A 71,574-nucleotide genomic window follows, 5' to 3' on the forward strand; every position below is an offset into this window, starting at 1 on the left:
TCTTTCACCAGAAACTATAATGAAAGGACACTTGCTTTCTTTTCCTGTCCTTTTCCTGCCCCAGTTTTAGAGCAATGTCAGAGGAAAGACGGGCTGTGAGAAGAGGAAAAGAAAGACAGTGCTGTTGACAACTCCAAAGGGAGGAAGTGGTAGTGTTTTTCTGTTGGGTGGGTCAGAAACCAGACCTGGTCAGCACTGACCTCTTCAATGATAGCCCCGAGAGAGATTACAGAAAAACAAGATAATTTAAGAATTCAGTGTGTTTTAATGAGCCAGGCATTGCGATGTGTTACTTTACCCTCATGCAGGTATTTCAAATTGGCCACTGTGTGTATGAAGACACCTACCTTTACCTTTTGTCTTGACCTTATAAAATCATCAATCACAATCATTAAAAACCCAGCCAAAAGGTCACAGCTTCTGTAGGAATCATGTTTATTACAGATGTTAAATGGCAATAGTCATCTACGAAGCCAAAAGATTTCTTAGTCTGACTTACATCTGGTGGGACAGAAGCCCCACTTCTTGTCTAAAGTGTAGTTGGTCTCTGTGGCACACCAAAGCTGTCCATCTGAGCGACCGTCTGTTGTGCATTCAGCGTACCACTTCTCACCAAACAAAAAGGGGAACTGGCAAGGGCTTCCATAGGCATTGCCCCCTAATGTGAAAATCTCTGAGGAGACACAAACAGTCAAGTCAGTGAACATCAACAACTTGTTTATCAAAATAAAACAAGCTAAACTTACATTTGTCCATCACTGTAAATACCAACAAGCTGCTACTAGATATAATTTGCAATGCATGCCTAATAGAGGTAAGATACAATATTTGTATTAATCAACATAACCTAGCCATAGCTTTTTCTTGAAAAAGCAACCACTAAGCTAACTAACTTCCAATGATGAATTTATTTAATTTCAGCCTAACAAATCCTCTGGTGAATATGCGTATCCAAATTTAGAATGACAAGAGGAATATGAGAGTCTAGGTTTTTGCACAAGGAGCAAGGGATTGGGGTTGGGGTCAGAACTGATTATCTGTCTTCTGTGTAAAAAAAAAAACCCTTCACAAATGTTTTTTTTCTGTAACCACAAAATAAGAAAAGCCGACGCCAAGCTGAATCTTAATGCTTAAATCTATTATGAACGAGAGGATTTGTTAAAGAGTTCATTAGAGTTGTTAGTGAGTTCATCTCTTGAGACCTCTGCTTAAATTTAAAATCATCTTTCTCTATAACCATATAGAGCACCTGTGGTAACATTGTGTTCTGATCCCTGGGTCTACACAATAGCAACAAAAGAAAAATCATAATACAATGTTTTTTCTGAATATTGCAACTGTACTATGAATTGCTATACATGTGGAAACAGTTTTTTAAAATGGAAAAAAATGAGATGTTAATACTTTCTGCTCCATTTGAATATAATGAATAAGTGAAAGAAATTCTCTCCAGCATACGAGATTCTGCACAGCATCATAAAACATTGTTTAGGGACTTCTGAAACACCTTCCCTGAAACACCAATGCAGACTCTTCCAATTCAGGTACTACACTAGTCACTGTCTTAAAAATCGTTTTTTTCGAAAAATCGATAAAAATCGATTGTGAAGCCAAAAGTCCTACCTTGATATCCCTTAGAGCAAATGTCATTCCGAGTGCCATATATCCTCCAGCGGCTCCACAGCCCTGAGCCCTGGTAGATCACTATGTTCCTCTCGTTGCGGTTGCCCCAGTTGAAGTGCAGGTCCCGGTCTTTAAGGCCAAACAGAGTCTCGTTCTTGCACTGCCACTGCTGGAGTTCACTATTCTCATCGCAGGGGAAGAGGAGCACCTTTACGAAGTCTTTAATCTCCACGGCCCCCAGGCACAGCTTGAGGGACAGGCTGAGGAGGCGCGAATTGGAGGCCCAGCGAAACTGCTGCTGCTTGGCGTGCGGATCACAGGGGGCCACCGTCAGTGAGGTGGCACTCTCCGCCTTCACGCACTTGTTGTGGTTCTCATTGTAGATCAGGAAGGAGCCACTGTCTGGAGCAGAACAGAGGAGCTGCAATGAGTAATCTGGTTTGCACATCCTACTTCTTTCAGCAACATGTTACAAATAACAAGATCTAGGCAAATTACACTCTTACTTCTAATCAGGCTGAATAAAAGAAAACTACATACCTATATCAGCAGTAGTGCAGAGGACTTGCAGGAGACAGAGGAGCACAGCTAAAGATGGACGGGGTAACATTATCCTTGGTGTGTAGTTTGCTATCAAAGGTGGATGAGTGTGTAAGAAAGTTGTCCAGACATGAGAGAGGAGGTCTTGCTGTCTGCTAAGGTGTCTGTCACAGAGCAGCAGTGAGACAGAGACATGGTGCTTTCCCCCTTAATCCCACTGATGTATATCCTGTCACATGGGTCGGTAAGGTTGGTCAAACGACAGCAATTTCCACGAGCTTCCAGAATTGAAGTCAGAGGAGAGGAAGGGAGGAAAGGGGAAGCATGCGACCTCATCTTGCTATTCCACAGGACATTGACAGTCACCAATGGCAGCTTCAAGATCAGCAACCCGAGACTCACTCTTTGTGGCCTGACAAGACAATGTTAGTAGCATGAAACTTGTATCATAGTGTCCTGAAATCACCCAGAGAAAGGCAGTCCTGATGAGACACTTTTCTTTTGCAAATGACAAAAAAAGAACCAGGCAAGATATTTCAGGAATCAAAGTAGCTGAACAGCAGACAAGGCTTTTTCAGGTTCAGTATTTTGCCTGTTTTTGAGGTTTTTGATCTATTATAAATAGTACTTCAAACTGTGACTGCGCAAAATCTGTGCTTGGGAAACCAACCCGCAGAGAAAATGTTATGCAGCAAGAGGATCCTGGTCTGATTTGAAGATATTTAGTATATAGTCACAAAATTGAGGAGTATCAGATCTTGGATCAGGAATGCACCAGTTTCATAATGCCTGCACCAGCATTAATGAGGATTAAATGATGAAAAGTGGTGTGCAGTCTGCTGATGTGATGGTTTGGTGGGATAATAGCCCTCAGGAGATCTGTGAGGCTTCGGGAGAAGAGGGCAGTGATGATACAGTTTTGTAGAACGGGAGGACAGGAGGAAATCCTGCTTCCTACTGGGGGATGTGAGGGGAGACCAGACCACCCCGGCCCCACACTGCAGGGATGCCAACATGGAGGCATATCTGCCTAACCATGTTGCACCTTTAGGGCTCAGAGAGGGTGGCCATGTAAAGCACTTGTCCTGTGACTATAGACAATACTGAAATAACAAGGCTGTATGTAGAAGTAGACCTCATAATCTAATGAAAAAAGTAGAATCTTTTAGGATTGATCAGCTTGTCTCAGTCAGAGAACCATTCGGCCACAGTCACACCTGAACTGCTGTGTCCTTGCACACACTTTGCACTGCCAGGACACAAGCCAAGTCTGACTGGGACACACGGGTTCGCTGTCATGCTGTGTTCAACTTGAGGTTGAACTGATTGTTGGAAACTCTCATTGAATTTAATTTGGGTGGCACTTCACATATTTGTGATTATGAATGTGTCATTTGCAGGTAAATCATGGAAAGTGCAGGTGTGTTGTACAGTATAATTCTCAATTTTACAAAATAGAAATATAATAATATCTGTCTATTTAATAATGTTAAATGTCTTGAGGTAGCTGGACAAACATTACAGGGTAATTACCTCTGGATTTGCAATTAGAACCTCCTTGCTCTGCACCCTCCCCCCTCACCCAGCCGATCAGGCGGCCAATCAGAGCAGTGCCTCATTATCACGGCATCCGTGCCCACTCAGAACAGCGCATAGTTAATGAGGGGAGAAACTGACAGGATGGAGAGGCCCCACAGAGCCTGGATTTGTGTTTTTTTTGCAACAGAATTCATAACCTTGTTTTAAAGACCACTGAGAAATGTTGCTGCTAAAAAGAGCATAATATGGGACCTTTAATTCTCTATTACTACATTTTATGTAGATAGTAAAACATGCTTTAGATTTGATTTAACAGCATGTTTAAGTATATATACAATGCAAGTCTATAGAATGGTAAACAAAATAAAGAAAAATAGTTTGGTTTGGTTGCATTGGTCAAAATGGCAGGTGGAATGTACGTACCTGGATTGAAAATAATTGCTTTGTTTACACCATTGGGGAAGGACACAGCAGGTTTTCCAGGTGATTTCTGTCACTTGTTTGAACTCCATGCAAATGTAATTGTGATGAAGCTGTTAAATGGCTGTTGCTCACATTAGGATTCAGGTCCAAGGATCCAAGGATAAGAAAGGTACACATTTTGGAGAAGTACAACTTTCACTTATGAACTTAGTCTGAAAATTCAAAACAAGCCAATATAATAACATGTATGTCTTTCACATATTTCATAAAGGAGTGTTAAAGTACACACAGAAAATGTTCATGTAATAGTTAATGATAAGAAGAAGTGAATAGTTTCTGCTAAACAAGACATGGTAAGTACTTCATAGTAATAGTAATTTCACAACATTTCCTTCCCATGGCATGTTCTGAGCTGTTTCTGGATATATTTAGGCAGTTTCCAAATAATGAAGACATAGTAACGCCTTAGAAATTTCACAATAATTTCCTCCCCACACTCTGTAAAATATAGTGTGTGTGCAGTTTCTTGGAAATGTTTGGATCTTTTCCAAGTAAAGACATGGTAGGCTAACATCTTAGAAATTTCACCACGCAGTAATTTCCTCCTGTAAAATGTAGTGGCCAAAGTTTATTTGCAAATAAATTAATACATGGAAACTACTTAGACATTTACATATATATAATTACTTGGTACTAGCTGGTGCAAAAGATAGAAAAGATGGTATTGAGCTCTATTCAGGTCTGGTCCGCTGTGAATGCTTATCCTCCAGTATCCACCTCCAGCAGCCTAGCAGAATGCCCACGCTTTAGCCTGAGTCTTTTTGTTTTCTCAAATGCTTTTCTACAGGCTCTTTCAAGAGGGAGCTTGGATTGGATCAATAATAAATCAACAGTAACAACAACATCTGTTCTAATTCACCAAACAGCCTCTGGCATTAGAAAGATTTTATCCTCACCACCATCACAGTGACTACTGTTCATTTATAAGTTTTGTCTGCCTGTGAATTACATCATTGCAAAGTTTCGATTTGTTTTTGTTTGAAGCTACATTCATGACTGCAAAAAAACAGCTATGTTATTTATACACATGCTGAATTTTTTGTTTCCACAGTAACAGTTTTATGATATGTTAGGCTACTGTAAATGCTGGTCGCAAAGGCATGAGTTCAGCATAGTCTGAGACTGAAACACAAATATTCAATAGGCTTTGAATAGTCCTAGATGTAACAAGGTTGGGATTTATATAATTGTTGCATGAATAGATTCACTGTGGTCAAAATGAAGCCATGTATTTTTATGTTTAAGGAGGCAGCTTTAACTTCAAATTAATGTTGCAAGTGAAAAAGTGTAAATGCAGATCAGTGCAGGTCAGTGATTATGATTAATCCAAGGTCAAAATCGTGGTCTTCAGGGACAATTATAATTTAAGTTTTGATACAGAATTCCTACATTTTTTTATTCCTATTATTATTCTATTCTATCCTTCTATCATATTACATTTTCTGTGGTTAGTATTGATTTGTTTTAATATCTCACTCACTCACAGGTCTGGTGAATCAGCACACAATTATGTTTACATCCATGTCATGGGCTCCATAGTACAGAATTAATCTAAACATTCATGAAAATGACTTAAATATTCTACTTTACTTCTTCCAGATTAAAGCCTACTCCCGAATATGACCTAAGATGTGCAATGTGTCTAAATAGCCTAGGTGTTGTATGTAATTCATGTAATAAATATTACTGACATCAGTTTTTATAAGCCATATAGAAAGTGCCCCATGTATACTTTGGTAGTAGGCAGTTATTATTTCCTGTTATGGTTCATGGTATTGTTAACAGTGAACACTCCTCTGTGGTTGAGTTGCTTCACTGCCACCCACTCTCAAAGTCCAGGCTGCTGAGTCCGCTGAGCGAATATGTTCCCATGCCATTTGTCAACCTGTGTGTACATTATAATATTAGGTGACTAATTAAGTGACAAGATGACTAAATATGATTGCTCTTGTAATAAGAGGTTTCCCAAGATGCAATACTTCATCTAGCTTTCACTATCACTTCAACTATGTTTATAGTGGAAATCTCTCTTCACGTCATATCACCTGCTCACTGGGTTTGATCAGCAGGTCAGTCATTTCAGAGCCGCTCAGTACCTTGGTATCCATTGGAGAAAAAGGTTTCCTCTACTGTCATATATCACCCAGCAGCTCCCAGCCCACAGAGAGTTTAATTCTTGCACATTTCATTCTTGTTAGTCACTTTTCTCCTCCAAGGGGAAAGGCAACACCTTCATCCCATCCATTAACTCCTGAGCTCCTCAGGGACTGAGGAGACAAGGCAGGTATGTGGTGGATCTCACTGTAGATCAGAGGCCGGATTCACCAATGTGTTTTTAAGATAGATATTAAGAAATGACATAGAAGGAAATTTTAGGAAGTTCTTAATAAGGCTCAATTCCTCAATAATTTCTTAGTAACAGTCTCATTTCTTCAGTCTGCAATTCCTTAATAATTTCTTAGTAACTGTCTCATTTCTCACGAATTTCTTTAATTTTCCTACTTAAGAACTTCTCAAAATAGGGCTTGAATTAATAAACTTTAGGATTACTACCATTGAGGCTAGGAGACAAGGCTAGGAGGCAACCCAAAGTACTTCTATCTGCAAAACAATTGGGGAAAAACCTATTTACGGCAACTAGAGCAAAGATTTAAACATTGGTTGCTGTTGGTAACTGTAAAATTTGCTAGCTTATTCTCAATAAACATGAGACAGAGACCTACTTGGCCCTACACCAAATAAAGCTTTACAATAAATGTTAATCTTAATGTTAGGTGTAGGGGAACCTATGAAGACTTTAAACTATAACCTACTTGTCTAAAATTTGTTTAAATATAGGATATTAGAGGCTTACCTTTTCACTGTAGGAATTTTAAGACAGGTGAAGGGCTGTCTTAAAGTTAAGAAAAAAATCAAGAACAAATTTAAGAACTTTCATTTCAAGAATAGCATTTATTCGTAAGTTTTTTCTTAGGAAGAAACATAAGAAGAAAGTTAAGAAAATATATAAGAACTGTTTTTGAGAATATCATTTTTTCCTACTTTTTTTTAAGGCTAAAGTTAAGAAAAAAAAAAAAATTCTTACGAGGGTTTTGTGAATCCGGACCCAGGAAGGAGCCACATGGAGCTTATACAGTCATGTAGGTAAGCTACAGGACTCACCTTCACCGTACAACACAGAAATCCTCCTGTCTATAATACAGTATGTTTATTTACTTGTTTATTTTTTTTGTTTGGCAATTTGGCAATTTTTTGTGTATGGAAATAATTACATTGCGATTATGAATACATTCATTATCTCTGACAACTCTGTCAAATAGACGTGATTGTTTTTTTTAGTCATCAAAATGCATGACTTTAATAACATACTATCTTTGCCAGATACAACACCAAAGTTTGTAGAAGAGAGAACATGTCAGCAGTACAAACCGATATTATCAGCAGTGGAGCAGAGGACCTGCAGGAAGTAGAGGAGAACAGCAAAGTATTCATTGTGTAATCCAGTGCTGACAGTGAGTCTTGCTCTTTGTCACTTGTGTTGACAGTGAGAAAGAGACTTTATTTCTGCTCACATTTGTATCAGTTATACTTTATTACTTTACCTTATTTGGACATCACAAGCATGCAGGGCAAAAATTTAGGATCAGTCTAAATATTAATCACCCGACATTCACGCATAAAATGCTGTCAAAAATAAAGACTAATCTCTAATTTGACAATTCCTAGTGTGTTTAAGACCCCACTGCAAGCAGGATTGTGACTGTACATCCAGAGGGAATGAATGAATGAATGAATGAATGAATGAATGAATTAATTAATTAATGAGGCAAGTACATATAGAACAGGCCTAAATGTTTTGCGGAAAGGCTTTTGTGATATTGAGCATAACATCAACGGTCTTTTTGACACATTACAAGAGAACTATCATATGAAGAGAGAGCCAAGTATCTTTCAGAGGGGTGTGTGGGATGACGGGAAGAAAAGTGATGAGATGGTTTTCCAGAAAAAGGACAGGAAACCTTTTCTCCTGGGAAAAGTGACCACATGTCATGTCATGATCCTTTTGTACAGTAGAAAGACTGCAGACTCCTTAGGGTTTGTGCACTTGCAAGGATATCAGACACACAAATACATTCAAATACTTATTTTCTTGAAAGGTAAAGAAGCCTATGGGATGACGCATATGCACACTTCTAATTCATCTTCAGTATAATCCTTGCTTCTCATAAATTTGTATATTTGAATGGCAGTCATACCTGAGAACATATAATCATATACACACATACCAAATCCCATTCATTTTCTTTTTGTGATTTATGCGCTGCTCAAATTCACTTTCTGTATATCTTGTGCAGTTGATAATCATAATCATACCACTGATTACTTGAGACAGATATTTGACTTATTTTCTTTATTAATTTTACCAAAATATATGTCCTTGGTACAAACTCACGCTTTGTTTTCCTTTCGTGAAAATGATCATAACTTAGCAAAGAAAAACCTAAGATAACAACATTGATTTATATTTGTACATATTCACTGCACTTTATGGTAATAGAAAAAAATCTCTGTTATAAACTCTTAAGAAGTGACATTACAGGTACATTCTCAAAGTGCCATGCTTAGGTCAGGGGTGAGGGGACTTGGGGGGTAAAAAAATAACTTTGAACAAGAAGGTAATAATAAAACACTTTCACAACACGTAGTCCTTTGACAGTTAATGTCCTTTATGGGAAAACATTGCCTAAGAGCTCCCTTTTGGCCTGTGAAAAGCACCACCATGCAGTCTACTTTCTCCTGTAATCATCTTAATAAAATATCTCTGCTGTGCCACATACACAAATCCATTCCTATTTTGCTCATCTTAATCCTAGTATCCTATTAGATTTCCTGATTGCGCCAACCCGCTGCTCCCCACATCTTTTTAATGTTGCACTTGTCTTTGTTTGCAGTCTTGGCCTCAAAAGAACAACCTCTCTGTATTGAAGACCCTCAGCTTGGTCATGAAGTTGAAATAGATAAAAGCCAGGCAGACCAACAGGTTCTTCATCAGATAAAGGAGGGGCGTGACAAAGCCGAAGAAGGCGATGAGGCCGATACGCACAAAGAGGAAGGGCAGGTCCTGCAGGGCCACTCCTAGTGAGGAGAGCAGCGGGCTGTGGGGCATGACCACCAGGCGCAGGCAAGACAGGTAGCTGAAGATATAGATGGGGAACACCCAGCCTGAGTAGTAGACTGAGGGGTGTCCTGCCACCCGCACCATCTCCACTGTATCCATCCAGAACATAAAGCTGTCCACAAACACGTCCGCTCGGGCGTCGCTGGCGCACAGGAACCGCAGCGGACCCGTGTAGGCGTACGGAGATATGCGGTACGCCGTCGTGCTCGCTGAACGTGAGCTCAGCCCAGAGATACTAAATGGTCTCCCGGGATTACCTGGTATCCCCGGCACTGTCCCGTTGGTCTCCGGTCGAGCCCCTGCTCCGTTCGGGTCCCTCTCGTTGGCCTGGCCAGCCGCGGCCGGCGCAGGAGTGGCCACAGCTTGGCCGGGCGCAGCTGGCCCTGGCGCAGCTGGTGTTACAGGTGTTACTGGTGTTACCTGTTCCACGTGTGTGAGGACAGTGGAGGGGATGTCGGCATCTCTCTCGATTTCATTAGCTGGAAGGAGAAAAAGAGTCCTTTACAGTAGAGTAGTGCAATCAAACCAACAGTTGCTCCCACAAAATGGAGCAAAACAAATACCTTGAATTTACATTTGCTTTTGTTACTTTTTAAAAAAAATGATCATTCTATGGTCATAAAATCACCTGATGCAAACATAACAAAAAAATGAATGGTAGCATGATATTGTTTTGAATACTGTTCTGCCACAAAGTCATGAGAAAGGACATTGTAAAAATAAATCAACACAATGTATACAATGGGCCATCACCAAAGCTTGCGATGCTAAAACTTCACAGCTACCAGTAATCTGCTGCTTTTAGTCAGACCCAAAACTTCACAAAGCAGCTGAAAAATGTACAAAACTGAAGGATTTTTCAACAGTAATTTAACAAATAAAGTGATTCACTAGAAACTGACAATGCCGTCCCTTAGGAAAACATTGCTGTGGTTCTGTCAATTCAGCATTGTGTGACGAGAAGCAAGCTGGGCTTACAAATTTCCTGCTCATTTCCTCAGCTACATGAGTATTTTTCAACTCTGGGCACAGGCCCAAAAAAATAGGAAGGTGAAATTGGGTCTCCAAATGATTCTGGATAAATGATATCAAAACTTATTAGCTGTATTAACTGGCAAAAGCCTCCCACGCTCCTGCAATGTAAGGTCGGCTGGTATTACTATAGAAGTTGGTAGAGGGTTCAGGATCTATAGTACTCAGTGAGTGATTTGCGTAATGTGTTGTGTAATGTGTTCTGAGGGCTGAACTCACCCTGCCCAGTCAGTCTGCAGTGGCGTATCCTCTCCACAATGTCAATACAGATGAGAGAGAAGAGGACTAGTGACACAGGGAGCTCTGTGAATGTATCGTGTTTCATGTTGTTATCTATCTGAACCTGAGATGGACAAACAACAACCATAAAATTATTATTTTGACTGCAATATGTAATATAAGTAGCTTAACTGACCTAAATAAAATTGAGATGCTTCCAAACTACTATACGAAGCATCAGTTCACCTCAACAATCCTGCATCTTTCCAGGCATACATCACATCGTCTGCATTTCTGACCTGCCCTAATACTGGGTTTGTGGGCTAATCACTTGCAGCTCTGGTATTTGCTTAAGTCAGGACTTCATACCAACAGGACACAGAACAAAGGAGACTAGGAGGTCATCTGAGCTGAATTTATGGCTCTTATGTAAAAGACACCAGATAAGCAAGGACCCAGGGTCAGCTCAGGCTTTAGAAAGTGCCACATAGACAGCTAATAGGACCTGGGCTTCAGCCAGAGAGGAAGTGAAAATGTGCCTAACGGACAGATGATTTGACGCGGGCCGCTTGGACAGGAAAAGGAACCAAGCTGCTTATCAGTAGCTCCTTATCCATAAGGATGGAGATTCCTCCCCTGAGAACCACAGGGTTCCTCACAAATCATCACCTTTATTCCACTCACAGAGGCTTCACACTGTGATACCACTCACCTAAAAAGTTTTATAATGTTTTGATGCCAAAGTATAAAGCTGTAGCTGGTGTTTTTCATAGTTCCACACAACTTGTTTGGATAGTACACACAATCCAGAATAACTACAATGACGGGGTGACTCTTGTTGCAAATACAGCAATGTAAGGGTCAAAGCTCACAATAAGAGTTAAAGGTCAGATAAACAGATACACTAACATAGAGGTACAAATGACAAATGATTTGCAACATGTTTTACCTCTGAGCTGGCGATGAGAAAGGCAAAGCAGGGTAATGTGGACAGGATCACATATACCAGGGCCACAGGCCTCCTGACAGAAAGACAGAGGAAGAGAGAGAGAAAGAAGTAAGGAAGGAAGAGTAAAGGCAGTTGTGGGTGTTGCTAACTCATGTTATTCACCAGCAAAGTGCAGTCCAAACCAGCTACAGGCCTGTTCAGACGCTGACCAGCTGTTCAGGTCTCAGTCAGCAGACAGTCTCACTGCAAGGTTCAGCTCCAGCACTGCTCAGCGTGATGCAAGCTCTTGACAACACACAGCTAGCACAGTGCTGGACCTCCCAAGCTGCCTTCAGGGACCAAGACAGGAGAAACTCACCACTTCTTCCTCCCGATGAGGAACTTCTTTTTCATGAAGACCATGTACTTCATGGGCACCCAGACCAGCAGGGCGGTGGAGGTGACGTAGGCAATAGAGGAGGCCACGATCAACCAGTAGGCCGTGCTGCCGTCGCCGGGGGGCTGTGCCGAGCTCTTGACCTTTGCCACGATGATAGCGAACCTCTGCATGACGATGAAGAGTGGCACGCACAGGCCTGCAAACTGCAGCACCTCGCACAGGGCGAACTTCAGCGTCCTCCCCGAGCCCATGCTGTGGCAGCCCCTGCACTGGGGCGATCAAAAAAAGAAAAAGAAGGGAGGGAGAGGGGGGCTGTTGTCGCAGTGAGGCAATCCCTGTCCCTCTGAGGGCTGGTCAGGCCTCGGACCAGCGCATTGTCTGCCTCCACTAGCATTTTCCACACACCACAGCCCTGGCTCTCTGCTCGCCCAATTGCTTACACTGCACTAGGCATTGTGTACCTTGGTGTGACGGTGATGTGACTGGCCCTTTACACTCTTTATATACAGGTTACAAACAAACTTTGTCTAGCTCTGTACCCTGAAGGATATGTATGCACTGTGTCTATCTCAGTGGGACGATCCAGCCTGGGAAATGGCACTTAAGTTAAAGAAAGACGAAGCAGATTCTCTGTTTCTTCCAACACACCATATTGGGTAGATACTGACCTTTTCTGAGCATCTAAAATAGGTGTAGCTGTACATAAGTATTAAAGATATTATGGACGATACATATTATATCCATCTTGACATTCTCCAAAACACAGGAACTTATACGGGCTCTTTATAACACCCATAAGGGACAGACAACATGCAAGGGCCAGTGGCTGTAACCCTAAGACACCACAGTCACCAGTGAAAACATAATGGTACTTGTATCTCCTCCTCTGTTTAGACATCCCCATCTAGTGGCACACTGCGATACCATGCCAGCAGCTACACACAGTGTTGTAACCAACATTAGAATCAGCATCAGTGGGTCGAAATTACAGCTTTCTTCCTGTCAGTTCACCAAATTCACCTCACTCAAATTTTGCACAAATAAATCAGTTGAACCTAGCTGTATTTTGATGAGAATGACAGTGATGTGCTGTCGGTGTTCCTCATTAGGCCAGATACAAGCCCTAAATGTGGGAACACATGACCACACCGGACTATTGTAACAACAGGATCAGCTGAAATGATGAATCAAGTGCTTTTATCAGTGGCCTGTGTAATTCAAATACCATTCAGACAGAGTTTTCAGAGTGTTAAAGGGTAGCAATATATACAGAAAAACACCCATAAAATACTTTTGGTTGGAGGGATACATTTTTTTTCTTACAAATATACCATAACCCCATATGTTCACAGAACTCAAGCTATTGACAAAGTGTAAATCTGCTGTTGACTTGTTCAGTCTGGAGCCCAAAACCCAAAACAGCTGGTCATTGTGCTGTTCCCGAACTCAGACACCCGAACACTTGATCAAGTAACTGGATCAGGATTAGGTGGTCTGCACTATATTTGGTGCTGTCTTTAGTTTACACACATTTCTACTGGGCACCATGAGAGCAGCTAATTTTAGATTGTGCAATGATGCAGTTTCTCAGGCAGTGCCTCCATTACTGAGAGCAGAACTCAGTACAGTACAGATAAACTAGTAATATCTGTACATGCATTAGACAGACACTAGCCCTTATGCCTGGCCCTCTATACCAGGACCATAGCTGATCTAGCCAGGCCAATAGTCCCTCTATAATAAACTTGTAGACTTCATAGACCTGCCAAGATAAGACATGACCAGAGCAGGATAAAACCATCATAGGATTGGTGGTTTTTACTAAAGTAGGACAGACAGTGTTTCGCTGGCTAGAAGAGAATTGTTCAGCAACACCAAGACAACTCAGTTTAGACCAGCAGTCCTCCTGATCCAATGCAAACACAAGACCAAGCCTAAACATCTCAGGCCTTTACCCCTCAATTAATGATGATGCTTCCTTTCCAACCCATTCAAAATCTCACGGACAGGCTCTTGTCATATACAGGCTGGGAAACAGGATATTCAAGCTTTCCACTTCTACAGATATGGTTGCTATATTCCCTTCCAGTGCATGCAGGTAGAGGGCAGCATGCTCCTGTGTAAGAGAAGAAAGCAACTTTAGGTGAAACGTAAACAAAATAATATCAAGTTGCCCTGTTTGTTTCCAAAGTTTGTTGGTCGTGAGCAAGTTAAGATGCTGACAACTCCAGTTGTCAGTCTAATTTTGGACGCTTAAAAAGCTGGGGGCTATTTTAATGAAAGAATATAAATAGCTTATAGCAAGTTGGTATCAAGCATGAATAAGAGGGTGTCGACACAAGATGGCACATTATTTTACTTTCAAAAGACATTAAAAAAAAAAACGATTAGGCTTGAAGTAAATATTTCAGCCTCAGCAGCACTGTACAGTTAACGTTAACTTACCAAATAAATATAGGCTAGGTGGTTACTTTTGTTATGAGCTCCTCTAAATGTCATACTGTATATTTGTTTTCATCATATGTGGCTAGCTTAAATTTGAAATAGTAAAGTAACGTTAGGGCAGTTTATAGTACAGCGATTTATGATCGCCAAATTTAATATGTACATAGAAAATATATTGCCACTACCATGATTAAATCAAGAAAAAGAATGACAAGAACATGTGGACATCATCATTTCACAGGTAGCCTAGATAGAAGCTATAACTTACCAAGACTTTTGAAGGGAACAGTTCAACTCAACCGCCATTTTTTAACGGAACAAAATACAGAAACGAGAAAATATAACGAGTAGTTTAACTAATCAATGCTGCCAAGTTGTTAATACACATGGAGAGACACCACTGGCATGATCTGAAATATTGAGGCTAAGTTTTTAAAAGCTGAAACTTGGTTTTGAAGGTCTGATAGCTTGGAGCCAAGTTTTTAATATTCGGGTTTGGGTTAGAGGTTCTGTGGTCAGTTTTGCACATTAGCTTTCATATGTCAGTGGTGTCTCTCCACATAATACAAAGTAATGCATTCCTTTTTAAAAGAGTAACGAGTCATAAGTAATGCGGTACTTTTTTGGAGTAACGAGCCCAATAATACTCAGTAAGTTATATATACGGCATCCTATCACAAGGTACGGGGACTTTTAATAGGGACTGGCCCACCGGCAGGCCACGCACTTGTTGCAGCACTAGTCCCGCGAGAGGGGAGCCGTGGGCCCATGGATGGATGACCCTGCTGCTCTCAGCCCAGCTGTCAGCTCCCTTCCTGACCGCCCCACTCTGCCCCCGGTACCATGGCGTCCAGCGAGGACGACGGCTCGGTTGAGGAGAAGGAAAACAACAACAAGAAGAGAACGAAAAGTGCCGTCGCGACCGCATGGCTCACATTCTACAACATCGCCATGACAGCCGGGTATGTGGATTATTCTGCCCCTATCGCTGATTAAAAAAGTGAGGCTAGCCACTCCCTGAAAACTTCGCTGTGTAAACGTGTGTTGCTGTTTATAGGACTGTGTGTCTGGCAGTTGAGGTGCCCGTTCTCCTGGCTGAATTTAGCGGCTCGCCGTGACCCCGAGGTTGGAGGATAAAAACTCGACTGAACGACTTGATACAATAAATGCGGCCGGTTTGTCGCCGGTTACTTGAAAATGAATGGTGTTTGGTGAAAGTTAACGGCGCTGGCGGTGCAGCCTGTCCAAATACGGTCGACTGTATGGTGTCAGCGTCATGCCCACAGTGCTCCCGACAGTTGCAGTGATAAGTATAGACGGTGCGCTGACACTGGAGCTCAGGTCTGGGACAGTGAAATGCTCAATGGGCAGATTTTTAATAACAACATGCATTTGTACATTGCGAAGCCGGCGCGCCATTACGCAGTTGCTTTTTTATTATGCTCGTGTAATGAAGTGGCGAAACGAATACATTTGAATCAATACTTGTATGCTCATGGCACTTAAAGCCCTGTAAATAACACTGAGCTGTCAAATCAGCAAGTGGCACGCACCGATCAATACTGACTAAACGAGCATCCATTTTGGCACATCAGAGCAGTGATTACAGCTTGCTTACCTCGTTGAGGGTTTCTACTACTCCCACCTTAATTTATTTAGGCCTATCAGCTTAATATCTGTCTAAGGTCTGCCTTTTCTGAAGATAAACAGTGTTTTTGCACAACGTTATGGTAAGGCTGTCTCACGAAGAATGTCCAATAAGACAATCATTAGGATTCATTATTGTAAGGAGACAAATATCCTAGGCCTGCATATGACATCTGTTTTATTGCTGCAAGGGTAATAGGTAGATTAATGCAACATGCCTGGATCAATACTCCCACAGTCATACATTCAGAGCATTAGAAGTATCCAATACAAACAACACACTAAGGTGTCAAATACCAATGATATTAGGGTATTGACTTGGTCAGATAGTAGTTCATGGCCACAGTCTGGTACAAAGGAATCTGCTCCTGTTGAATCAGTTTGACCTTGTTCTGTACCACTGTTGCTGAGTCAGGCATTAGAGAAAGCAAGGCAGTCAGATGCACATAAGTTTAGAGGGTTTCTGATTGTTAAAGCGGTAGAATATCACTGTTTAGCACACTTCCACACTGGCCTGGTATTGGTGGTTGATCTCCTATGCACCATTGTGTGCAAAATATTAGGAATATTAGGATTTTTGTTATTTACATGAAATACTGTTGATCAGGTGAAAACTATGATCCCTTATTGATTGCAGCTATTGTATCTGCCTTAGTCATGAAGGAGAGATGTAGATGAAGTGGAGGAGACAAATTAAAGAAAGATTTTTTAAACTTAAAGGCAATTGAGATCTAGATATGAGATCCTAATATGTTGTACACTAACTGCAAATGTTTGTTGGTTCGATGCAAGTGAAAGCCAGACATGGCATCAAGACATAAAACACACACAATGAAAGTCATGCTATGGGTTCTTAATGTTTGATATAACATAACTTTTATTTTACTGTGTAATGACACTTTTGTGAAATGTGATACATAACTTTTGACAAAAGTACTGAAATCAAACAACCTTATTCAGTCTATGCTTCCTCTCCTCATCACAACCTTTACTTAAGGATGTGGACATGTAGTCATCCCACTCTTATTATGTCTTGTGAAGCACCTGTACCAACAGAATGTGACCACAGAGCATATAATAGTACAGATGCTGTATACAGAGAAATAAAAACATTGGTGTCACTTTGTAGGAACTGTAATTCAGTGGCACATTTTGTTTTCTAACCTTATTGGATAAGCTATATGCTGTAAAAAGGGTTGTGACTAGATTCAGGTTGGGTTTCAAATCAATGTGCATTTGCCAATATCAAGGAGGGATATCATCTATTCCCAAACCATTGTAAGACATATTGAACTCTTGTACCAAAAGGCCACTCCAGACTTCTTTTGTCACCTGTTAGCTACAGTCATAATATATCATTGATTTACTATAAATTGATTTACAGTGCATATTTCACCTCTACAGAGTGATAATGCTCCTTACTGTTTCTGCAAGGCAGTGAGAGGTAATCCATTCAATTTCAGGTCGTTGAGGGACTTGGAGGCCTAAAGGAGATGATGTGATTTTCAGTTTTACTTTCATAAATGCTGCAAAGCTGGGTATGGTATGATGTGGGCAAACTCTGTCCTTTATAGCCTGTTCCACCTTGCAGCATCTTGAGGACTTAATTGTTCACACTAAGCGCTGTCATTATATCATCTAATGTTGCCCATTCTTCTCCAGGTGGCTGGTCTTGGCAATGGCAATGATGCGCTTCTACATCCAGAAAGGCACACACAAGGGTCTTTACAGAAGTATAGCAAGGACACTCAAGTTTTTCCAGACCTTTGCATTAGTTGAGGTAAGACCTTCAGGAGAATATTGTTCGCTCTCACTCTCATGGCTGCACACAATCACAGAGCAACCAGAGGAGATGTTGTCTTACAGTGAGAAGTGATAGTGATTGTATATGGATGGATTTGGTACTATGGTACTTGTACTATGGTATTTACTTGTCAGAATCACAGCCACACAACAAAAGGCTTGGCAGACCACAATCAACTTACATACTACTGTAAATGAGGTAAAGACTGACAAGAGTTTGTTAAAAAAGGAAAGAGACTTGATGAATTAATTTTGTGTCTTGTTTTACAGGTGGGACATTGCGCCATAGGTATGTGATGCTTTTGCTCAATTTATCCAGAAACACTTTTATATGACAAAACCTGTGCAACTGTAAAATGATGCTTTTTCTGCTTCTCCATTGCAGGAATTGTGAGGACTTCTGTGATTGTAACCGGGGTTCAAGTGTGCTCACGAATTTTCATGGTTTGGTTCATCACCAACAGCATCAGACAGGTGACTATCAAAACGAATACTGAGTCTGCTGTGTTCTTCTCTCAATTCTTCTTCTTCTTTTTCTTCTTCTTCTCTTAAGTACATAGACTAATACTTGTTACCTGTACAGTTAAACAGTTGACTTTTTCCTCTCCCTGTATATTTGCCATCCTTTTTTGACTCATTGAAAGGTCCAGAATGAAGAAAGCGTAATCCTTTTCCTGGTTGTGTGGACGGTGACAGAGATTACCCGATATTCCTACTACACATTCAACCTGCTCCACCACCTGCCGTACTTCATCAAATGGGCCAGGTGGAGATGCCACGACCGATGGCTTGGGATGAGCTTGGAGCTTGAATTGCTATTACTGTGTCGGACATTGTGTCTGAGCATGTCGGCCCGCTCTGGTGTTTTCACCTCTGGCATGCTTCCCTCCCTGGCCTAGACCGGCTTTACATCAGGAAGTAGTACAGCCGTGTGTATTAAGTATCGCCCCGGCTCACACAGAGAGGAGAAGCATGTGTGTGTTTATTGATTAGCACCTCATTAGCCATTCTCTGTGCATATTGGGTGAACTAACCGCTAACATTGTGCCCTGACAATACGGACAGTGCAGCTACAGAACACAGGCTGATATTTAATCAGGTCGTTTTATCATTCTGCATTATAAAGGAGGATTAAATATGGTTTATGATGACTTAAATGTCTAGCATAACTATCTGCTTTATTGGTTATTACACACAGCTTTTTTTGTTCCACTGGAAGGAAAGTGTCGACTCTCTGTCTTGCTCTAGCAAATTATATCTTCACATGTTTTGTTGCAAGGTTCGTATTTATTGCAGTATTGTTTTGAGACATAAACCTTGGTTATGAGCACCAAAAAGACACATGAAAAGAGGCACTAAAATTGAGACATTGACATAATTATGAATGTGAATATATGACGTCCATATAACCTCTCAGCTGTAGTGTGACATAATGCTGGCCTACTGTATGAGGCGTACTTATGACGTGGCAGTCTGGCCTTGCATATCTCTCTGCTACAGTAGCTCAGCTGAAATCGGAGCAGTCGTGAGGAACGTCAGCTGCACACATGGACAGCTATCCAACACACAGGCTTGGCATCTTACAGAACAGAGAGGGCTATCTCGCTTCAGAATAGTGCGGTTTACAGATCACATCAACCCTGTTTATTAGGTGAGACATTGCTCTTTCTCAGGGTTTACTGCAGACAAAGGCTTACCAACTAAATGTTTTTTCTGCCACTTCAGTGTGTCAGCTGCTCTTTAGTGAACCATTTAGTTTTATGCCGTTTGTTTTGGGTTCCCTGGCCTCGATTCTTCTGCACCGAACCCCACTATTCTCCCTTCCCCCCACCCCCCCACCCTCGCACTCTCGGGTCTTCCTTTAAGCATGGAGGAGACGCCAGGCCCCCAGAGAGGGGCTCATGTTCAGCTGCTCCTGTTTTTAAGACCATCTGTTTTGGTCATGGAATGTTCGCCCAACATTTCTCTCACATCCGCTGAGACGCTCCCCCGAGCCTTTGCCGCGCTCTTGAGTAAAATACGGGTTCCCTATAGGCCCTGAGTCACGGCATATAGTGGAGAGAAAGCTCCTTTTGATAAAGGAGTCGCTGCCGTCCCCCACTTTTCTCCAGTGACCGGTATTGCTGGCAGAATGACAAGATTATGGCAGTTTTGGTTACAGGAGAGCTGTATAAAGAGCATTTTTGTTCAGCGCTAAGAAGCTCACTAAAATCAGCCAGAGTACTTAAACAGGCAAAATGATTCATATTTGAGATTAGATTTTAAACTGACAATCAGATGTCAAATTTGGGACTACTTTTTTTGGATGAGGTGTTCCAAGATCTATTTGTTTTCCAAGTTAAAGCCAAACTACATAGCAGTAACCCTACCTGCTTTCTACTCTATGAGATTAATACATTTGTACCTGTAAGGCCTACTAATTGATGTTTGTAAGCCTTGTAGTGAGATCTTGGTGGTTATCCAAGTGACGGGTAGTGTCACTGCAAGTTAGACTGTATGTGTATGTGGTGTCAGTATGCCAAGTCACCAAAAACAGCAGCTGTCACTATAGTATTCAACTGTTTAGTGCCTTAACTCAGTGGCCCTCTGTTGTGCGAGATCCACATTGCAGCCACAACCTGATCCTGCAGGTTTTCCCCTACAACATCTGCCAAATCACATCCTCTTCCATCAGGGAATCCCGGCTCCTTGTCCAAGCTCTAGTCATCTGCCATCTTCAGTAGTGTAAGTCCCTCCTGGCCGGGCTCCCAAGGTATTCTTGTTAGCCTCTACAGCTCATCTAGAAGGGTGCAGCATGCCTTGTCTTCATTCTCCCCAAATTCTCCCCTGTCATCCCACCCCCCGGCCCCCCCACACACACCCCCACCGGCTACTTGTATCAAATTCAAAACCCTGTTGCTGGCACACAAGGCTGCTAAGGGAGATTCACCCCAATACTGTAAGGCCATGGCTGAGTCCTACATACTGGCCTGTGCTCTGCAGTCTACGAGGCCCTGTGCTCTCACTTCTTAATGAATCAGAATCAGTTTTGTTGGCTCGCACAGTCGAGGAAGTTTGCACAGTCAAGGAATTTGACTTGGTCGTTCGCTCCCATGGGTCACATTAAGCATAAAACAACACACAAATTATAAAAGAAGTAGTATATAAAACTTTTAAAATTAGAAATTAGGGAATAGGTCTCTTTTTGGTGACCTGGCTGTCTCTCCAGACTCCCCACTAGTGGAATGACCTTCACATTCCAATCAGGACCACAGAGTTAACCCCTATCTTCCGTGGTAACCTTAAAACTCAACTCTGAAAAACCTTTAGCACTCCTTACTATTGGTTGTTTATAATGTTAGCGACCTAGAAATGTAAGCTTATTCTACTATTAAACTCATTGTAAGTCACTCTGGATAAGAACACATCTTTCTTGAACACATCTTTTCAAGGTAGCATTTGCTGTGTGCCTCTGCAGTTGGGAATTTCTTCACGGTAGCAGAAGAGTAGTGCATCTGTGTTTTTCTGTGCTTGTTAATTAAGTGTATGGATGTCCATGCATGTGAGTGTGTTATCATCCATAAACTATAACTACAGGATTGTGTGGTTGCACGCTTGTGGCTGTGTATATATGTGTGAGAGCACAGTGCGAGGTCTTAAGACATCCTTCTCTCTTCTCTCCCAGATACAACCTCTTCATCGTCATGTACCCCCTCGGAGTAGTCGGAGAACTGCTAACCATTTACACTGCTCTGCCGTTCGTACGCAGATCTGCAATGTACTCTATGAGACTCCCCAACAAGTATAACGTCTCCTTCGACTACTACTACTTCCTCATCATTGTCATGCTGTCCTACATCCCATGTAAGGAGCATTTTCAGTCCTACAATATGCATATACTGTATGTTTGTGTTGTTAACAGGGATGTAGTGGAGGGTGAACCCACCAAGACTACCTATCATTTGTAAAATATAGTTTCCCCAGTTTTTGCGCTATATGTAGCATTTTTAAACATCAATACATTATTATTATTAAATCAATTGTGATACCTTGGTATATTTACTGTAAAGAGACCATGTTTGAGATGATTCGTCATACTAGGAGCGAGAGAAAGTGGAGGCCATTTGGTGCAGTTTATTTTCTACTCCATCATCAAAAATGGATGTCTGCTGTTGATGAAGTGGCCCAATCATAACTGACATAACTCAAGCCCACAATAGTCAAAGTTTTTATGCACTGCTGGCTCCTTAACGGGAAGCTGGCGACGTTAACTAGTAATGTTACAAGTTAGAAAATAGCACAGAATAGCACTAACTTTGCGTTAACAGCAGTGCCATTAACTGTTTTACTTGCATTTATTAGCTGGCCATGTTTTGTCAATGTCATATTCTGGGTGTGATCACAATGAGGCCACTTCCCCAAAACTTAAATATAGCACTCTAAGTCTTGTATTCCGTTTTGGAGGTCTTGGTGAGTTGTTTTTCCAGTGAGAATTCAACCTGGGTGGACAGTAATTTTCACATTTTTAATGTTTATTTCAAATGCAAAATTGTTCTGATATTTCATTTTAACAATTAAATTAAAAAAGGTCTTGAATTTAACGTGATGAATCTTGCAGACAGCCTGTTCCAGTTGGTGGTTGTTCACCTTATAATAAATGCTTTTAGGATGTCATAGTTTACTTACCTTAATTTGTTACCACCACATCACTGGTTATAACAACATGAGAAACGCATTTACACAGTTTTTTTTCTTCTTTTCCCAGTGTTTCCTCAACTCTTCTTCCACATGCTGCGGCAGAGGAGAAAGGTGCTTCACGGGGAGATCATAGTGGAGAAGGACGACTAGCAGCACCTCGCCATTCACCACGCTGTTGTTTGAGAGCCTCCACATTGCCCCACCCCCCACCCCCACTTCACCTCCACCCACCATTAATACCATCTCATCTTTAGTACCTTCACCCATTACATTCTTCAACACACGGGACCGGGAGAGCCAGACAGACGACGACCCATCTGACAAGAGCCCTGTCTGATGGTAGCCACCAAATGGAACTGGACTTCACCAGAACCACCAGCAATAAACAGGAATAAACACAGCAATAGATCATGAAACTACGGGAATGCAACAATAACTTTTGTCACCATTGGACAAAGGTTCATTCTAGAAATCCAGAGTATTTATTTATTAGCAGGATTAATCCCTATCTGAATGGTACCTTTTGGAAACAAGTATTGCTGGAGTAATCATCTTGAGACGGGAGCCTGGCGTTGTGCAGTGTGGTTTCTACTGTCCCAGCACAGAAAACCCCCACCTGAGTTCTGTGTTCACCCGCCAGCCTCACCGCACCTTGTTGCACTGAAGCACCGCAGCCTGAGTATAACATGCACTGATCATGTGTAACACCACAGCACCACAACACTGAGTCAAGATACTGCACCCACCTGTGTGAGATAGAGGGAAATAGAGGGTTCCAGGGAAAGGTGAATTGAAAGGAGGGAGGAAAGATGATAGTTGTGTCCCCTGAGCTGTTTTTTTTTGTTTTTTTGTTTTTTTTTCCCCAATTGGCAATTTTATTTTCGAAGTGTTTTCCACCACCGTGATTTTATACGTAAATAGTGTGTGGCTGTACAAGACAAGGTTTCAAAAGATAAGATATTCATAGTTCTATTATACCTCGACAATAAACCTACATTTGGGCAATATGCTGCTTCTTTTGTGTATGTTTGTTATACCTTATGTGTAAACGACGCAATGTGAAATGACAGCAGTTAATTATGCGCATATTCTATTTCTTAAGGATAACTTAATTTATTCACATATCACTTAGTTGGCAATATCTGACTGTTTTGAAGCCAAGTCAGTCATGTCTGTTGATTGAATGTAGTCAAGAGTTAGTTGAAGCAAGCACAGCTCATACTTATTTTTTTTCTGCTTGGCTCAGCTCTTGCGTTCTTTTATGTTGCTTTGATGTTTACCATGTCAAATTAATTTACAAGAGTGCATCTTAAACAAATTTGAATCTTCAAAACGAAGTATGTCGTAGCTGTATGTTGCAGCCAATCTATAGACGGCAGTATAGGTAAGACTACAGAGGTAGAGACTATTCAAATTTATGTGAGCACTCGCAGTCTTCAGTCACTGTTTTGTTTGTTTTTTAACATCTGTTTGCTGAATCTGATGTCCGTGTTGTTAGTAAGATAGTTAGATTCCCTCCTACTAAAGGTGCTATTGTGAGATCATTTCAATCTTCTGTGCAGCTGAAGGAGTGACTGTGATTGGAGTTGACCTAAAGATGGCAAACAGGATGTGAAATGATTGGGAGAAAATGTATTGACTTAAGTAACGTTAGCCAATGCACTGCAATACGTAGCCCATGGCACAGTCTATAAAATGAATCAACATCATGCTTACAATCTGGGCTAGAGAGAAAAGAAACAATAAAACTCAATGTCAAAAATCACTGGACTAGAAGTATTTTTCAAGCATAACATAAAATGTGAAAATTTTGTGCAAAATGAATAAACTAAATTCTACAATACTGTGGCGCGAGTTTTGTGATGAACTCTACACTTAGCCATATACAGTAATTAGAATGACAGATTGTCAATGTACTTTTCAAAGCCGATTTAGACGATTTTCCTCATGAGAACCAATACTTAACCTCGTTCTGCATATTAACACAAAAATGTGGAAATGAGCCCACAAATACGAACGCCTCGTGGGTTTTACGTATTTATTTGCGAATGTTTTTTTTTTTTCATCATTGGGAGTAGGTGATTTCTTCTTTCTTTGTGGTGTTGTTTACACTATGAGTGTTTTAACAATATCAGGAAACATTAATTCCCTGAGTGCAGAAAAGTGGTGCATTTAATATTTGTAGGTAGGATCCATAGTCTCTTGTTAATAAATGTAGGTATAACAGTAACATAAATCCCATGATCACAATATGCCATACATATAGTATGCCTACTAAGATGTAAACCTGCCGTCTTAAAAATCAAGCTGGTTCTCTGACATTTTATGTGTGTGTAAATAGTTCATTTATTCTGACTCAGATAATTGATAATGCTATATAGCCAGACATTCATTAGGTTAGAGTAACTGGTTCCTCGAAGATAGCATATCAGCGGCATCACAAGTTTTTTCATATCATTTTACACCTTTCATGATCTTTTAAGGACAAATATATATTGTGGAAAGCACTACGGTAAGTCCATTTGGCTTTATAGAATTTATATTTTCCTACAAAACTTGCATAATGAAATATACATTCAGATATTCAGTTGTACATGGAATACAGTCATATAAAAAAGTATTTAAAATAACCATAAAAATATTTATATAAATCAAATGCTGATTTGGTGATTTAAAAAATAAAAAAACACAGATTCTCCTCATCCTTGGATTGCCCTGCGGCCGTATTGCACTTGCTGGAAATGGCGGATTGGCTTCACTTTGGAGGAGAACAGTATCTGATCAGCAGTGGAGAGAGGTTTGCTGATGCAGCCCTGGGCTCATTTCAAAATTGTCCCTCCTCTCTCTCCGTATGGGTTGTCCATGTGCTGTGTCAGAGGGCCAGTGACACATGTGGGTGTCAAGTCTAGCTGCTCACTACACCCTCCCTTTCAAGACGTCGCTATGTTCCGGAGGACCTTGCTGCAGAAAAAGACATGAGGAGGGACATTAGCAAACCATAGGAGGAAAACAGCCATACAAACGTGTTGAGCATAAAGAAAACACTGACATTTGGAAAGGAAGAAAAAAGACAAAAACAGACACAGAGCCAGACAGCAATCTTAAAAACAGAAAGGTAACAAAACAGAAACGGGAACCTACAGATCTCAATTTCCTTCTCACAGATGTAGCTTATGAGATCTTCACAGAAGAAATCATTCCATAACCCATCGTGAATGAGTCCTGCACAGTCTTCTCCTATTTCATGGCCATGGCCCCAGTCATCAGGCTGACCAGGCTTCCACTTTCTGCAGGCAAACAACAGGGGGCGATCATACATTAGATTCACCAGCTGATGGAAAACCACAGCGGTTGGAACAATAAAGAAAACAGTGCTGAGTCAAATAGTATTTGCAAGTTTTTAGTGTTTGTTTTAGTCCGGAGTGCGGTTTTATATCCAGGTCAATACAATCAAGTATCAGAAAGTTGAGATTTTCACAGGAATTTACAAGTTGTTTTATGTGATTGTAAACTTACTACTCTATCTGAAAGTGATACTCTATGCTGTTTAAAAACAAATTATTATTTGCACTCTATTTGGCAAAGGTCTGAAACTAAATGACCATCCCATGAGCAGACAAATGTGCCTTATGACAGAAGCATTTTTTTATATTAGTACTGACGTGAAAGCAGGTTCAGTCCCGTCCAGCCAGCGCCACACATTCTCCTCCTGCTTGTCTGTCAGACCCATCCAGAAGTAGCCCTTTCCAGAGGTCTGCTTCTTCAGCCATTTCTGAGGTCAGATAAGGACAGCACAAGCACTGAGTCACAACTAAGAAATTACATCACACATTACACAGCAATGACATACTTTACTTCCAGTAAATAGTGCATGGAGGAGTTAATTCCATGAGTAGGTTATGGAAAAAAACAAAGGTTCCAATATTTATTCAGATACCTGTTCCTCCATATCACTGATGATCAACAGTGAAGCAGACTTCATTTCACAGGTTGTCTTTGCATCATCAAAACTGTGCAGGTCCTTGGAGAAAAAGTAGCACTTGTCTTTGTAGTTTACCCACTCAAATGGGCAACCTGCAACAAATTGAGTGATTTCTTTGAGTAAACTGCACCTCAACAAGACAAGCTATTGAAGCAGTACAATATTATTACCAGTATAGCTATATTTACCTTGCAAAAATATCCATCTTAACAAGTCATTTAATCTTGTACAGAGTTTTATTTTTTTAACGGAAAAAAAAATCTGCCAATATTTTATCACGTTTCCAATACCAGTCAGTTTGTTTATTTTTCTTTGATCAAGTAACATATCTTCATGCAAGTGGACTGCTTTGAATGATTTGAAGATTGAAGACTCAATATGAGACTAAATTACTTGTTGAAGTGTATTTGATGATATAAGTATTACCTGGTGCCCATAGTGTAGGAGTAGGTGCCTCACTCTGCAGAGAAACAGGGCCCAAAGGCACTGGTGGTGGCCGGGCAGGGAGTCCTGGTAGTCCAGGTGGTCCAGGTGGCCCCACAGGCCCCACCGGCCCCCTCGGCCCCTGCTCCCCAGCAGGTCCCATTGGTCCTCGGATGCCTGACGGGCCCTGCGCCCCCTGAGGACCAGGCTGTCCGTCTCTCCCAGGCAGACCGGCAGTGCCTGGCTCTCCCTTGGCTCCAGGAGGTCCTGCCCTGCCCCCTGACCCTCGGGAGCCCTTGGACCCGGGGCTGCCACGTGAGCCTGGCTGACCTTTTAACCCTGGCAGACCCGGTGGTCCTGGAACTCCCTTCTCTCCTCTGAGTCCTTGCATCCCAGGCCCACCCTTGTCCCCTTTCTCCCCCTTCTGTCCAGGCTGACCAGTTGGTCCCTGGGGTCCTTTGTCCCCTCTTGGCCCTCTGGGACCAGGGGGACCTGAAACACAAGGGCAACATGCAGGACAAGTTAAAAACAAAGGCAGTAAACACTTCTTCTATAACTGCACAGTAAGGCCATACGTCTCTCACCTTGTAAAATAGTGAAGTTGGTTATTAGTTGTGAGTGCTTGCTGTCCACCAGCTTCATCTCCTCCATGACAATGGAGAGGTTGGTGACCTCCTTGTCCACTCGTGCTGCCAGCTCCTCCTGCTGGGACCTCAGCACGGACGCATCTGATCTCATATCTGACATGCTGCTGTTGAGGTTCAGCAGGTAGTCGGAGTGGCGGCCCACTGTCTCGGCACAGGTGCGTAGGTCGTTCAGGTTAAGGTTGATGGCACCCAGCAGCTGTGTGGTGAAGCTGATGTTGCCAGTCACACGGTCAATACTCTGCTCTGACTCGTCCAACCGTATCTCCAGCTGGTCAAACTTGGTGGAAGTGAGGTTGTCGTGGTCCCTCTGCTGGTCCATAAGCTCCCTCAGGCTCTGGTCGTGTCCCTCTGCCAGACTGCTGGTGTTCTGGAGCTGGCCGGCCAGGGAAGCCAGCTGGGAGCCCACCTCCTCCAGGCTGTCGTTGTTGGCCTTAGCGAGGGCTGAGGCATTAGAGGCCACGATCTGCAGGTTTTCAACTTTATCTCTGAGCCACTCCGCATCAGAGCGCGTCTGCCGGGCCGTCTGCTCTAGGATCTGGAAGTCGTTGCGCATTTTCTGGATGGCCTGGCTGGTGTCATCCACTGAGCGCTGCAGGGCCGAGATGAGGCCTCTCTGCTGGGCCTGGGTGAGGTTGAGGCTGCTGATGCTGAGCAGGGCTTGGCTCTGGAGTTTCACCTGCTCATGCAGCTCTGTCTGCAGCCTGGCTGTGTCGTCCTGCAGGCCCTCCATGGTGCTGCTGTAGGACTGAAGGGTGCCATTTACAGAGCGCAAGGTGGCTGTGTTGCTGTCCAACAGTCCCTGAATGGAGCCCTGGCTGCTCTGGATGTCCGAGCCAGCGTTCTGCAGCTGACTCAGTGCGGCGCGATTACTGCTGCTGCGCTCTGCCACCTCCGACAGCTGCCTCTGCAGCGCCCGGATGTTGTTCTTAAAGGCCTGGATCTCAGTGGTGGCATTCTCTGACTTCTCCCCTGTTTTGTCGTCTAAACAGAGATTGGTGAATGACAAAAACATTTTTTCAAGGTGCTATATAATGATCTGTCATTGTAAACATTCAACTTTTTGCCTTGATTTGAATATAGATACACAGGGTAAAAGATCAAATAGTATGGACAAGTAAGCTGTGCAAAACTTACCTAGCTTTTTCAGGTTAGACTCAACAGCAACTATCTTTCCTCCATAGTCTGCCATACCTTCAGACACATTGTCAACTCTTTGCACCACTGTAGCAAAAACAAGACAGGTAAGACCAGGGTTAGTTTCACAGTCCGCACATGGGCTCCATCCTTTATTAAGAGACTGCATAGGGACGACAGAATTGCCTGCAACCACAGACATCATATATAAAGGGGATCAGAGAGGAAACCATTGAAAGTCACTGACAGATGCTGTAAAGGATCTCTATATATCCCTACATATCTAGTAGACATACATGTGTCTACATATCTGGTACGCATGTAATAATATATAGATTATAGTAATCTCTTGGATTAGGGTAGATTCAGTGTGACAGAGATAGAAAAAGTCAAAGAGAGAGAGCGAGAGAGAAAGAGAGAGAGAGAAACTTGATTCAGCAGAGAAGGAGTGGGTGGTCAGTGACAGAGACCGAGGTTGGAGGAGACGGAGCGCACAGGGAGACACTGGTGGGAAGCCCTGGGGGACGGGAAGTGACCTAGGGGGTCTTCAGTAAACAGAGGGATCAAAGACGGCCCAGAGGAGACAGGCGCTGTGGCAGGGAAGGTCTTCACGCCCCCACAGGCGACAGCACCGTTCATTTCCTCTGGAATGTGTCTGGGATTCCAGGGAATCAGCCCACTACTACCACCACCACCACCACCAGCCTTGCCAGGAGGACACTTCCTTTACCGGAGACCACATGGGTTCCTCTGCTGGGAATCTGCACTCCAGCTGTTTGCTCCGCCAGTTAAGATAACAGTTCAGTCCAAAAAGGTGCGCCAAGTCTTTGACCCTCAGAGAGACAAGATGAGCAGTTCCTAGCCCCATTTGCAATGGTTGTGGCCTTGGGTAATGCATTGTTGTGTGGTTCTGTGGTATCGGGAATGCAAGTCAGAAGTCCTAAATGAAGATGTGCTTGATGGTACGGATACTACTCGACGATGACAGGCAGGATGAAAGACATCAAGATGGAAATTAAAGACAAAGACAGAACAGAAAGCAGTAACACATGGTCATCCTCTGCTGAAGATGAGAGGATTCTTCTCTTTGTCAACAAATAATGGTTGGAAATGCCTCTAAAATATAAACCCAGAAGTTAATGCAAGCTTTAAAGACTTGCATGTGTTGAGCCTGTTATTGTGCGAAATCTTGAAAAGACTGAGTTGTTTGGTGCAATTTGTTTGGTAGCATATAAATCAAAGAATTGCAGTAGCTAGATGTTTAAACGAGGAAGGATTTGCCTTGAGTGCGAGTCAGTAAAACATTTGAGAACAATAAGGATAAGTGGCCCTATCTTTTGGAATTGACTGACATGGGGAAATATATTCATGCTGCATTGAACTAAGGAGTAAATGATTCCACATGTTGAGGGAAAGCTTTCTACCATGTTTAATCTCTCTTCTCTACTGTAAATCTATTCCCTGTGTATTAAAGAACCTAGAAACAAAAGCAACAAATGCCCACCATTCTTGTCTCCAGACTAGAAATAGAAAGAGATCATTTTTTTGTTGGGGTAAAATGGCCTCTTGAGGAATTGTCTTTGGGATGTTCGGGAAACTTGAACATGGGAAAATGGATGTCATTTAACCGATATGGTCAAAGCTGTTGCTTGTTCCCTTTGTTCGCCCTCCCAGACGTCCTCGATACCCACTTAAAGTTGTCTCAAGCTACAAATACACAACAGACCTAAGGAAACCATATGAAGGATAAAAATATCCTCTGATTACCGCAATATTTAGTTATGAGAGAGCATGGTCAGTCTGAAAGGAAATGTTCCACACAGCAAACTAAATGGGACACATTTCCAGACTCTAGACGTTCAGTCCACCACTACAGAGCACAAAAGACGCTTTCACTTCAAGTCCACAGACCAAACCATACACCTATGGCACATTGTTTTTTCCTTTACACCTACACATACTCTAGCCTGGAGGCAGAAATAGGCCTACACACAAGCAAAGACTCCCACATACAGACATTTCTAAGCCTTATCCATGTGTTCTGTCCATGTACTCACTGTTCTCAAGAGAGTATCATTGCTTCATACTGTAGCAAGCTTAACTATCAAAGACACATGCAAGGACTGTGAAGGTGAAAGGAAGGTGAAATTGCAACAGTAGTGCAGGGGTAAGAGGAAAGACATACTTCAGAAGTCTTGTAAGTGCAATTAGGTGCAAATATGGATAATTTACAACCCATTTTTAACCTTTTTTCAGCTCCCGTGTGGGTGGTGGTTTTTAAAATTGTATGTTGACTCTCTTCAAGTTGTCTTGTAGAACCAAAATTTCTGATACATATTAAATAAATAAACACTCAGTACCCTATTGTTAACTACATGCTTTGATGAACTATTCATTTCTAGAGTCCCTATGCCAAGCATGTCCACCTCCGTCCAAACTACCATTGATCATCATTCCACTCTGTACCTTGTGCATCTGCACCCCATCTAGTCTGCCTGTGCCATCAGATAAGTTAGACAAATTGCTCGAAGTACAACTACTGAAGATAGATAGGATGCAAATTTGAAGGCAAATTTATAATTAAAGTTTTCCAAAAACAACATGCTTCATTTTATGACAATAAATAATGTTTCAATTGAGTGAGTCTTGTGCCAACTATCTCGTTGGTCGCTGGTTCGAATCCCTGAAATGTGGGTGGGGAAAGTGAATGAGTAACGCTCTCCCTTCCCTCAATAAATACTGTCAAGGTGCCCTTGAGCAAAGCACTTAACCCCCAACTGGTCCAGTGCAGCTGTTCAATGGCCAACAGTATAGACTGTGGTTGTACTGAGCAGCTCCCAGGGGTCAGTGTGTGGTACTGTATTAATGTGAAGCAGGACGTCACTGCATGCTCAGTTGGCTTTCCCTGGATGAAAAACCCCATCTGATAGATATCTGAACATTTAACACTGCATTACTGTTCCCATTGTTTGAGGATGAATCGATTTGCGATCAAATTGAATTGAAATATTTCCATCTAAGGCTTTTTTTTATTACCAATTAATCTTGGGGAATAAACAGACATCAGAGTGATTGTGAATCATTGATCTGAACTGAGGTGCAATGCACAGGGTATGACCTCTTTGAGTAAATTTTTCTGTCAGTCTTTCAGGAAAATGAATGGGAACTAAAAACCTCAAGAACCCTCTCTGAACTCTGTTTAATACTGTAACTCCACAAGTTAACCAAAAACCATCATTTTTTATGTCCACACATTTCTGACAAATTGGTGTATCTTCTCTTCTCCATCCCAGACTAAGAATCAGCGGCTGTTCAACCACATTGCCTTTGGTCATGTGAATCAGGATATAAGCTGTAGGGGAGAAGACAGCGGTCATGGACAGTTTTCCCTTAACCTGATCATGTAGAAATCCTGCCCTACTTCTACAGTGACGCTGCATCAGAGCCAAAGAGACACATAGAGGATGTTGCTGTGGGTCAGTGATGGAGGACAGAGAGCAGCACACATGTTAAGTGCATAGAGCTCACTGGGTCTCACTACATAACCATCTGGACCTGGGAGTGTGTTTAGGCTGAGCTGTGGTTCCCTTGACAGACCAGCGCTTCAACGCCAGTAAAAACCCAATTTCAGTGGGTTCTGCTAGAGTTGCACTGAGTTCACTCACTGCTCATCTGGGATCAATTAGGCCTGCATGAAAACATGCAGCACGGAACAGGAGGGACTGAGCTCAGAGTGTAAGGGACATCATTCTTAATGTACCCGAGAATCACAGATAACCCCTGAACATGTTAAGTTCATGCCATTTTCAGAAATTGAAAATAGGGAGGGAACATAATGCAGTCACATATGGGAATGTTTAGCACAATTACCGCAGGAACATTCAGAGTTCAATCCTGCGAACGACGGCGGGACCGCTTCCCGACCTGGACCAAAAAAAAAAAAAAAAAAAAGTGAAATACCCAACCAGGAAGTTCAGCTCCACAAAACCGCAGGACCGCTCCCGGAGGTGTGAGCTTTGGGGGTGTTGGTAAAATAAACTGAGAGGAGGCTGTGGGGTGGAGTGAGAGGGCCTACGTGCTCAGATAGAGGGGAGAGCGGGGACAGATAGGCACGCTAAAGTGTGTCTAATAGTGATTTCTGAGAGAAAGTGCTGGTTTTGTTGGAGAAGGTGTGGTAATGTTGCACTCAGATGGACAACTCATAGTTTCCATTACTGACCTATTACCCTTGAATAATAACAATAAAACATTACCCAAGAACTTTCATGTCATGCTTGGGCAGGCAGAAGGCCACTCTAGGGACACAAGTGTTCCCTCTCTCTCTCTCTCTCTCTCACACACACACACAAACACACAGGAGGTCTTCAGTGCAAACAGGGACTCGATGTACTCATATTGATCAAACAGCAATGTTCTTATTTCCCGGCAGGATGTGGAGAGAGACCCAACAAAATGTTTGGGCGCGTACCCTCTCAGCAAACCATATGAGTTTTGCGAAACATTTCAACATTTTAAATTAAACTGCATCATTTGAAGTGATGTTTAGCAAAGTTAGTCATCTTGGCCCACTCTAGCAGTGCCCAAGTCACAGTAAAAGAACAGCAGACGGTGTGCAGTGCAGTACATTGAGCTGAGAGCAAAGAGCAGCCAGTTCTTACCTTTATATCCAAGCACAGCCACAGCGATGGTGAGGAGCGTACACAGCACATATAGCAGAGCTATGGAGGTCTTCAGCGCCCACTCATTCTTACACTTCGTGCACTGGGTGCCCTCCTGGATCCCTGTTTAAAAGACGCAGACACATATTTGACTTATTCACTAGAGTAAGCATGAAAAATACCACGATTCAATAGGTTTTGCTGTCACATACACTACCAGTCAAAAGTTTGGACACACCTGATTGAATGCAGTTTCTTCTTTTTCTTTATCTTAAAGCCATTTTTATCTAAATGCTTATGCTTAAATGCTTGAAATTTGTTTCTTAGACAAATAGTGAAGTTGATGCCTATGTATGAATTTCTTTACAAAGCCTTTGACTTTCCATCAAGGCAAAGGGCGGCTACTTTAAAGGATCTAAAATACAACATAGTTTTGATTTAGCACTTTTTTCTTCACTGCATAATTCCATTTGTGTTATTTCATAGGTTTGATGTCTTTACTATTATTCTAAAATGTGAAAAAATAGTAAAAATAAAGAAAAATGCGTGTGTCCAAACTTTTTACTGGTAGTGTATTTTCTATTCTGCATTGTTCGAGGTTAGATGGTCTGAAGAGCCTCCCACATCTGGACAAACAGCCCTGGAGTCCACATTAAAGCAGTCCAGCAGTTCCCTTTGGGCCCGGGCGGTACAGGGGCAGGGGACACAAAAACAAGCCCCCCCACTGACTTGTTTACACTTAGCGACATGCTTATTTTCCTGGAGTCAGCCTTCACTCAGCAAACTGCCCCTCTGTCTCTTTCTGTCGCCGGCTCTCTCTACACACACACACACACACAAAGAGATTCCTTACAATGAAACACAAATAGACCTCAGACGTTTTATATGAGAAACACTGACAATGAGTAATGCACTTTTTAAACAACATAAAACGCTGTGCATAAGAAAAATAAGCCATCCATCTCCAGTGTGCGGATATGAGCGTTGCAATTCTTTTCTTGCGATGTCAGTTGTGTGTGGAGTCAAAGTACGGGCTCCAAAGGGCCGGTGGGCCTAGAGGGGACACTTCTGGAATATTTCTTTCCGAGGATATCTTTCATGACAGATGAGTGGCGAGATCCACAGCTCTGACGGGAACACAGCTGTATTTCATTTTGGATTCAGGAAGTGTGTGTGTGTGTGTGTGTGGTGGTGGTGGTTGGGGGGGTGGTTTTTCATGTACCTGGAATGAAACTCACTTCACATGCCTTAGAATAAAGGAACAGCGCTCATTTCCATGGAAACGCAAAGGGTGCAATACATGACTATCATATATCCACTACAGGTTAATTCCAACACCACCTGAAAACCAGCCACTTAGGGACTTTCATTGAAAATTATGGCAAGAAATGAAAGCCATTCTCTGGCAGTGAATGAAACTGAAAGTGTAGGAACCATTTGGTGCCAGAGCTTTCACCACACGTGTAGTTCAAGTGCATTTTAAATAATGGAATATTTCAGTCAATTAAATTGCAGTGCTGATTAGCCGGTTTGAAACACTGATATAGGGCCACACTGGGAGTTTAGCCAGGACGCCAAGTTCAACAACTTGACACGTTCTATAAGCGTCAGGGGATTGTTAATGATCACTGTGTGTAAGACTTCAGTTTAACACCGACTCCAGCTGGAAGGGAGCTCCGCACCACTCGGCCAACCTGAGAGAACATGAGATTTACCGGAAAAATAGTGCTGAGGCACAGACAAGTCATTCGCACCATGCCTTTACAGGGTTCCACTGCTTTGCCAACTCAAATGACACCATCACCTTCCAGGCCAAATAGCAGTTCTCCTTAACTTTCTGTGACTAAAGCTGCACACCCCATGTTCCCAAAAATGACAAGGTGGAGCTCCATAAATTTCAGCAAACTGCTCCAAAGCATGACATCTTTAGATAAGTACAAACGAAATAGATTATTCACGACTGCTTCATTTGCAACACATCTTCAAAGTGTGCAGGTCATTATGTGAGAGGAAAAGATTTAGCGGCAGGGGAGTGAGAGAGAGAGAGAGAGAAGAAAAGGTTAAGAGGCATGATGGAGAGGAGAGAGAGACGGAGTGGAGAGAGTGTTGGCGGCTGTGGAAGCGAGAGAAAAGACAGCAGCCCCCTGCTCATCTTGTTGGGGTGTTGCCACATCTGTTTCCTGCTGGTTGTGCTGTACCACACACACCTAAGAGTGACTCACTGCTAGAGCCCCAACACATGGCTGATGATGATGTCCAAATCTGGTACTGGATCGTTTAAAGGGTCTCTATGGCCTCCTTAAAATCTATTAACAAGGATTCATGCCTGCCAAAAATATCTATTAAAAGCATTGCTCCAGCTCTGTGCATGGAGCAAGTTACCTTCAAGGACAAAACCTTAATCTTAAGTAGTTGATACAGTTGTGTGTTGTGTTTACCAAAGTCTTCCCTAGCCACTGGTCTAACTGTAGCATAAGCACAGTACTGCACACTGGGAGTAGAGCCACGATAAAGGATTGCCTTTCTGAACATTCATAACTGCTGACATGTTTGAAGTGTCAGCCCATGCATGCTTCCACAATAAAGCAATCATATCAGTGCATCAGTTCAAAGTAATCAAAGCGTTTCTGCCTAAATTTGCTGTTCCAATCCAAACACGCTGACAGTGTTTATAAATCTGGTGCACTGAAATCATACCAAAACACTGTGTAAGGGTATGAACTATTACACAGGCAAAGGACTCTTCCATTTTCGCCACAGACTTGAATGATGTGTTAGTCTTCAGATGCTCGGTGGATAAGTCGAGCATTCTGGGTTGGCTGTCAAATATGGAAGACACCTGGCATAACACAAACATGGCCGACAACACAACAACAAAGAATCACCCTCTGTTCCTCAGCTCCAGTACTCCTCCAGCTCGAGGTCAGATGGTCTTCAGCGGACGGAGAGTAGAGCGGAGACAGAGACATTAGATGAGGCAGCTGTATTCTGTTGGAAACCCTGTGTATCTACACACCAGTGGGCCGTCTAAGGCTCTATCTGGGGTCACGAACTGCTGGCTGTTCAATTCCCATTGGTCATTTCCTGGATGAGCGGGACAAGACAAGAAGACAGATGCTGGACTGAACTCCTGGCTGGCACTTTCGGATAACAGTGATTTTTCAAGGTTGTGCCAATCATCTAGGTTTTCCCTTCTCCTTTATATTATTCCTGGTTTGTTCACACACATTCAGCATAGTTGGAGATGGTCAGGGATCATTTTCCTCCCTTCAGAAGAAGTCATTTGCTGCCATTCATTTTGGTTCAGTATGAAAAACAACTTCTACAGACTTAAAAATGGCCAGAGCTGGATAATCCATCACAGTAAACACGAAGCCTTGATTTTGTAAAAGTTTCTGTTTTATTGTTATTTCATTGAGCTCGAGTTGAGCGTTTTCATATCAGTGCGTGCATTACGCTACGCTCTGCTTTCTGTCAATCGCCTGACACCCACAGGAAGAAATGGAAGTCTCCGCCAGGAAATAGTCCCTAAAAAACATGTTGCCTTACAAACTTTACTGTTACATGCATGTCTTTCTATTTAGGGTGTCTGTGTTAGCTGGGACAGCAGTTAATTTCAATCTAAGGGTTAAAACAAGTAAATGTTAAAAAATAAAAATCACACACAGCATGCATTGCAAACTGATTGGGGGACATGTAAACTAAACAAAGACGGAAATAAATGGCCTTTGAACATAAATGACACCGGTGTTCTTAAAATCGGGTCACCACACATCATTATCACATCTCCTGAAAAAGGCTTCGAGTAACACAGAGACACTTGGATATGACATCGCTCCACATTCCTCCACTGGCTGTTTACACGACAAACGGCCAGATGGATATGAGACAGTCAGGACAAACGTCTTTCACACATTCTCAAATATCTGTCACGCTAACAGAGCCCAGATGCACAAATCTTAACACATGGATAAAATATCTGGAGGCTTGTAGCAGAGAGTTTTTGCCTATGCGTTGAATAATGTGCAATAGATTTAGGCCTGCATGCTGCTGATAAACGCTACAGGTTCATTCTTATGTGAGTAAAAGGAAAAGCTTCAGGAGTGAAAAAGAGACACTCTGAATATTCAAAATAGGAAGAACAGAACTTAGAGCAGACTGTGGAAAAACATAAGCGAATACCGACCTCCTTGTTCACAGTTTAACAACAATCTGGTATGAGTATCTGCAGAGTCTCAGTGTTCCTTTAGCTTGGCTGCTCCTCATTAAACTGGACACTGATTCGTCATCTTTCCCCTTCAACTGCACAGCCAGACGCAGTCGAATCTTGCCGACCACAACCACAAAACAACCATCATCCAGGATGCACCGACCACAGGCTGACAACAACACTTTTACTGCTCACAGCAAAACAAAAACGATGCTCTGAACACAAAGAGCCTTTCCAAAACAAGAAAAACAACAGTTGGCTTTCAATTGTGAATGGGTTTCCTTGTCATTGTGTGTTTTGGCTGGACAAAGTCATCCATTGTTCCTGTGAAACCACCGAGCTGAGATGATATCCTGACAATATCCACCTTGATGATAATAAAGTGTCTCCAAGCTGGTGTCTTTCATCGGCCTAGTTTCCAAAAACAAAGGATTACCCAAACATCATTAGTTTGTTCATCTCAACACGGCCATTAATTTCTCCCTGAAATGCCAAAATAACGTCCCGGGGGCCATAGCGGAGCACAGCCGATACATGGGCCTCGCTCATTAAAAGACAACGTTTATTTACTGTAAATAGCAGTAGGGACGCTATAGTAACGGATGAGAACACAAAGCTGCAAGCTGAGGTCACGCAAACTGTGATTTGGATCCCTGCCTTGCCTAACACACACTCAACCCCTTTCCAGGAATCAGAGCACAGATCTAGTCCAAGAGGGCAATCAGGGAATTATCTCTGGCACTGGAGACAAAGAGAGGAGTTCAACACAAACTGTAACTCATGGCACCACAAAGACAGCGGACAGCTGGTATCGGCAAGATCCCGAACAGTATCTCTGCTGATTGTTAAATTAGTTTTTCACCGCATCCCGAAACTGTAGTTGTTTACAACTGTTTTAAAATAGCAGCAATCCTGCGTGCCATCTGTCCTTCATTACTCCAACAGAAATTAGAAGTTTAACAAGGTCTCTGATACACTGTAATCGAAGCCAAGATGTTTTACAATTGGGAGGGAGAGGATGGCTCAATGAATGACTCATACGCAGCTCTGCTTTCTCAATGGCATGGTGAAGTGGCCTGGACTGAATCATGTGCTGCAATGGTGTGTGAGTGTGTGTGTGTGTGTGCATGCTTGTGTGTGTGTGTGTGTGTGTGTGTGTGTGTGTGTGTGAGAGTAAGTGAATGAGTGAGTAAGTGCATGGTCCATGACTTTCAGTGTTTGTGCACATAAATCAGTCGATGGGTTGGCATTTCAGAGACCAATCTCTGCTCCTGACTGTACTGGTCTTGCTTATAAAGGAACATTCCCCCCTTGGATCCTCTTACACAGTTATATATCATTAATCTGTGATGTTCAATGCATTCCAGGAGTTATGAAGGACTGTGATGATGAAGTGTTGTATTTACTTTTTTGGTGTATACTCACTTTACCTCAGCCTGCCTCATCTACTTCTACTTCTCTAATTTCCTACGATTCCCAGAATGCCTTTCAACAGTCCCAAGAGGGCGTACCTGAACTTGTTGAACATTCAGCCGTTTGTTACATGTGTAGTTGGAGTGAGAGGACAATAGTGATTGTGATAGTAAGAGGAACAGAGAGAGTTTTTCCAGCTGAGAAAAAGTGAGTTCCACCTCTCATATTGTATCTCTGCCTCTTCTGCAATGGATTTGTCTGACATCAAAACCTGAAAAGTTATCTGCTATCAAAACATTGTAGCTGCACTGGAAACATCTAGACGTGACGTCACAACATCTACGTTTGGCCTGTTATCCACAGGAATAAGAAAAATATATCAAACATACCAAACAGCAAATTGGATCCAGAAATGCAAGGTACATCGCCAATACCTATTTTTTAACAGAGTTGTGGTGTTTCAGGGTGGGTTTTTCTGTGGTTTTGAGATGGTTCAACCCTGCTCTGAGCCGGGCCTCCATGCTAAACATGATCCACAGCCAATCCACAAAGCTCTTTCGCTGCGGAGGTCCTGGCTGCTTGGTAACCCAGTCTAATAACTGACTTTTTAACAGCTTGGAGAGAATACGCTCTATTCTCCAACATGCCCACTGCGCTCACTTTGAGGCTGTACCTGCCAATGACGTAATCAGAGGAAGTGGAGAAGTAGGGCCAGAGGGTTCTGGGTTCATGGGATGGCTCTGGGGCCCCAGGAAACTGACACCAACCCCGCTCCATGTGTGGCCTGATTTAGGCTCCATCTCTTTTATTACATGTGATGGAAACCATACGCCTCCATCACATGAGACAGGCGGGCTCGATGCTAGCGGTTATAAGTGAGAGAGGGAGGAGTGAGAGGCGGAGTGAAGACAGGCGAGACAAGGCCAAGACTGAGACGTATAGGACGAATCCAGAGAAAAACACGGCGTGGGGAGGGAGAACTGGAGAGAGAGTGGAGAAAGGACAAGATTCAGAGATCTGAGAGGTGGAGAGAAAGCAGTGACAGATGTACCGTAAAAAGAAGTAACCCCCCTGACCACAGCCGGCCAAGAAGCGCTTTGGGACTGTGACATGGGCCAGATCTTCCACGTAGATGGGAATCGGTGACGCACACGTTTTCTTTTTTTTTCACTCTCAGTTTCAGTCACTGACACAGGATTTCTCTGACTGTCACTTCTCCCTGTCTGTTTTGTGTATTAACGTCCCATAAAAAAAAGGCATTGTCAAATTGTGAGGTAACCAGGATTACAGCATCCAGCAGCGCTGCCAGGCTCCAACTGTGTGACGCTTTGCTCTGGGGGAGAGAAGCAAAACTATTTCCCACATTAAGATCACATTTATCTGGCAGCTCCCCCCTAAGTCCAAAAGTGTCTAAGGGATTACACTGGACACACTGTATATAAAGGTCAAGGTGGCAGAGACACGCAAATGATGTTTCATTTTTATCTTGGCTTAAAGTTGTGTGTATACATTCAAAGCAAAGTTCTTATCAGGTTCAGAGTCAAAACTAAAGCCAATACTGAACAAATTAATATTGTATTTTGCTTTTTATATTTCCACATAAAGAGCCATACTGAGTGCGTTTCTGAAATATTGCACAAGAAACGCTTGCTGGGGGTAAGATTCAGTATGATGTTACTCTTTTTACTTTGTTCAGTTGTTTTGTGAACATCCTGGCCAAAAAAGAGAAAAGTGAGAAGAGTGAAACTTGATATAGTCTTGAGTAATACTTCAGCTAGTAAAACGCTCTGGTAAGCCAAATTGCCCGCTCCCCACCCTATAGTTTAATGACTTCTCACCAGCTGATAGTAAAGGTAGAGAAATAAACACCTCCAAAATGGTTTTCAGATGAGCTGCAGCTAGATGTGCATGCAGGCTGTAGTAGCATCCAGTGCTGCTCCTCCAGCAGCCCCCCCCCCCCCCCCCCCCCCCCCCCCCCTCCGGCCTGGAGGCCCGGCGCAGGTCTGCACAGACTCAGCGCTCGCTGCAGTTACACAAACAGGTCGTCTTTCCAGAAAACTACATCAACAATGGAGTGGGGAGCGGGAAAGGACTTACTCAGCTAAGGGATTTGGGGCCCATGGAGTGACTTGGGTTTTAGTTACAAAGCAAAACATTGAGGTTTAAGCACCCCAAACGTTGCTGTCCTTTAGTGTGTGTGTGTGTGTGTGTGTGTAGGTGTGTGTGTGTGTGTGTGTGTGTGTAGGTGTGTGCGCGTGTGTGTGTGTGTGTGGCCCACTGGCTAATGACCGTCACATCAGCATCCAGAATTTGATAGTCCGCCTACACTCAACTCTGAAAGAAATACAACACCATCAGCAAAAAGAGAAAGTGAGTTCAAAGTAAGAATGCATGAAAGAAAGACAAGAATAACAAGAATAACACTTTATCCAATGAAAAACAAGATTCAAAGACTATTTGTCTGCGAGTCAGCTGCCATTCAACTGTAGGGGATGATCACAAAGTGCAGCATTTCACAATATGTCCATAATTTGAATCGGCATCATATTCTCTTTCAAAAGAAAATACAACACATGAAAAAGTGAGAAGCCCGATTTCCTTTCAGTCAGCATTTTCAATATTGAAGTACTTTGGCAAGCAAGAAGCAGAACCTTCCTGCAGAGTCTACCCTCAGCTGCGTGTAACTGGAACTGAGTTTCTGTCTCCAAGAGCCGACTCATCTCATTGATTTCAACCCTCGCAGGTCAGATGTCCCGCTGGTTGCTTCAGGTGCCAGTCAAAATGTGAGAACCACTACAAAGACCCCCGGTGCCGACGGAGCAATGGCAGCACTTCAAAGAGAAATAAACAGCTACATGTCACCAGTCGGAGGAAAACAGAAATAAAATAAACAAAATGACATTTTCCCTCTGATGAACAGCTGGAAAAATAAACCACAAAGTGGTATTTGAGGCATGCCCTTTTCTGACAGGCTCTTTTTGTTGGTGCTCTTGGAACTTCTGTGGCGGCTGCCTCCTTTGAATTAGGAAGTAAAAATAGCGTCTTTCTTTCTCGTTCCTTTAATATTTTGTTTGATCTATCTGTCTCTTTTCAAAATATCATTTCCTCTCTCTCTTTCTCGTCTCCAACCAATAGTTCTAGCTTTGTATCCGAGGGTCTTGTTTGCATGAACGATTCAGTCTGTGTCCAGAAGTTGACATCTACTTCCTAATACACCATAAACAGCATTCTGGTGGCCGTAAAGCAGGTTTTATAGAGCGGTACATATGTTCTCCCCTGCGTGCAACATGATGACACTCGCCTGTTCAGGCTGAGGTCATTCCCCATAAAGAGGGGATGGATGCTTCAGAACTGTTTGACTGCAAGCTGTGCATGCTGTGAAACATATAGTGGCACAGATGAACGAAGAGTAAACTGCTGAGGGAAGCGAGGGAGTGAGCATCGGCTGGGAAGCAGAGAGCCGGGACAGGAGCGGGACAACTGGTCAGTGAGGTGCATTTGTGTTTCTGCACTGGGAGAAGAGTCTGTGGACCGAACACCCAGAGCGCACCATAAGAACATATAAGGTTTGATCTCTGCACCAAGGCTGAAAGATATTGAGAAAAAAATCGAATTGCGATTATTTGACAGAACATTGCAATTGCAATTTAAATTGCGATTCATATCATCACAAGCTTCTCGTGTCATACATTTTTAGAGCATTAAAATTGTTTAAAGAAAAGTAATTTTGTTAAAAAAAAAAAAGAAAATAGATGTCAGTGTGCAGGATTTACTGAGTTGAGTATGATGAAAGGTTTTCCCCAATATTGTACTTGGAGCTCTAAAACACCTTGTTTAGAAATCCTTTTTGGTCAGCCGTCTGTCTTAAGCAATTAAATGCAGTTCATACTGTGATTTAGATTTTTTTTGCTGTGAAATCTGTATTGTTGTTATTATCTTGGTGCTGAATAAAGCGAGAACCAGAAACTCACCTCCAGCGTCTTGACTGGCTGCCCAGTTGTCTACAAACGAGGCAGCAGTAAAGCTGTCGCCCCCCACAAATGATGCAGCACCCTTCTGGGCCAAACATAATAACACATATGTAATGTAACCTTGTTGCGGCCTGTAATGTGACCTGCGTTTTCATCAAAATCAGTGGTGATATCGCGTGTGATGGATAGACGGACGGATAAATAAACAGACAGACAGAAAGACAGAGACTGATCAACAGCAGCAGACTGATCTCCCACCGCCGCAGTGAGCTACAACACAGAAAACAGCTCCATATGCCCTTAGTGATTTAGCTTCAGAAGAGCCATAAGGATCTACTTAAATCAATGCAGTCATTCACATACGTCTACAAACCCAAACACACAGGGATGCACACCAGTATCATTGGTTACTAAGTGTGATGTTTTGTGTCCAATTCTGCACTGCTCCGCTAATACTTCAGCAATGTCATTGTCCATACCTACAATATACGCATAGTCTATCAATATTTTCTGTAATAAAGACCACAAAATAAGCTCTAAAAGTAGACAAAAGCAGAAAAAAGTTGTTTTTTTTCTCTCTTCTTGTGTTTTTTTTGCCCTTGCTGTCTTCATAATTTGCTGCATGTAATGTTGGTTTGTATTCGTCACTTATTCTACTGCATGTCGCACTTCTATATCTCATGTATATAATGTAACCTGTTACACCAATAACTCCATATTTATTCCAGCATCTTTGCACTCTGCACCATGGCACTATTGTCCTAGTGTTGTTTACATATGTATATATATATATACTTTTTTATATATATGCATATTTGTACATAGTAGTTAAATGTTTAGGTTTACCTCTGTTCATCTTGTTGTCCTTGTTTTTAGCTGTATATTTATTCTGTGTAAGTACATTGAGAGCAACAAAAAACCGGAGTCAAATTCCTTGTATGTGTACATACTTGGCCAGTAAAGCTGATTCTGATTCTGATTCTGATTCTACGTCTACAATGTCTACTGTCTGAAATGTAAATGTAAAACTATAGTGCCTGTTCTGCTGACCTGCTGCCAGATCAAACCATGAAGCCATAAAAGAGCCGCGCAGATTTTTTGGGATAGTTCACAGGAAGCCGGTTGGGAGAGTCTCTATGGGCCGGCGGTTTTACAGGCCGGGCCCACATCAGCCAAACTCATCACTACGTTGGCCACATCCGTCACTGACACAGCCACATGGACGCAGAGCCGGTCTCCACCAACGCACCTCTCATGTACTTGGAAATCCAGCAGAGGAACGTGCGCTCAGGTCCTCACACAGATCCGCTGTGGAAGGAGGCTGACGTTCTCTATCCGACCAAATCCTACCGCCGCTGTCGCTTGTGGTTAATGTCTGTATGGTTTTATGGTCATCCTGGAATAAGCCGCTCTGTGATTTCAGGTTTAGGGTTAGCTTGTAATAAGTAGCTCTGTCATTTAGCAGTGGCTTTGAGAGAACATGGAGGGCGGTACAACATGTTAAAGAAACTGTGGTCTGCGTGTTTTCAGTTGGTTAGATAGCTTTCAAGCTTCTTAGTTGTGCATTCATCAGTTACATTATGTGAACTAACATTTATGCAAACTTGGATCATAATATTATCTTGTAACGGTGAAGTGAAAAAGTGGATGTGATGTAATATAATTTGTGGTAATATAATCTTGTAGTTGAGAGAATTTTGTGAACTCTTTCACAAGCGAATTCAGGACTGTGTCGACCCTGTTATTACAATGCTAAATTACAGTATCAGGATTGTACTTATTACCATATTAATAGAGAAGGAAATTTCGAACATATTATCTATTGCTCAGAAAGTGGGGAACTCTAGCGGCCAGCGTCCAGAGGGAAGGAGCTAGATTATGATGACTGGTGTGAATTGTTCAGCACAATAATTCACATTTGAAAGTGAGAGCAAACCACAAGCAGAATGTTAAATTACTAAATTATGCACGTTTCCTCCAAATGCTGCGCAACATCCAACATCAACAAGTCAAACTACAAAGCGGAGCAGGTCTAGCAAACCGTGGGCTGCGTTCTGAGGTAGGTAACAATGGAAACGCTCTGCTTTGCTGCATCATGGGTGTTGGAGTCCCTTCTGGGTGGCCCACCACATCTGTGGTCGGACACAGGGGGCGGGGGGAGGGGGGGGGGCGTGGCCTGTCAGGCTCCATGACAGTCGGTCAGGAAGAGCAGTTGCGTCTTTCTGCCAAAAGCTGTTCAGACAGACACACTCCAGACAGGAGAGTGGCATGAGAGCAGACTGCAGTTAGAGAGATGAAGCATCAGACAGACACAGGAGCCGTCACACATCTGGGTGGTGATTCACACAGAGTGGATCCCACTTACTGGAAACTGTAATCTACACCAGACAATGGCTTTAAACTATACTATGCCATAACTGTTTGTTTAGGGTAATTTAGATGATGGGCTGAACAGAGAACTCCTCTCTGGATAGTTGAAGAACCGTTTTTGTTGTTTTTGTTTCTGCTGTATGGGCATCATCATCATGGACTCAAATGGTTACCTCATCCCGTTACTACAAACAAGAAGATATGATTACCAAAAACAATTCGTAATCAAACTGCTGGACACTCACAATCCCTCCCTATAGCTGAAGCAATACTGTATGCCATGAAGAGCTGGGTAGCAGAATACTTCTAATGCCATTATCTAGGCAAGGCAAGGCAAGGCAGCTTTATTTGTATAGCACATTTCATACACTGGGGCAATTCAAAGTGCTTTACAGGGTGATAAAAATACAGTAAAGGTAAAAAGTGCAAAAATACAGACAAGAGATACAAAAGATAAAAGACTTAAAAGTAAACTAGTGCAGTTCAATTGAGATAGAAAGATGAAAGAACACAACAAATACAGCAAATACTTCCACTTTTAGATGCACATTGTGAGTTAACCCATATGTTTTTCTGTAATTTTCTTTTTCGTCAGGACCCTGGCAGCGGCGTTCTGAATAAGTTGGAGTTGCCGAAGAGCTTTTTTTGAAAGCCCTGTGAACAGACCATTGCAGTAATCCAATCTACTGGAAATAAAGGCGTGGGTAAGCCTTTCTAGGTCTTGTTTGGACATTAGTCCTCTGACTCTTGCAATATTTTTTAGATGGTAGTAAGCTGACGAAGTTACCGATTTGATGTGGCTATTGAAATTTAAATCTGAGTCCAGGATAACGCCAAGATTTCTGGCTTGACTCTTAGTTATGAGGGACAGGGAGTCAAGGTGAGAGCAGACATTCTGTCTTTCTTTCTGTGCTCCAAAGACAATTATCTCGGTCTTATCTCCGTTTAGTTGGAGAAAATTTTGCCGCATCCAGTCATTGATTTGTTCGATGCAGTGACACAGAGTTTCAACAGGTCCATAGTCACCTGGTGAAAGTGATATGTAGATTTGCGTGTCATCTGCATAATTATGGTAGGCTACTTTATTATTTTGTAGGATTTGGCCTAAAGGAAGCATATAGAGATTGAACAGGAGAGGTCCCAAAATGGACCCCTGTGGAACCCCGCAGGTCATGGCCATCTGCTCGGACACACAGTTTCCAATGGAGACAAAGTACTTTCTGTCATGAAGATATGACTTGAACCACTTAAGGACAGTTCCAGAGAGTCCCACCCATTCTAATCTTTGTAATAGAATTGTTTGGTCCACAGTGTCAAAGGCAGCACTAAGATCCAACAGTACTAAAACAGAGACTTTACCTGAGTCATTGTTCAGGCGAATGTCATTTAGTACCTTTATGAGTGCAGTCTCAGTGCTGTGATGGGGCCGAAATCCTGATTGAAAGTTATCGAAGCAATTGTTCAGCATTAAAAAGTTACTAAGTTGTTGGTGAACAACTTTTTCAATAACTTTACCTAAAAACGGTAAGTTTGATATCGGTCGATAGTTATCCAGTACAGTTGCATCAAGACTGCTCTTCTTTAGGAGAGGCTTAATGGAAAAGCCGTTGGAAAAATGCCAGATTGGAGAGAATTGTTAACTACAAGTATTAGTTCTTTTGCCAGGCTGCTCAAAACTGTTTTAAGGAAGCTAGTGGGTAAAACATCAAGGCAACAGGTGGATGATTTGAGATTTGACACAGTTTCTTCGAGTGTTTTATCGTCAATGGGATTAAATTGTGTCATACCTACCATGTTACATCTGGGAGACTGCAGTGATGATGCTTTTTTGTTTGGCATTGAGGAGTTAATCGCATGTCTGATGCCTTGAATCTTGTCATTAAAAAAGGATGCAAACTCGCTACATTTGCTGGTAGAAACTAGTTCTGGGGATATTGGAACTGGAGGGTTAGTTAACCTGTCAACGGTAGCAAATAAGATGCGTGAATTGTTACTGTTCTTGTTGATGATCTCAGCGAAAAATGATTGCCTAGCGCTTTTCAAGTTCAGACTGTAAATATGTAATTTTTCTTTATAGATTTCAAAGTGAATCTGGAGGCTTGATTTACGCCATTTTCGCTCTGCTTTCCGGCACTCCCTTTTCTGTGCCCTTACAGAATGAGTGTTTCTCCATGGTGCCTTTTGCTTATTAGCGATCATTTTAACCTTAGCAGGAGCAATGGCATCAATTACATTTGAAATTTTAGAATTGAAGGCATTCAGTAGATCATCAACATGATTTGAAGCTGGGGCAGTTTCAGATTTGAAGGCTTCCATAAAATGTGTTGTGGTATTCTCATTAATGTACCTTTTTTTAACAGTTTCAGATCTAATGTTGATTTTTAGTGTAATAGACAGATCAAAGAATACACAGAAATGATCTGATAGAGCAACATCAAGCACAGTGACATTTGAAATGTTAACACCCTTAGTAATAACCAGATCTAGAGTGTGTCCTCTAGTATGGGTCGGCCCTTTCACATGTTGAGACAGATCAAACGTGTCAAGTATGGCTTTGGCATTTTTGTCACTGACATTATCTATGTGTACATTAAAATCACCCGTAATGACTACACAGTCAAATTCAGTGCAGATAATTGAAAGCATCTCAGTAAAATCATCAAGGAAATGTGGGGAGTATTTTGGTGGCCTGTATATAACTAAATATAGAATACATGGAGAGAATTTCATTTCCATTTTAAACGACACATATTCAAAGGATGAGAATTCTCCAAATGATAACTTCTTACAAAGGAACCTATCCCTAAAAAAGGCACAAACACCCCCTCCTTTTTTGTTCTGTCGTGCTTCAAACTCAAATATGAAATTTGGTGGGGTGGATTCAATAAGGATAGCATTCCCATTCTTGGTGTCCAGCGAAATCTCATAAAATCAAGCTTGTAAGAGGTTATAAAATCATTGATTAAAAGTGACTTGTTACACAGGGACCTGATATTAAATAGGGCTAATTTTAGGTTTGTTGGAGCAGGGCCTGAGATACTTGGCTTACAGGGAATGTGAATCAAATTTGTAGGATTGGAAGATTTTACTGTGACCCGCTTATGTAATCTTTGTCTTGACACTGTGGCTATTGTATTTGGGAAGGTTGTTCTCTCCCAGGACCTCAGCTTGCTATCAGATAATTGATGAATAACATTTCTTGAACAGCAGAGGCCCAGGGTGTCCTAGTTGTTGCCGACACTGATAGCGGTGCGCCGGGGGGGGCGTTGGGGGGGGACAGATGCGCCGGGGGGGCGTTGGTGGGCGGCATATAGGTGATGGCAATACCCGTGACCTGGCCAAGCTGGGGGTGAGTGGGATCATTTTGATCCCAGACTTCACCAAGTCCTCCATCTGGCTTGTGAACCTAAGAGGAGAGACAGGGGAGGGAGTGGATGCTGGAGAGTCAATTTGGCTGAGCTTCAGCGTGGCAGCTTTGACTAACTCCTTGATTGGTGAGTGTGGTGGACGGGGGGAGGGGGGGCGTTGGATCCCTGATTGGGACAGAGACCTCCTCTGAATGCCTTGGGTGATGTGAAGCCGAGGGTCAGGTGAGGGGGGAGAGATACAGGCTGTCTGCCTGTGTGTGCAGTCCTTGTCCTTCGTGGTTATCTGTGCATTCTTGTTTTGGTGTGGCATCCCAAGAGCATGACGTAGATTGGCGCCGAGTAAAATACAAAACAATGGAACTATATTCCACTGCTTTACCTAAAAATAATGTATTCTGATTTCAGATACTGTAATCAGAATACTGTAAACAGGATTGCTTCTACTATAATCAGGATTACTTCTGGAAATACTGTTAAAGTGAAACTCATAAGGCGATTGAAATAGTAGGAAGTGTTCTGTGTTTTTATAAAAATGTAGCCCAGAAGAAATCTGAAATTAATTTCCTGATCTTTGTAATTTTTCCCTTCATCATCTTATCTGTACCTTTATACCCCAGATATGGCAGAGTAATCTGAACCTCACTGAAAGTAATGAGAAGAATACATTATTGAGTTTGGATAATCCCCTGGATTATGTTACTGATTACAGTTTCGATAAAGTGACTGATGCCATGATGCCTGAAGGCACAGTGATTGGATGTTGAATGTATATTTGCAGAATGGTCTGTATAGTCTACTGTTATGTTTTACACACTTGCAAAGAGTGTGAGGTCCTGCTGTGCCTGTACCATGCAGGCTGGTATGAACTTGTGTTACTGCATTGATAGTTATTATGTCTTTGCACTAATGACATCAAATTTCTGACCTTAAGGTGATTGTGAATCTGATTAAACAGCCGTTCCATACAATGTGTTAACTGAACCTGTGAAGTTGAGAGCACTGAACATATGTAGTCAGTAATAGAGTAGTGAATGTTCAGAATAGTTTTAACTCAAACTGGAACATTTATTTCAATCAACTATGTGATCTTTGGAAGAACAATAGAAAAGTAACTCGTATCATATTCCTTTTTAATTTGTAATTAACCATAGCGATGCATGATACACACCATATTGAGTTCAGAAAGGTGCCGGAAAATGAATATAGTGAATTCCCTCTGGCGTCTTAGCCACACTGGAAAATGTGATAGTCATTATGCATCTGACAGGGTTTTGGAACCGAACGCAGCTCCTCTCCGCCTCAACTCCCCTTTTTCAAACCAGGAAGCTGTAGGTTGATCTTGGCAGCGCTCACAGTCGGTTTCTTTCTTTCATTAACATTTCGGACTGTGAATAACAGATTCGGGGGGTTTTATTACTTATGCTAAAAGAGGAGAAATTAGAATCCCCAAATTCATCGTTAACATGTGTGTGTGTGTTCTGCTGCCTGAGGTGTCTGAGAACTTTTATTGTACACACACACTAACACAAACACAAACATACAACTCTCCTGCACTCACAGACAAATGCACACACACACACTGGAGGGAATCTGAATCTGAATGCATTGTACAAGCATGATCCCTGCAGAATAAAGAGCTGCATCTTGCCAAGTGTAATATAAAGCGTTTCATGGGAGGCCTTGAAGGTACGCAGGTGTCTTGGAATGCCTTTCACCCGCTCTATAGTATTTTTTATTTAATTACTAAATCAATGATTCAGACCCCCTAAAAGGCCCATAAATGGAGGCCACACTGAACTTTAGAGAGCCTCCCTTGACATCTGCATGTGGGTCACATCAAGGACACTGCTGTTATTATGGTGTGTGAGAGCTGGGAGGGAATGCAACTGGGAGCCATAGAGGTTTGCTGCTTTTCCTCACTCTTTAAGGTGAGTCAGAAAGTCATTGACACACACATGATCACAGGCCGGATTGAAAATAGGAACTAACTACCCGCACATGTGTTGTTCTGGCAAAAACATCACCGATCAATGCCTGCTCTTCACATCTAGCGCCTGGATTACTGCCGTTTTATTCAGTCCAGTGGAGGAATAAGTGGAAAGTTTTGTGTACAGAATCACTTGGAACAGCCTATGATGTTAAAACCATCAACTCTACCGTAGTTTCTATACCCGCTGTCGACCTAGCCTGCACTAAAACTATGTTGGGAAGTCAAGACAAAAAAAAAAAAGATGTATTCATAAATGTCTTTTATGATCTGCTGCCATTTTCCCTTTGGCTGCCTTTACTCCGAGTTCAGACAGTCCTGTGGGATTCCAGATTGAAAGGATTGAATTATAACTGAGATAAGACACAGTCTAAATCCAGTCTGCGAGTAAGACAAATGAAGACCTATGCAAAATTGGAATGCTGTAGTAATTTTTTGTTTTTAGGCGTGTGTGTGTGTGTGTGTGTATGTGTGTGTGTGTGTCACACAGGTGAGTCTCCATCTCCAGCTCCTCCTTCAGATAAACATGACATCCAGCTGGATCTCATACAGTTACAACTCCCTCCCTTCTCTATCTCCTCTCCCAACTACCTCCCAACACACACACACACACACACCCACACACACACACAAACCAGGATCTCACAGCCTTATCTACCCACAAAGGGGTCCTCTCATGCTCCTCCAAACCCATCCATCCTCTTCCCGCTCTTGTCTTTCAACAAGCTGTGTCTCCTCCACCTTCTTCTCCCACTTCCTTTTCACTCCCTTCCCCTCTCCTGGGATGAAATGCCCCCCCCCCCGGCTCAGCGCCTCCCGCTCATGTTGCTCATTCAGCTCCTCTGTGTTATCTCTCCTCCCGTCCCGATGCTGTCTGTCCCGGGGTGTGAGATTCTCCCAAACCAGATACAAGGAAAACCCTGGCCTGTATATCATCTGGGTGTTTACACCAGAGCCTCTGTTTTAACAGCCTGCTCAAAACTCTCAGGGTGAACTCTCCTCCCCCTGGACACAGAAAGTAAGACTTCAGCCTGACATGTGAAATTGAGATGTGGTCTCTAGTACGCCATTGGCCGACATTTACTCTTATTGTGCCTCATTGTTTCTTCTGGGTGTCTGCTTGGGAAATTTGTAGCCCTTGCCTACACACTCTCTCCATTTCTTTCGCTCACACACATGTTCATTAAATCCCCTGCCTCTCTCTCCTTTCACCACATTTATTTCTCCCTTTTACCCTAATACCTGTTGGAGTGTTTTCAGGGTTCCCAAGGGCCTTGAAAATCCCTGAAAGTTCACCAGGATTTCTTGACTTGACAAGAACATCCGTGAAAAATTAGGCATCTACTGTGTTTTACCCCAAAACACAGTAGATGTTTGCGACCCTGAAACAAGACCTTAAACGTCATTGAAAATTTCTTGAATTTGACGTCCAAGCGAGTGTGGGAACTCTGTGTTTTACGACTGCTGTGCCCCGTTTTAGCAGCGGTGTCCCAAGGTGACTTCAGTAAGTGCTTTCCCATCTCCGTCTGCTTTCTGCAGCTCAGTAGAAGATGCACAGGTGGTTGTCCCACTGCAGTCCCATGGTCAGGTCAGGCTTAGACTAAGTGTGTCTGGGTCTGGAGCTTCTATATGTGCTCATTTCAACAGAGAAGGTCACCAGGACGCAGTAAAACAAGACTTACTGACAAGATGTATATAATATAAGAAGTGTGAACTGGTGAAGCACATGAGAGAAAATGTGTGCATTAGCAGCAAAGAGAGAAGTGCGATCCACTCAACATATCTGTTCTGATTACACCAAAATGCTCCTGAATTGTTCTCTAGAAACCTGAGTCAAATGCATTAGAAAAACAGAAAGTCAGACACACATGCACACACATACACACCCACACAGGATAAACACATCTTAACAACAATGATGACTAATCAAAACCTGCTATGGAATTTTAACAGAGCTCCAAAGAGCAGAATTGGAGAAAACTGCACCACAACATTGTAAAAACAAATTTAGCAACCACAGTAAGGTGAATACAAATTCTCAACAACAATCCTGATAAACATACTGCAAAGTCCCAGATGAAAATATGCAATACTCATTATTAAATATCTCAGTCAGCGTGTGTCAAAAGCTACCTAACCATGTTACTATAACCATGTAATTCCATGTTTAGTGGGATGGATGAGGTGGTGGGCGAGGTGTCATTATGACTATGGCTATGGTGGGCATGAAGCTGGGGAATGTAATGTGCATTCCTTGCCAGAGAAACCCACCGGACCGAACCAAGCCCTGGCTATGCTGACACAGCTGGTCCCGGGCATAGACCCCAACGCCGTGCTTTGCTCCAGGAATGTTCCGGGCCTTGCTGGAGAAACCATAACAAGTGCAGGAAATAGATTAGCGCACTCTGGGTTCCACACCGGCCGCAAACCGCCTGAGCCTGGCCACTCCAAACCCAGATGTGTGGGAAAAGGAGACGGAGAGGAGGAGGGAGTGAGCCTCCCATCCAGACATCAGTCCAGATCCCAGGAGTAGCCCCACCAAGACTGCTGCGCACAGCAATCAGGCCTCCCTTATTTCTGACTGGTCCTGACTCCCACCTGGAGACCAACATGAATGGCTTCACATAAAAAGGCCTCCAGAGCCCATTCCATTACTGTATGGTAATGAAAGATATGAGAGCCAATGCAGGCTGGTGGTGAACGGATTGGAACGGACAGATTCCCCTTCTTTAATATCCCACATGGTACAGCCCCTGAATGTAAACTCACTGAATTGTATCTTTTTAAAGGAAAAATCCACACAGTTATATACCAGCAATCTGTGATGTTCAGTGCATTCCAGGAGTTATTCTGTGATGCAGCGTACTGATTTCCTACGTTTCCGAGAATGACTATTGGCCACCATCAGAGATCAGGCCTGGACTTGTTGCATTCAGCTGTGGGTTATTCCTCTAGGTAGAGAGAGCAGCAGCTGTACTGCAGTAAGAGCAATAGAGCAAGAGTTTTTCTAGTCAAGAAAAAGTGGGAGTTGGCGTCCCTTACTCAAAAGTGGCTGCATTGCACTCTCGTTTATTGAGGCAACTGTCGGTAGAGAAATTTGTATTTCTGCCTTGAACATAGGTCCAAAATGGTGAGTCTAGGAAGAAGACCTTTCTCTTTGATTCTGGGGGGACTGACACCAAATCGTTTAGAAAGCTCAAAATTGTTCCGCTATCAAACTTCATTGTAGCTGTGCTGGAAATATCTCCACACGGGCTAGGGAAAAATACATTGGCAAACAAAAAGATTGGCCCAGAAATGCAAGGTACATTGTCAAAAGCTGTTTGTTAACAGTGTTCAAGTGTTTTAGGGTGGATTTTTCCTTTAAAGTGGCAGATTGGGCATGTTCAACATTCATAGTTGTGGTGTTGGTGACTGGAGGGTTCATGGTTCGAGCCAGGCTAATGACAAATAAAGACTGCAAACTGCCTGCCAGTGGCCAGTGCCCAACAGTTAGACCAGCTCTGAAGGGGCTGTAAGAGTTCAGCCAAAGCTCAGGTAGATTTCCTCTTCTATTCTAATGGCCTTCTTATGTCAACCCCCCACAGAAAAATAAATATGTCTAAACCTTGAGGACTGTGGAGGCAATTCTGAGCTGGCTTCAATTTGGCAGGGAGAGAGATGGGATAACCATATGAATTCACTCAGTGCATACACTGGTGTGTGCGTGAGCGTGTGTGTGCATGCATGACTGTGTGCATGTGAGTGTGTGTGTGTATTTGTTGAAATGTACATGATGTATGCATGCCTTCTGGCTGGCGTGTGTGTATATGTATGCTCAAGTGTTAGGAAGTGAGAAAGACAGAGAGAATCAGAAACAGTCCGCCTTATTTAAAATGTGTGTAAACCCACAGCCATGGGACTGTGAGGGCGTTAGTCTCGTTTTGGCCTTCGGAGAGCTGACCTGTTACTTTGGTGAGTCTGCACATGTCAGCAACTGTACAAACTCCACCAAAGGTGCTTTTAAACACATTTCAACACGTGGTCACAAAGTGTTACTTGGACATGTGTGTTGATATGACACGTTCTAATATTTAACACACGCCCTCCAAAGGTCTTTATGCTTTGGCAGAAAGGCCCGAGGCAAGCTTGAGTTCATCAGTGTGTGCGAATTACAGCCAAAGCAGTGAAGAATTCAGAAAAAAATGTCTGGCAGAATCTGTGATTTCCCTATCTGCTTTACAGATTATCCTACATTTCATTACAGAACTGTGCAGTTGGAATTTTGGAATTCAAGATGGACTATTTGGAGGAGATTCTCGTAAACAATGTGAGATTCTTGGAGGATGACGCAAACAACCAGGCCACGGAAATTTCATTGTCTTTCCAAATGTAAAGCACACATGTCACCAGCCTCCCAAATCTTAGCGAAGCATAGATCTGGCAGTACTCAAAATCAACTGATATACGCTGTTTCTTTCCCATGTTCACATTTTTAAACCAGCAGGATTAAGTGTGCTCTTCTCTACTGAGCTTAGTGATGAGAGCGGATGCAGATTTACACAACAGTCGCAACAATCTGACATGTCACAACAATTTACACACTGTCTGTCTGTCTCCTGGGAGAATGCAATGAATTAAAGCAAAACAGGGAGAGAGGAAATAATTGTTTGTTTCCCCCTGAGTACAGAGATAATTGAAGAATGAGGGTTAGTGATGGTTTGCATGGATGCAGTTCTCTTGCACAATGAGGCCTCTGGAGTGGAGAGCAGACCCCTCCAACCAGCTGCCGTATCCCTCATAGGGCCAACAACACTCTGCTCAGAGTTCAGCAGCTTGGCCAGACCCTCTCTCTTCCTACTCTTCCAAATGTCAAGAGTTCATTTGAATAAACTTAAAAGCGAGCTGGCTCTGGCCGCCTTCCCCATAGCTCTCTAATCTAATCCATGAGCGGGACTTGCACGCGCACAGAGAAAGACAAACAGGATGCCTCTACTCGGGTGACACTTTGATGAAGGAGATTGTGTTTTAACACAGTTTGAATTCGTCTCCGCCGCTGCTGGGGTAAACAGTGGGGTCCGCTGCTCCCCATCCACTCTCATGGACCTGGGCCTAACTGTGTGTGAATGACTCATACTGAAGCAACACCCTCAACACAGAGACAGAGAGGCTCCTAATCCCAAATCACTGTTGGATCAACATTACGATGATGGAGCACGCTCTCTGTCTCCAAGGAGAATGCTAATGGTGTGTGTGTGTGTGTGTGTGTGTGTCCGTAACATAGCATATGCCATTTGGTGGCACCCTTTGTTTCTTACCCAAATTAGGTTACAGTACCATCAGCCAAACAGCAGTAATTGTAGTAGTAAAACTGAGAAAAACAATTGAGAAGTTTATTTAAAGCAAAGTCTAACCATATTGTTGGTACAGAGATAGATTGTGTATATTAAATAGCATTTATGGGTAAAGGTTTGTGGATATGAAATCTAAACCTTACTTAGGACCTTTGACCTTTAAAACACACAAAAGTAGTTACTGCTGTTTGCCTTTTTAAGGCCGTATGTAACAAGCGCTAAGCTAGTTCTTACTTGTTCTCTTCAATTTTCAGCCCCACTTTTACATTTTTTGTCTGCTGCTTCTCTGTGCTCATTTGTGAGGTAGATTCAGTCACGTTTTAATACAAAACACAATCACTCTGTTGCTGTCAGCTCAGTGTATGACACAAAGCAAAGGTAGAAGGGTAGAATGGACCAAAGTAGAGTAGGCAGGGAAGGAAAGATGGACCAATGATGCACACACAAAAAAAATCGTTTTTGTTTCAGTTTTGCCTGGCTCACCGCCGGCCCACTGGGAAAACTCCCGCTACTCCACAAGATGGCCGATCCGCCTACGACCCTGGCAGTGTGAGTGCCAGACTCTATCCATTAAGCTACACAACCATAATGCATGTGCATGTGCATGTGGAGACTTGTAGACACACCACATGTATGTGTACTGTATATGTGTTTGTGTGTGTGTGTGTGTGTGTGTGTGTGTGTGTGTGTGTGTGTGGACTGGACTCACCACAACATCTGTATGTGTTGACTTCAATTTCTGTCTAAGTGACTCTACATTTTTTTTGAGTAAGTCAACATGTTTGTGTGACTCGACATGTTTGAGCGACTCAATTTAAGGGCTTGAAAGAGAGAGAGAGAGAGTTTTTGAAACAATGTCTTCTTGAACTGACAAGCGCTGTCAGCAGTTGTTGGGCCTGCGGTGAGCCGGACCTCACAGACTGTCAGCCACATTTAACCAATTCCCGCCCTGAGAGGCAGAAACATCAGTGACCGAGGCGAATACCAGGACAGACAAGGCTCAGACAGCCGTGTGTGTAAATGTGTCTCTTCTATTAACAAAAACACTGATAAGCACACGAATATTAGGATAAAGTGATAGGCTGGGTAAGTAATGACAGAGAAGAGTAAAGCCCACACACTGAGAACCTTTTATTGACAACGTTTCATTCTGGAAACATTCTCAATAAAAGTTTTATGAATAGAGCTTCAAGCGTGCCGGCTGCTTCTCTCTCTTTCTGCTTTGAAGAGGAAGACTACCACACTGTTCCGCCATGCTACCATTAGAAAATAAAAAGACCTTTCACTTACCGAACCGCTTGTATCCGAAAGACTGTACTTCCTCCTCGTCTGCGAAATCGTCTGTGTGACATAATCAGAAACATGTGACATAAATAGATCATAAACAGGCCATTGGGTGAGCATTGTGTTAAAAACAGTTGGTAGGACTCCAGGTGACCGTGGAACAAAACAGAACACAAAACACTACGGGGCAGCTGCAGCGAGCCAAGAATTCAAAATGTTATCCTTTGAATACAATGATCTCTCTTTAGCGGAGTGGAGACGGCCAACAAGCCTTAAGTCGGCAAGATAGTGGAATGTCACTTCGGCTGCATCTCCATATCTAGCCTGTCTGTGTGTGTGTGTGTGTGTGTGTGTGTGTGGAGATAGGAGGTCCAAAGAGCTGTAAAAGCCACAGGCTGCGGTTTCTCTGGGTTGTTGACAGTAAACCCTAATTACACTCTGCTACACTACACTGAAGACCGGAGCAGGGAGAGAACATCACTGGTAATGGTAAACAGATGGGACCAGGGGGGCGGCATGGGGGGGCAGGGGCGGGGGAGACCGGGACATGATGAGCTGGGTGGGGGGTGGGTGGGTGGGTGGGGGCGATCTGTGCTGTGAAACTATATGAAGAGCAGGAATGAGGCGGACCTCTATATTTTGGCCACTGGCTCCTAATCAAGCTGCTGGTGCCAACTGGAGCTGGTGCTGTCTAATGGTTATTTTTTTGTTTTTATCGAGTGAATCTCTGAGAAAATATACATTGCAGCAAAAAAATATTGTGATTATTGCAGCAAAAGGCATATACACTGTCCCTTTAACTACTTGTAGGAGTGCAGGCACACAACAGTTAGCCTACTGATGATAATGGATCCTTCCTACAGATATTAGACCTGCTGACCTCATGCACTCCTACAGGTGATGCTCAATGATAGTGATCAGTTTCATCCATCATGCAGGATCCTGTTGTTTTCTTTTGTCATGTCTTCACCGTGAAGTTTTTGGAGACATAACTTGGACGTTAATCTAGCCACAGATTTATGTTTCATGTATATAGTATTTCATGCTTCAGGGGATTTACCAAATATACAGTCTAATCAATAGTCCAAACATGAATTGGGTCTTTCTTTCCATCAATGAGATGCAAGGGGTGGAAGAAAAAAAAACAGTCCAAACTATTTCACAACTCTGCTCAACTTCTGGACCACAGTACCGTAATGTCATCCAGATGTGAATCACGGACCATGAAGAAATACGCACAGACACAATGAAATCAAATATTGGATTTAAAAAAAAAAAAAAACACTTTTAAAGTATGTTTGCAAAGCTACGCCTACATACCTTTCATGGCGTTTTATAAATCTGTGAGGACTGTAGAAGAGATGAGGACCCCTGTCACTTTCTGCGCATCTCAACATCCAGTGCAACCGCAGATGCCAATCAGTCCCACGGAGAACAACACGCACTGATTGAAGAAATACTACAAGTCTGTCTTCATGTTGAGTCTTCAGTTAAAATCCCATTGTCGTTTTCGTCTGGCTTGCTTTGGCTTTTGCAGGAGAGATGCGATATCCCGAAGCCTGGTCCTGCAGCGCTGCGCTGAAGGAAGGACTGCTGGTCTGAGTGGTCTGTTACCACCAATGTCAAGCTAGTCAGGATAAAAAAAGATAAGACTTCCGGTAAAAACTTTCAAAATAAAACCCTAATTGCCAAACGTGCTGCATTTTCTTTTAAACAAATTAACACAAAGTAACGTAAATTGTTTAACACAAATTACCAAAGTCAAAACATAAATATATCTGAAGAGGAACCAGTAGTATTTGTCACTTTTTTCTAAAAAGTTAATATTTTTACAGTAGATATACATAGGCTATTTAGGCCTATGTAAGATGAAAACTAGGGCTGACAAAAATACACGGCCCATTGTTTAACCCTATACAACAATTAAGCCAAAGTAGACATCCTTCAATGCCCTTCTTGTATGTTCCTTTGTTTTATTTCTGCAAACATTTCTTAGAAGTAGAGCTGCTCTGAAGGCAGAAATAATCTAATTGGTTAAATGGAATAGTTCACCCAAAAGTGGAAAAAAAAAAGAGGAATAGATCTTTTGGACTCGCAGTGCAATCATTTGGCTTTTCAGAACACTTGGATTATGCTACATGAGCTGTTTGGAGTCATTTTATGGTCATTTTTGCCCTTTTTGGGACTTTAAAGAAACAGTTCCTGTTCAAATTGTTGTTTTTTTGGAGAAGGCTGACATGAAGCAGCGCTAGCAAACTCGACATGTGTTATGTGGACTAACAAACTCCACCAGTATTTCAACTGACACAAGGGTGAGCAGATAATGACAAAACTTTCTTTTTTGGGCTGAACTATCCTTTAAACCTCAATGGTAGAAGCAAAACGACCACACCTTTCCGAGCGCAAGTTATAGCTAACGTTAACTGGCAATCTTGAATGGCTACAATGAACTTTGGTCAAAATATAAATAAATGGCAGTGACTTCTGCTTTATTGATTCATCACCATGGCATTCATAATCTTGGAAGGTCAACAAGCTAGCTTACCTAGACAGCTAGGAAGACTAGTTTGAACTTGGAAGGTTAGCTAGGCTAACTATAGCCTAAGTAAGTAAGTCTAAGTAAGTATGCTTATATATACGGTAAGCATACTTACTTACTTAGGTATGAGTATTAGTAGGCCTATTACTTACTTATTAGTAAGAATTGCTTTTCTGTCAGTTAAGCACTGTCGTGGTTTCCCCAGGTGACAAAATAATCTTTTCTCGAGACAGAAGAATGGTATAATATGAAGATCTTTATTGGCAACAAAGACCTGAGTTTTTCTGCAGAAGAACTGGCTTCATGCCAGATAGCTTTTATACACTTTGATCAGTATGACACCCCTTTAAGTTAACCACTCCTTCCCATGGGGTTTTTCCATAAGATCTCTCTCTATTCAGTGTCCCTTCTGGGGTGGGGGGGCGAGCATCATGTGAGGATCGTACCATAGTGATAGACAGTCTCCTGACATTCCTATCAAGGTCTCCTCGTGCCCTCCCAGACGTCTAGCGGCCTTGTGGGTTATCTGGGGCCTACTCGGAGCTGTTCATTCTGTTAGTATATGGCTTCTGAGATCTCCTGTTTTACAGGCCTTTAACTTGATCTTATGCGTATTAGGATATATGTTTACTATATGTATTTATAAGCTATAAGCATGATTTTCCACTACAGCACTATGCTTCACGCTACCTCCATTCTTACCTTTTTCACTGGGCTTCAGTAACGTGAAAAAACAGAAGAACTCTTTTGCCTCCGCCCATTGAGATTTCATTCAACCAATAAGACAATGTCTGCCTTAAGAGCAGCTCTGTCATAAATGCATGTTTAACTAAAACTTTCTGCCAAGTAGGCCTACAACGCTTTTATTTTGAAGGTAAAAGCACCTTACTTCCGGTAATGTTCCGTGTTTCTCTGGCTAGCTTGACGCAGCTGCTGTTACCTGTTAACCAGTGCGCTGCCTCTGGCCACAATCTCAGTCCCACTCAAAATGTCAAAGAGCAGAGTCCCGCGGCGGAAGAATACACCAAAGAGTGAGTGCAGTGTCCTGTCTTCTGCCCCAGTGTTTACTCCTGAAGGGGAAAAGAGGTGCGGATGGCTTTCAACACCACAGACCCCGGGACGTCGTGCGGTGCTGCAATAATCCAGCCGGAGATGAGATTGAATTACAGGGGGTTGATGGCAATCGCGTCCCCGGGTGAAAATCTGGTACCCATTAAAGATAATTTCAAAGGTTTGGGGAGGCAGAGGGGCGCGACACTGAAACAAGCGACACTGCAGTACAGTTCCCTTGTTTTTACATCATTTCATGACCTTTATGCACACACACAAAACACACACACTAACGAAAAATCACTTTAATAGGCTATTCCTATAATATTCCTATAGGGATTTATAGTCTGACTGTGGTACTCAATAATTACTTTAGCATGCTATATGGCATTTTATCTCCTATTGTATCATTATAATATTCCTATAGGGACTGTCTGTGGTACTCAATAATGAGTTTATATTATAGCCTACATTATATTTTCATCTCCTATAGTATCACTATTATAGAGTAAGATAGTAAATAAGAGTAGTAGTTTTGCTGTAATATGTATCCTTCTAAAATTTATCACAGGATTAATATATTTCTTCTTCAGCGCAAAAGTAAACCGATGCAATGATTTTTGTAGCTTCATCAGCAGCCAAAACGCAGACTAACTGCAGTCTGTGAAAGTTGGGACTGTGAGATTTGCAACAGCGGGCATTTCCGCTTAACTCTTCAAGGTCCAATGAAATTCAAACAGTTCCTGAGTCCATCTGTTGGGCCTGCAGATGCAGATCGCTGATCAAAGACAGAAACCAGCAGCCTCTTCCCAGACTAATGAGGAACATCAAAGAAATTAGCCAGATTCACTCTTATCTTATCTCATAACAGCACAGGTTAGTGTCAGTGGGATACATAATGAGTCCCACATTGTATATACTGTGTGTGTGTGTGTGTGTGTGTGTGTGATTATTGATCCTTTGACACTTGCTCCATTTAAATCAATTGATTTACAGAAAATACAGATAGCCTAACCCCAACTCTCCCGACTCTGATATCTTCTGAGCTTTTTAAAAGCAGCCAATGCATCAAACCTGGAGTTTTTTTTTACTTTGGATAAGAAAGCCTTCAAACCCAGGCTCAGTGCTAATAGCTTGAGTTTTGACACAATCCACCACATATTAGATTCCAGACCGGCCTGAGGTGATAAAATGGCTAATTACTTGTTTTCCTTAGAGCTTCAAAACTGTTATTTTACTGTCGACTATAATTGGAGCAGCAGGCTGGTATTACGGCTCAGATAGGGATCATTGTGAGCTGATAAAAAGCAGCTGAGGGTCAGGTATCTTGCAGCCAGGCTCCTGCTGGTCCTCATTCAGAGGTTGGGACCTCATTTGCTGGGTCAAGGCTTTCAACAGTGGGTTCAAATTAAGCGAGCGCTGAGAAAGCACACAGAAATTCCACATTTACCACACTGCTGCCATGTTAAGATATCACGATAACAATAACTGCAACTCAATTAATCCAGTATGCAGTAGTAGGGAGAGAAGCTGGTAGGAAGACAGGGAGCAACAAACAGGCCAGTCCCTTCCTGCACAGTGTTGATATGAAGGGATTTCTAGCATGAGGTTCTGGGTTATGTTACCTAAGAAGACATTTTAGGAAGTTCTGATGAAGACTCTTATAAGGGCAATTATCCAATAATTCCTTAAGATTAGCCTCATCTCTTATGAACCTCTCTTGGATTCTAATCTAATCTAATTTGCTAGCTTCTTTTCATGAGATAGGAGACATACGTAAAAATAGTGACAAGCTAAACTTAACAATAAAATGTTAAACTTAAAATCTAAGATACAGATAAGTAAAACGATGAATACTCAACTGTGTAAAATGTGTTTACATAAACTTATTTAGAGACTTAAGATAACTGCAAACAAAGGTTATCTTAATGTTAAGAAATAATTTCAGAACTTTGCTTTCAAAGTTCCCTTCCGGCTTTCTCCCTGACCAGATGCTCTCTGCCTTGCCGGCTTATCTATTTTCAGCAATATTTTCCTGTTTTTTCCAGTTTTTCCCCGCTGACCAACTATTTTTAAGTATTTTTTCTGTTGCTGTTCTTTTTTTATCTTTTATTTATTTTATTTTTTTATTGTTACTGTGGGAAAATGCTGATGGTTAAAGTCAGTGACTCTTCCTCCTGCTCTGACTGTGCCAGCTGCCTTCGGTTATCACAGCAAATTACTGAACTGGAAGGAAGGATTCTTACACTTTACCAAATCAGCCAGGATGAGCAGCTCATTGACACGCTGTTTGAGTCTTCAGCCCGCACTCCTCATGTAAAAACATCCGGTAAAAGTACAGACTCCAACTCTATGACCCATACTACGGACCTAGCTGACACTCTCCCCTGGCTTGACCCAACCACAAATGGACCAGCCGTGGAGGCATCCCCTCCGCCACTCGCTACAGACACCATCTCCGAGCCGCAAGGTGGACTGGCCCCGGAGGCATGTAAGAATGGCAAAGACTGAAAATCTAACTATGGATGACACATCTGTCAGAGAGCTAACAGGGCTGTTGCCAGTTATCCTCTCTACACATCCAAGTAACATGAGGATTATTATTCACACTGGATCTTTTGACATTCTGCGTGGGAAAACTGGCTCTGAGATCCTGAAAAGACTTTTGCCTGCTACTGGAGAAGCTGAGTGACTGTCAGTCACAACATGTAGACTATTCATTTCAAGCCCCATTCCAACCTTGGGGAAAGGAATCGAATCTTTCAGCAGACTCCTTGCCCTGAATACATGGTACATGGCTGACATCGGCGTGCCTCACCCATGGGATAAAGTTTATTGACAATTTCAACATCTTTTGGAACTGTAAAGACCGCTTTAAGCCTGATGGGATTCATCAGGTCATGGGTATTGCCATCACCTATACTCCGCCCACCAACGCCCCCCTGGCGCACCTGCCCCCCACCAACGCCCCCCCGGCACACCGCCCCCCAACCCCCCCCCCCCTCCCCAACCCCCCGAGTTCAACCACCTTGTCCACCTCAGCCTTCACCCACACTATTGGCTTCTAAGGCCTTGAACAGCATGTGAACGACTGCTATTAGTGTCGGCAACAACTAGGACACCCTGGGCCTCTGCTGTTCAAGAACTGTTATTCATAAATTATCTGATAGCAAGCTGAGGCCCTGGGAGAGAACACCCTTCCCAAATACAATAGCCAAGACAAAGATTAGATAAGCGGGACACAGTAAAATCTTCCAATCCTGCAAATTTGATTCACATTCCCTGTAAGCCAAGTATCTCAGGCCCTGCTCCAACAAACCTAAAACTAGCCCTATTTAATATTAGGTCCCTGTGTAATATCCCCAGAACTAGTTTCTACCAGCAAATGTAGCAAGTTTGCATCCTTTTTTAATGACAAGATTCAAGGCATCAGACATGCTATTAACTCCTCAATGCCAAACAAAAAAGCATCATCACTGCAGTGTTCCAGAAGTAACTTGGTAGGTATGACACAATTTAATCCTATTGATGACAAAACACTCGAAGAAACTGTGTCCAATCTCAAATCATCGACCTGTTGCCTTGATGTTTTACCCACTAGCTTCCTTAAAACAGTTTTGAGCAGCCTGGCGAAAGAACTAATACTTGTAGTTAACAATTCTCTCCAATTTGGCATTTTTCCAAAGGCTTTGAAAACTGCCGTCATGAAGCCGCTCCTAAAGGAGAGCAGTCTTGATGCTACTGTACTGGATAACTATCAACCGATATCAAACTTACCGTTTTTAGGTAAAGTTATTGAAAAGGTTGTTCACCAACAACTTAGAAACTTTTTAATGCTGAACAATTGCTTCGATAACTTTCAATCAGGATTTCGGCCCCATCACAGCACTGAGACTGCACTCATAAAGGTACTAAATGACATTCGCCTGAACAATGACTCAGGCAAAGTCTCTGTTTTAGTACTGTTGGATCTTAGTGCTGCCTTTGACACTGTGGACCAAACAATTCTATTACAAAGATTAGAAAACTGGGTGGGACTCTCTGGAACTGTCCTTAATTGGTTCAAGTCATATCTTCATGACAGAAAGTACTTTGTCTCCATTGGAAACTGTGTGTCCGAGCAGATGGCCATGACCTGCGGGGTTCCACAGTTCAATCTCTATATGCTTCCTTTAGGCCAAATCCTACAAAATAATAAAGTAGCCTACCATAATTATGCAGATGACACGCAAATCTACATATCACTTACACCAGGTGACTATGGACCTGTTGAAACTCTGTGTCACTGCGTCGAACAAATCAATGACTGGATGCGGCAAAATTTTCTCCAACTAAACAGAGATAAGACCGAGATAATTGTCTTTGGAGCACAGAAAGAAAGACAGAATGTCTGCTCTCACCTTGACTCCCTGTCCCTCATAACTAAGAGTCAAGCCAGAAATCTTGGCGTTATCCTGGACTCAGATTTAAATTTCAATGGCCACATCAAATCGGTAACTTCGTCAGCTTACTACCATCTAAAAAATATTGCAAGAGTCAGAGAACTAATGTCCAAACAAGACCTAGAAAGGCTTACCCATGCCTTTATTTCCAGTAGATTGGATTACTGCAATGGTCTGTTCACAGGCTTTCAAAAAAAGCTCTTCGGCAACTCCAACTTATTCAGAACGCCGCTGCCAGGGTCCTGACGAAAACTAAGAAATACGACCACATTACACCAGTTCTAAAATCCTTACACTGGCTACCAGTCACTCAGAGAATTGATTTCAAAATCTTGCTGCTTGTCTACAAATCACTCTGTGGCTCTGGGCCCAAATACATCTCTGACATGCTTGTGCCATATGAACCTTCTAGGACCCTTAGGACATCTGGGGCTGGCCTACTGGCTGTCCCAAGAGTTAGAACAAAACACGGTGAAGCAGCGTTTTCATGCGTTATCATGCAACACAGACCTGGAATAACCTCCCAGATGATATTAGACAAGCCCCGACTCTGACCACTTTTAAGTCAAAGCTAAAAATGTTCTTATTTTACATTGCCTACTCTACCCTATAATGGCTAAAAACTTATCTTTTCAGCTTAGCTTTTAAATAACCTGAATTTTAAGGTTATTTAAGGTTTGTTTCTGTTCAGGATTCCAACAGAGTTGACACAAGTACAAGTACAAATTTTCATTCGTCTTGTCCAGGTAATGCTTACTTGCGCATGAGTGAACACTATATGGGGGGGGGGATGACAGAGCTTTATCTAGGAACTCAAAAGAGCTAGATGGCAGAGCTTTATCTAGGAACTCAAGAGCTAGATGACAGAGCTTTATAGGAACTCAAAAGAGCTAGATGACAGAGCCTATCTAGGAACTCAAGAGCTAGATGACAGAGCTTTATCTAGGAACTCAAAAGAGCTAGATGACAGAGCTTTATCTTTACCCTGTATGATTCTCATCCATCTGTGGACCAAGAGGAGAATCTATGATTCTCGTCTGCCTTAGGCTGTGAGATCTGACATAAATATCAGATCAAGAGTAGAACCAGGAAGGACAGGGGATAAGAAAATTAAAGAAAAACATATGGGTTCACTCACAATGTGCATCTAAAAGTGAGAATATTTGTTGTGTTCTTTTATCTTTCTATTTCACTTGATTTGAACTGCACTAGTTTACTTTTTAAGTCTTTTATCTTTTGTATCTCTTGTCTGCACTTTTGCACATTTTAATTGTAATCTTTTACTATATTTTTTATTACTCTGTAAAGCACTTTGAATTGCCTCAGTGTATGAAATGTGCTATACAAATAAAGCTGCCTTGCCTTGCCTTGCCTTCAAGAATATTTTTTAGTGTTTTCTCAGGAAACAAAACAATAAGAAAGTTAAGAAAAGTTAAGAATTACAACTTTTCTTAACTTTTTTTCTGAAGACTAATCTTACACACACACACACACACAAAAAGCTCTTCAGATTTTTTTTCCTAAGAAGCTTTTGTGGATCCGGTGCCCTGGTGTTTTTTCCTTGGTAGAAGTGTGTGTGTGTGTGTGTGTTTGCGCAGCATGCACGTTGGCACACATGTGCATGTACGTGCACTGCTCACCCTCATGTCGGGGCCTGCAGTAGAGCTCAGATACAGAACGAGCCCCTGCCACTGTTGCCAGGTCCCTGCAGGAAGCCTGAGCTTACTGTCAGTGTGATGGAGATTAGAGGAGAAAGTTTGGAGTTTGTTGAATAGATTGAGATAAATATGTAAACTATTTAGCATGTTATATTTACAACGCATTAAAGCCGGTCCAAAGCCGATCTGCAGTTATGCTGTGCGTGTAAGGCTTAATAACCAATAATACAAATACACTAATAGGATCTGTGCTGCTGAGTAGATCCATAAAAATAGAACAATCCTTAGAGTAAAGCGGACATGTCATTCACTCTCTCGCCTCCCTGGGCTTCTCTCCAACAACAGAACCTGCTGCTTTTGTTCTGCAGGCTGATGCTATCATAGCTCTCAAGGTAAGTCTCTGTTTTAAAGGCTGTAAAAAGTGTCAAATACCTCTCTAGTTTCTCTTTGGTATAGCGTTACTACGATTCAGCGTGTAGCAGCAGGCTCAGATGTGGCATTTCTTTACAGGAAACATGAAATACAGCTGTAATTTTGCATCCTGGAAGACATAATGTGTGTTCAAGAAAAAAGTTACTGCAAAACAATTGGATTCAAAGGCATTTGATGACACATTTACTTTTATAGCCCATAGATAACTGAACAATAATAGCTCCAGTGCCTGTTATGTAATTCTTGCTGTAACCTAATTGTTTGTTCCTGTCTGCATTTTTTTCTTTTTGTTGTTTTTAATTTAGTTCTACTTGATTATTCTGATGGGGGTTTTTTTTCTTTTATGTAATATAATGTTATTTGTGGACCCCAGGTAGACTATAGCTGACTGCAATGGCATCAGCTAATGGGAATCCAAACAATAAACAATGAAATCATAACATGCCTCATAACACTTTCAAAATAAATTATGTAATACAATTAATAGTAATGATACCCTTAATATCAAAGCATTTTTGCTAATCAGATTTATTTGGTTAGACACTGATGTGATGATACATGTTCATGAGTGAATATTTGTGGAGAATGAATTACCTATAATGTCTTATTCCATGTTATATGGCCTCTAAATTGAAATGGCGCCTCCTTGTGGCAAAGTATAATATCATCAGCATCCTTTTTGAGAAGTGGAAAAGTGACTGTATGAGAGGTTTCAACAACCATCACTAAAATCAAATCAGTTTATTTCTGTTGTATTGAGAACCTGCACTGCATGGCACTCCTCAGTAGATTAATGAGTCACTTCTACACTTCAGAGCTTCAGAGAGGATGAGGACTCTACTCGTTCAAACACTCTGCATCGCTCTGTTTGAAGTCCTGCTCTGTGCTGCTGACTCTCCTCCACTGAACGAGGGCATGCTGAGAAGTGAGTCTACACTGACAACCGCAAGTTTGTTAGAAATTGATGATTAGACCTTTCTGACTAAGGTTATCCGGCGATGAGTGTGAACTTACCTGTGTTACGTGTGTGTGTGCAGAGCTGTCCAGTGCAGGGGAACAGTATGTTGACGAGGAAATAAAGCGAGCTTTATTCGGGGTGAAGCAGATGAAGGAGATGATGGAGAAAAACGAGGAGAAGCACACACATCTCATGGACGCCCTGAGACACAGCAGTGACAAGAAGAAGGTACAAACTGAGTTTCTGTCATACTGTTGCTATTAAGGGTCCAGAATCTGTGAACCTTCGTGCCATATTGTATTTGGATTTCATCATGGATTTCCAACAGTACAATAACACACAAAGACATGAACATTGTAGTCAAACAGTCTTTGTGCACTGACGCCCACCACATATTTTCTGGCTCATGAAGGCAAAGCCACACAAAGGCTCATGGAGAAACCTCAAAGCAGACAGTGAATAATGAATGTGGGAGTGAGGCTGGTGTAGGGAGTTGGGGGTATAGTTATGCTACAGTCAGGATTAATGGACTGTCTGCAGATTTATGTGTTTTCGATGTCACTTCACAATAAAGGACGGGCCTGTGAGCCAGCGCCCCAAACCACATCTTCTCCTCTCTGGTTTATTTACAGACAACACACTCAGTGTCAGACTTCAGTTTTCTCTGTCGTTGGGTTCCTTCAGGGGGCTTCGCAGCTGGCCGGGGAAGCAGAGCAGAAGCTCGAGGAGGCAGAACTGCAATGCCGTGGTTCAATCAAGACTTCCTTTGAAGAGTGCCGACCTTGTCTGGAAGACACCTGCAAGACTTTCTACACCTCCACATGTCGCCGCGGCTTCTCCTCGTTCTCATTCAAGGTTTGGACTCAATGTATTCCTATGTGGAAAAGTCTCAAACCTCCAAAAGTGGGGGAAGAGGGGTTTGACAGGCTCCAAAAGTATTGATTGTAGGTCTTTATATTAATCTGTCTCGGAGGTGGGGACTCAAATCACATGACTTCAACTCGAGTCAGTCTTGAGTCACAATTTAAATTGCTTGAGACTTGATGCATGAAGAGAAGACTTGAGACTTGACTTGGGTTCTGGTGACTTGGGACTTTGCCTCGACTTGTACCTTCATGACTTGAAAAGGTTTCTCAAGTCTTGACAAAAGATCTTGTGTTTGTGTAAATGACTTAGATGAAAAGTTATGAAATTTATTCCACCAGACAACTGAGTTTAAATTCTGTTTTCTGAATTTGTACAGAATGATTTAATTTATTGAAGTTGAAACCAATTATAGAAATCAAACTCATGATGCTCTTACCAAGTTTTTATCCTATTCAAAAAGTCCTTGATATTTCCATTTGATATTAAATTGATATTGGACTCGTGGATACTGGACTTGTGGACTGGATTTGTTCTGACTTGACTTGGTGTTATACATTTAGACTTGAGACTTGTGCCTGAAGACTTGAGACTGACTTGAGACTCGAGCAAAGTTGACTTGGTCACACCTCTGATCTCTCTTTTCAGGTGGAGGAGTTTTTCAGGAAGCTGTCCTCCCAGTTGGAAACTCCAGACCAGGTTTACAATCAGAACGAGGAGAATCCAGATCTCACCAGCTCAGTACAGAACCAGAACCAGAACCAGATAACGGAGGGCAAAGCCGATCTGGAGCTGTTGCAGGCCGAGGCTTCCTTCAGCCAGCTGCTGTCGAACATCAGCCTGCTATGCAACCGCAGCATGGTTTTGGTCAAGAACATGCAGCAGGTGTTCGGGCATTCCTTCCTGGTGGCCTTCACAGCAGATTTGAAGCCCAGGTCTCTGTCCCCGACGCAGGACAGGACCGCAGGCTTCTTCAGGACCATGGGTCTAGATCACGTCCTTGACTCAGTGTATAACTTTGGGAGGACTGTGATGGAGGAATTCAGCTCCACAGTAGCAGATGTGTTTGAGGAGATTCAAGAGGCTGAGGAGGATTTTCAGCAATCAAGAGGTATCTGATGCCATCTGCTGCCCAAAGATATGAGATAAGACAAGATATAAGGGTTTGTATTCATTCTGTTTTCACTCATTATGCTAATCTATAAAAACGCAGGATCACTGCCTGATTCGGGCCAGTACCACAGCAGATATCTGTGCAGACAGCTGCGAAGACAAGCATCGGAGTGCTGGCAGCTACAGAGCCTGTGTGAGACATGTGAGGACTTTCTGTTAAAAGGTAAATCACTTTTTTCATATCTACTCAGCTCTTCATACAACACAGTCACACATAAACACGGCTATATAAAATCTTTCTAATTGTGTAATCATGAACTCTGGCCTTAATAGTAACTCTTTTCCTTATGGGGACATTGAAAAATATTCTCATGAATTGCAGTTAATCTGAACCAATCATGCAACTGAATGCACATGATAGGCACAGTGAGGAAAACATTTGGCAGCAAAATAATATATTATATTGATCAGAATTGCTGGAATTTTTTCTTGCTCATATACACAACTAATGGCATTCAAACTGTAGATTACTCTGCTACACTCATGTCCCATTTTCTGTGGTTTGTCTGTATCAAATGTTGGACTTTGAAATTTTAATTCTTCAGTATGGAGTTTAGATGTATTTAAGTTTTCACAACACTTCATTCTAAAAATAACCTCTATTCCTGAGGAGCTGAGAAAAATAAAGATCTAGTGTAGTGCTTTTACAGTTTTTCTATCCTTACGAGTGGTTTAGATCAGTGGTTCTCAACGTGGGGTCCGGGGACCACCAGGGGTCCTTGAGGGGGTTCCAGGGGGTCCCCAGCAAATTGATGAATTGTTAAACTTCACCATTATTTAATTCACTACAAGTTAACACAGTTAGAGAATGTAGAAGAATGATCACTTTGATCATAGTTTCACTGTTATCTCTCTGCCTGCAATACAGATAGTCATGGAATTCTGGACAAAATCATATCAAACAATAACAATATTCCAAGATTTGGGTCCGAAAGACAAAATGTCATCAAATGAGGGTCTGTGGCTCTAATGTGGACTAAATTAGGGTCCTTGATATGAAAAAGGTTGAGAATCGATGGTTTAGATCCTCCTTAAGGGAAGATATATATGACTTTCCTCCCACAAACACACTTAACTTGACTGTCAACTTGGTACCTGCTGCATGGATTTACGCACCCCTCCCTCCCTCCCTCTGTATGTTTTCATGTGTTCTTCCCTGCAGA

General features: G+C 42.4%; 5 protein-coding genes across 5 annotated transcripts in view; 2 read left to right on the forward strand and 3 right to left on the reverse strand.

The window, feature by feature from the left end:
* Window positions 1-2,274, reverse strand: part of mrc1a (mannose receptor, C type 1a) — a 12,786-nt gene extending 10,512 nt beyond the window's left edge. Inside the window, exons 1-3 of the mRNA XM_071525559.1 lie at window positions 2,164-2,274; window positions 1,624-2,025; window positions 500-673 (exon numbers count right to left, since the gene is read on the reverse strand). Coding sequence (XP_071381660.1) covers window positions 500-673; window positions 1,624-2,025; window positions 2,164-2,233 — 646 coding nt within the window. The 5' untranslated portion in view covers window positions 2,234-2,274. The remainder of the gene's footprint in view (window positions 1-499; window positions 674-1,623; window positions 2,026-2,163) is intronic.
* Window positions 2,275-9,145: 6,871 nt separating this feature from the next.
* LOC139649702 (transmembrane protein 236-like) lies at window positions 9,146-12,194 on the reverse strand. Its single transcript, XM_071526183.1, has 4 exons — window positions 11,923-12,194; window positions 11,565-11,637; window positions 10,616-10,739; window positions 9,146-9,843 (listed from the first exon to the last, which is right to left on the reverse strand). Exons 1-4 carry the CDS (start codon window positions 12,192-12,194, stop codon window positions 9,146-9,148), a joined length of 1,167 nt encoding a protein of 388 aa, XP_071382284.1.
* Window positions 12,195-15,231: 3,037 nt separating this feature from the next.
* On the forward strand, window positions 15,232-22,712 carry hacd1 (3-hydroxyacyl-CoA dehydratase 1). Its single transcript, XM_071526112.1, has 7 exons — window positions 15,232-15,350; window positions 17,698-17,815; window positions 18,109-18,127; window positions 18,224-18,312; window positions 18,483-18,604; window positions 21,503-21,681; window positions 22,583-22,712. The coding sequence occupies exons 1-7, from the start codon at window positions 15,232-15,234 to the stop codon at window positions 22,663-22,665; spliced, it is 729 nt and encodes a 242-aa protein (XP_071382213.1). The 3' UTR covers window positions 22,666-22,712.
* A 1,879-nt stretch (window positions 22,713-24,591) lies between these two features.
* LOC139649492 (collectin-12-like) lies at window positions 24,592-58,870 on the reverse strand. Its single transcript, XM_071525911.1, has 10 exons — window positions 58,616-58,870; window positions 57,302-57,352; window positions 33,360-33,482; window positions 28,702-28,788; window positions 27,505-28,548; window positions 26,924-27,412; window positions 26,453-26,589; window positions 26,174-26,287; window positions 25,657-25,798; window positions 24,592-25,476 (listed from the first exon to the last, which is right to left on the reverse strand). The coding sequence occupies exons 1-10, from the start codon at window positions 58,620-58,622 to the stop codon at window positions 25,457-25,459; spliced, it is 2,214 nt and encodes a 737-aa protein (XP_071382012.1). The 5' UTR covers window positions 58,623-58,870; the 3' UTR covers window positions 24,592-25,456.
* Window positions 58,871-68,244: 9,374 nt separating this feature from the next.
* Window positions 68,245-71,574, forward strand: part of LOC139649582 (clusterin-like protein 1) — a 5,314-nt gene continuing 1,984 nt past the window's right edge. Inside the window, exons 1-6 of the mRNA XM_071526032.1 lie at window positions 68,245-68,341; window positions 68,454-68,602; window positions 69,059-69,229; window positions 69,887-70,346; window positions 70,440-70,574; window position 71,574. The exon at window position 71,574 is cut by the window's right edge and continues 214 nt beyond it. Coding sequence (XP_071382133.1) covers window positions 68,245-68,341; window positions 68,454-68,602; window positions 69,059-69,229; window positions 69,887-70,346; window positions 70,440-70,574; window position 71,574 — 1,013 coding nt within the window. The remainder of the gene's footprint in view (window positions 68,342-68,453; window positions 68,603-69,058; window positions 69,230-69,886; window positions 70,347-70,439; window positions 70,575-71,573) is intronic.

Source organism: Centroberyx affinis, unplaced genomic scaffold (assembly GCF_046629955.1).
Source record: "Centroberyx affinis isolate AG114_WGS23_722 - 3 ecotype Tasmania unplaced genomic scaffold, CSIRO-AGI_Caff_v1 ptg000109l_1, whole genome shotgun sequence".
Classification (NCBI taxonomy): Eukaryota; Metazoa; Chordata; class Actinopteri; order Beryciformes; family Berycidae; genus Centroberyx; species Centroberyx affinis.

Coding starts and splice junctions, on each gene's coding strand:
- LOC139649492 (XM_071525911.1), bottom strand. Junction 33,483..57,301: donor TTTCGGATACAAGCGGTTCG/GTAAGTGAAAGG, acceptor TCTTTTAAACAG/GGATCCAGGAGGGCACCCAG. Junction 25,477..25,656: donor TGAGAAGGAAATTGAGATCT/GTAGGTTCCCGT, acceptor CTTTTTCTGCAG/CAAGGTCCTCCGGAACATAG.
- LOC139649702 (XM_071526183.1), bottom strand. CDS start 12,194: ATGGGCTCGGGGAGGACGCTGAAGTTCGCCCTGTGCGAGGTGCTGCAG. Junction 10,740..11,564: donor TTCTCATCGCCAGCTCAGAG/GTAAAACATGTT, acceptor TGTCCATCTCAG/GTTCAGATAGATAACAACAT. Junction 9,844..10,615: donor CTGCAGACTGACTGGGCAGG/GTGAGTTCAGCC, acceptor TTCTCCTTCCAG/CTAATGAAATCGAGAGAGAT.
- hacd1 (XM_071526112.1), top strand. CDS start 15,232: ATGGCGTCCAGCGAGGACGACGGCTCGGTTGAGGAGAAGGAAAACAAC. Junction 15,351..17,697: donor AACATCGCCATGACAGCCGG/GTATGTGGATTA, acceptor ATTCTTCTCCAG/GTGGCTGGTCTTGGCAATGG. Junction 18,313..18,482: donor TCACCAACAGCATCAGACAG/GTGACTATCAAA, acceptor ACTCATTGAAAG/GTCCAGAATGAAGAAAGCGT.